Raw genomic sequence first — 71,393 nt, 5'->3', positions numbered from 1 at the left:
CTTGATTGCAGCGATGTGGGTCTTGGCAGTTCTCAGAGCTATGTGAGGAGCTCAGAGGCGTCCAGTCAGAGGGAGAAGAAGACTTCCTCGGAGCTTGATGGGTTCACTCCTTTTGAGAAGAACTTCTATGTTGAAACCCCTTCAGTCGCGTCCATGACTCATGAAGAAGTGGAGGCGTATCGTCGTCGAAGGGAGATATCTGTTGAGGGGCGCGATGTTCCGAAGCCCGTGCGAGAGTTTCGTGATAGCGGATTCCCCGGTACTAGACACAATTTATCGGATGGATATTTTAATTTGTTTCTTTTGCATTTCATCGATTATGGGATTACGTGCTGATTGTTTTGTGATGATTTAAATCCTTGTTTGATGTTCTACACCTATCACTTAAATCCTTGTATTCTCTTTCAATCGTGAATAGATCATTGGGGTTTTGATGTTGTCTAATGTGTCGTTATGAGCTAGTTTTTTTGAATGTAATGTTTAAGTTTCTTTTTCAGTGAATTAGTGATGCTTAGGCAGTTATATTCAGATCATTAGTTTACCATTTAAAATATCTGTTGAATTTGTTATATTAAAGGGGGGATTCTGTTGTTTTAGTCGTCAAAGTACGATCTTTTGTTACCATCTTCTGTGAATACCTTCACGCTATTTGTTTAGTCTGTTGAATCCGCGTCAGATTTTCAATGACAATGACAGGGCCAGTTTACTAGATTCTCCAGTTGTCAGTGTATGCGCTTATTAGTTTCAAATTTGATTCTCAGTTTTTTGCAGAGGCTAAACCATGAAGTTATTTGACGCCTTATACTTGAATTTTTTTTCTTCTTAATATCGACGTTTTGGTTCGGATTCCTAATAATTAACTGAGTCTGCTGATTCTGGTTAGTAGAGTTATATCAGAAAACCTCTAAGGTTATATTCCTGACTGTAAAACTAAAATCTCGTCATGGATTTATCTATGGGCATTTTAGCGTGATAGTTGCATGGATATTCCTGTGTATAATTCACAAAAAAAGTTTGCGAGAAAAGTTCTGGTTTATATAATTTTTTGCAATCTCCAGATTACGTCTTGCAGGAAATTTTAAAAGCTGGCTTTGTTGAACCAACGCCAATCCAAGCTCAGGGCTGGCCAATGGCTTTGAAAGGGCGTGATCTTATTGGCATCGCTGAAACAGGATCAGGAAAGACGCTAGCATACTTGTTACCTGCCATTGTTCATGTGAACGCCCAGCCATTTCTAGGTAGAATACATATATTATTATATCATCGTCTTGATGATTCATCTTTAAAATCAAATTAATTATTATTTTTTAGAGTTTTTTAATAATTACTTTTTATTTTACCTTCAGCACCGGGGGACGGCCCTATAGTTCTCGTTCTTGCTCCCACGCGCGAGTTAGCTGTCCAAATTCAACAAGAGGCAGCGAAGTTCGGTGCCTCCTCAAAGATAAAAAACACATGTATTTATGGTGGAGTTCCAAAGGGCCCCCAGATTCGTGACCTTCAGAAAGGTTTGTAGCTGAGAAGTGATTTTTTGTTCATTTTTCTATAATAAAATCTTCACTGGCTTAGTTCTTCTGTTAAGGAGTTGAGATCGTTATTGCTACACCCGGGCGGCTAATTGATATGATGGAATCAAATCACACTAATCTGAGAAGGGTCACATATCTTGTTCTGGATGAAGCTGATCGGATGTTGGACATGGGGTTTGAGCCTCAAATCAGAAAGATCGTTACTCAGGTTCTTCAAATTTACATAATACAAAAAATTTTAACGTTGTAAATCATTCAGCAATTTCTGCTGATTTCATTTCTTTTTTTGGGGTTAGATCCGGCCTGATCGTCAAACTCTTTACTGGAGCGCAACATGGCCAAAGGAGGTTGAGATACTCGCGAGGCAGTTCTTGTTTGATCCTTATAAGGTACCATATTTGGATTATGCCCTTGAGAAATTGGCGTCCAGGAAGAAAACATAATCATCTTCTTAAGTTTTGTCATGGTCCTCGTCTGTGACCAGGATATCGATGACAAAGATGTCGTGATTATCCTATTGCAGATGAATGATGAGGACAATGACGGCTCATCAGCGTCCCCTCTTCATCTGAGAGTGGCAATGGGTCAGTGATGAGCCATCATCATCCCCTTCATTTGTATGTGCCAGGATGATTATGACATCTGCATCATCAATGTTGATGCCCCCGTACAAAGGCAATACCGATGACACAGTTGTCATTGTCATCACACGCAGACAGATGACGAGGACAATGATTATTGATCATCGTCATCAAGGATGATTATATTTAATGCCCTTGCATTTTATCCTCCTCATCAAACATTAATATTTGTGGCATATGATGCAGGTGGTCATCGGTTCCAAGGACCTAACGGCTAATCGTTCTATTAAACAACATGTTGAGGTCGTTTCGGAGAACCAGAAGTATAACAAGTAGGGGGATCATACTTGAACGAAATCATAGTATTTATCTAATTATTAATTGAAAGACCAACGTATAAAACCACTTTCTTCTAACCAGGCTGGTGATGCTGCTTGAAGACATCATGGATGGCAGCCGGATCTTGATCTTTGTCGACACGAAGAAGGGCTGCGATCAAATCACGAGGCAACTTCGCACAGATGGGTGGCCAGCGCTCTCAATCCACGGAGACAAAAGCCAGGCAGAGAGAGACTGGGTCCTCTCAGAATTCAAAGCTGGGAAGAGTCCAATTATGATTGCTACCGATGTTGCTGCTCGAGGGCTAGGTGAGAATCATTATTAATTTTATTTTTTGCGCATATTCTTTGTCAATTTTCTCAGTTACTGTTGTCAGATGTTAAGGACGTGAAATATGTGGTCAACTATGACTTTCCCGGGTCCCTGGAGGATTATGTTCATCGGATAGGAAGAACTGGCAGAGCTGGCGCAAAAGGAACGGCCTACACTTTCTTTACGGCGGCGAATGGTAGATTTGCCAAAGATCTCACTAAGATACTGGAGGAAGCTGGTCAGAAAGTCAGTGCTGACTTAGCCAAGATGGCTCGCGCGGCTCCTCCGCCTTTCCCAGGTCAGCCTCCTCTTTATTTTTAATCCTTCTGACTTAGATCCACTGACAAAGCCATTATAGGTCTCGGTGGGCCGACTGACCGAGGGAGGTTATTTGGGTCTGGCCGCTTTGGAACCTAATGGAGATGTAAGGTGCGCATTTTGGGACTAATCACTGGAAGGAAGATCGTTTTGAGCCTCTCTCTCTCTCTTTTTAAGTGTTTATCATATAATCTGGTTGGAATGGTAGTCTAGGTGGTCGTAGTGTGAAGCAACTGTGTGCTAACATCTCTGGTTTTTATCGGTGCCTGTAAATTTCATTGTTGGGGGAAGGAAGAGCATTGCATAAACCTATCAGTGTGTGGTCTCATTTTGGAATCCAGTTTTTTTGGGGCTGAGAACTTCAGCTGTTCTTACATCATTAAGAGTTACAATGATTTCCTGGAATTAAATTTTTTTAGCTGGGATTATTTGATGCATGTCTTTTATTGAGACTACTGTTTTTACTCTGGTCTCCCATGCTATCAAGAGACAGAACAGACAATGAGTTATTGGAGTTGCTGGGACTGAGAAGGTAATATGGAGAGGGTGTTGGGTTGAACCGACTGTCAATCTGCCCACTTCGGTGGGTCCGGTAAGTCCATCCAAGGTTCAGTTAGGCTGACCTGATCGGATAGGCAAACCCTATCAACCTTGAGCCAACTACTAGTTCAGTTGACTTAATGTATAATTGGATGACCATCAAACAGTAGGATTATGCTCAAAATTATGTCTACCGTCTTTGAATCAGGTACATGTTCGAGTGGTTATATGAGGCATAGTGTTCTACTATGACTCCAATTTTGCCTATCTCATTATAAGAAATGTAGTGGGTCTTTGGACGTTATTCTAGAGCAAATTAATGCCCCAATCCCATGCCTCATGGAAACTCAAAAGTCCGTATTATAGAGAACATCAGTGCATATTGCACATCTTTTTTTTTTCTTAATGCACAAGAACGCTTATCTTCAACTACATTGACCTTTTGCAAAAGGACTACCCTGTCTGAGTTTTTAAGTGTTCTTTGTCTTAAGCTCTATTTGCTTTCTTATTTGCACTTTGGCCTCTAGATAGTTGGCAAGTATTTTTATTTGGACGGTCAAAATTATTTTTGACAGGAATCGATCATTGGAAAGTGTAAGGCTGAAGTGAAGGTAATAAATAGAGGCTGCCATGGTGGTGATTAGAGAGAATCCAATGCTGTTAAAGGGTGATGTAAATATAGTATAATGAATGAGCTATGCACATGATAAAACGCATAGATATGTGTTAAATAATAACTAGTAAACTAATGCTGAGGATTAGACTAATGTTAGAGACGTTGTGAGCTCTCATTGATGGGTTTAGGTTATATACAGAGTTGAACTGAATCCATGTATAACTCAAATATTCTCCCTAGAATGAGTAGTCATTTTAGTCATATTCTCCCTTCGTTTATAAGTCATCATTTAATAAATAATGAGATTTCATTGGATCTTCGCTATTGGGTGATTTGAATGCAGCATGATGTATACATAATTTCAGGAATATCAGCTGACACAAAGATTAAACCTGAATAAATAGTTTTTAATTATGATATTTATGTTTTAGAGTTTAACCCATGAATTTGTATAAAAATGATACTCACACAAATAAATTTAGCGTGTATTAGATGAGTATGGGTTGTCTCCATGAGGAGCATTGTTTATGGATCTAATGCTCTTTTAAATGATGAAAGGATAAGGATAAGATGTTTAAAATATGAGACTATGATGTGATAGAAGTGATGAGGTGAAATGGTGGTAATAACTATTTGATAAGGTTAAGATGAATAATAGTAACAGTTACAAGTAGCATTTTGATGGATGAGATGAAAGAGTGATGATCGATACAGAAGAAGAATAACAAAGAAGGTTCCACCAGGACCACAATGATTCTCTTATGCCAGCAAGCCTATCCTCGTCTCTATTGACATCAGTTAAGCCCTTAGGACAAAAAGGACACTCATGGATCTTTAAAACCTGGCTCTCTGTCAATTAGCCTTTCAAAGGAGGAATTAAGTTCCAAGATCTTTTAAATAAAAGTTGGGGAATCATCTTTTAGATCCAACTGCATGAATGGTTAGAGGAGATAAATATGAAGATCCCTCAAATTTATGCTCCATTAGTCGTCTGGATTGTCAGATGTGAATCTCAAAAGTTGCAGGATTGTGAGCCATTGATTCAATCCAAAGATTTATTTCTTTGCATTGCTGCCACTGTGACTTCACATTAGGGTTCTGCATATTTAACCACTCTGAAACTCCTCTCAATGATTACCCAGATTTTTACACCCCATTCTTAATCAATGGCTGTTGTAGCACCATGTGTCCCTGCATCATATGAGACAAAAGAAATGAATAAAAAAGTCATCGAATACATTTTTTGATGCGGCACCACGCCTACCCATGCTGATGTAATACGTCACAACAATATGCGCAATGTGTGTTCAGTAATGATGATGAATGCGCTTTTAAAGAGATCTCACGAGCAGTAAGGACGGTCCGATGGTGGGGCGAAAGCACAGTAACTTCGGGTCGGGGAACAGGTCAGGGAAGACTCGGTGTGACCCTTCGATTCTACCGAACAAGCACGACGAGAGGGACGTTCTACGACCCGGTGGAGTTCTTCCCACAAGACGGTGATCGGATCGTCAATCGCAAGGAACGTCCTACCTCTGGACAGTGGTGGCTAGCCTAACCGATCTCTAATGTTAATAGGCGACAGCGGAATTCGATAGAGGACGACGGCACTGAAGGAAACAATAATACTGTTAAAGATGAAGGGATAACGAGAAGGAACCTGATGGCGCCCCGCCAACAACGGTTAGTCTAGAGAATGTCGGGGCGATACCCAAGAGCAGGGACAGTGAAGTACGTCCAGAATATCCACCACGGGACACCACGGCCGGCAGCGGACGGCACAGTCGTCGATCAGGAGCCCCGAGACGGACCAGCTGGGCGTGGGAGGGTCGACGTTCGGTTTAGAAACCGGGACGTGGAGGCGCGCCGGGGCTGCGCCACAAAACGCAGGCGGGGCCTGCAGGGGCGCGGGACGGCCGCCAGGGAAGTACTCCGGGCCGGGCAACAAGGACGTTGGGAGCCGATGCGCCGGGCAACGAGGTGAGCGCCGGCAGCGCCGTTGGGTGCAGAGGCAGGCGCGCGATGCGGTCCGCGATCGGCGTAGTCGGCGGTGTGGTCGTGCGGGCTCGGCGATCTCTTGGTCCAGGCCGCGGCTAGCGAGCGGGGAACTGGGCTCTCCCGAGGGGACGGAGGTGCACGGTGTCAGGTATACCAGGGACGCGGATCGCCCGCGAAACACGGCAGAACCAAGGTCGGACGTCCGTTCAGGAGGCGACCAGGCAGAGGTCGCAGCGGAGGGCGAGCTCGTCCGTCGATCGGGAAGTGTCCTCTCCGTAGGGCGATCCGTGGCAGCAGGAAGAAGCCGGAGCGTCGGCCACGGGCGGCGGATCAGTCCGAACCAGAGCTCGCAAGGGGAGGAGGAGGCGGAAGGTGAACAGTCCTCTGGTAGCTGGCCAGAGGAGGAAGATGACAACTTGCTATTTGTGAACTAACGTGAAAGAAACAACGTAATGCAAAAATGTTATTTTCCAAAAGACTCTCTAACTGCCCTTGGGCATGCCTTCCCCTTATATAGGGGGGGGGGGAAGGGTGCCAAGAGGCCAAGGACTAGGGGAGGGATCCGTCGCGTGACGTGGCCCTCCTCTTTACACGAAATTTCAATGAAAGAGAACAAAACGTAAAAGACGGAATCGGTCCAACACACGACCCGATCCGGTATTACAATTAAGCAAATGACAAAGAAAAAACTTACTTCGAGTACTTGAATTCGGGGTCGCGTACGTCGGCACGAGCGGCTCGGATAGGTCGAACGCGTCCCGTGTCGGTGTCGGTGTCGTCGCAATGGTCCCCCATCACATGCCATGACCAAGTGTAAACTTATTGGTGTTACATGTGTGCTCTGTTGGGTTCTAGAGGCCTTAACATGGATGAAGACGATGATTCAACACAGCGAGAGCCACATAACAGAATCATAATGGCATCATTAAAACCATGTAATGAAGTACTTTTGCATGGATTGCATCCGTGATTTCTTGGATCCTAGAGCGAGACGAGTCGAGCTGCTAAAGTGTGCAACCTCTAGACGTATCCACGTGATCCTCAACACTTCGAATCTCCTCCTCGTTGACGAGCCCCACTCTTTCTTTGTCGTCATCGTTACGTCATCCCGATTGCATCGGGGTTAGAGACGGGGTGTGGGGAGAAGGGGAAAGAAGAGGAAAGGCCTTTGAACAATTATGGCATGGGTGAATTTGGTTCAGGGCCTTCCCCTATTTATACTACGTGGGTATTTTTCATAAAACCTCCAAAACTTAAGTATATCTTCCGATGTCCAAAAGACCATTTGCGTGTGACCCTCTAGGCCCATGTATCAGTCTAGTTAACGACTCCAGTGGCCCAATAACCTATATTGTCCTTATAAATTAGTTAACGATATCATCGTATAGATTAATTAGTGTCAGATCGATTTAACCCAATCGATAGGTTGAGTCTCCAACACGTGAGGTGCCAAGCTACACCTCATATTCTAGAAGATACAAAAGAGTGTGTATCGTCTCACTCATGGAACCTGTTCATCATCGGTTACTGTGTAAGTATAATCCCCCATCTACTTGACGCTCCTTGGATGACTTAGGGTATGGTCAACTGTCAAACCCTAATCGGTCATCCGAGTTAGTACTGATGCATTCAGAAATCATCAGAGAACTTTTCTCCCTATATTTCACTGCCTTGGCCAAAGACTTAATCGTATCATCTTCCTTCAGCTGTCACCTCTTATATCAAGGGTGGACGATCCCATTTTGACCACTCAATCGTCTTCATGAACTTCTTGATGTACCCAAACTAAGACCGTTTAGAATCCCATGATAAGAGACTCGTTGGCAATAGTCAAAGTATTACCGTCCGTCCACAAGACGTGATGATGTGAATCGACTTTGGTGTCTCAGGTCTAAGGACCACTTACACATTCATGATGTGAATCGACCTGATTAACAGTTTGGTAAATACCCTTCAGGGATTCATACGGATCAATTCGGTAAACTTTTTACACTAAAGCGCGCCCACTATCTATCCTTAGTGTCTCCACACTAATGGCTACGGGACCGGCTATACTCATCATATGAGTGATGCTAAATAGTGCTATTATATACGGATACTTTAATGCCCTTCTCGCTTATCCTTCGAATATGAATGTTTAGAAAACATGCTTCAAGACTAATGATCTCCTTATTACGACCTCATCATAATCCACTAAGTCCGATCATGTATTCATTGACTTCATTATAAGCATCACACGTGCACTATGATGAATGTGTTGTATTGATGAACATGGAATGAGATGTGGAATGTGTTATTGGCTTCCGACCACATATATTTTCCATCAAAGCATACCCAAAAAATCTTTCCATAATTAATTAAAAATTTTAGGATATTATTGTGGTTGATTATTTGCACCACTCTGAGTATTTTCATTGCATGTATTATTTTGTTTTTTGAGGAGGTTTTATGAGCATGGAGAAATATTAGTCATTTATATCAAGGTAATTGCAAGCTTTTTAAGGATGAACAAACTGTTTTAATTTATTATTCAAATGTTCTTTATGAAGGAATAATTTTATTCATTTATAGCAGAATGGCTTACAATGGGGATTAAGATAGACAGAATTTTTTGAAAAAAGATCCTTTGTTCTTTCCCACACTGGAAAATAAAAGAAATTGTAATTTTTTTCACCCCGGTTTCTGATAAGAAAAATTCACAGTGGTTTTTATCTTATGTTTTGAGAAGAAAGTTCATGGTTTTTTTGACCCAGCATTCTGATATGAAAGGTTCAGGCTGTTTTCACCCTATGTTCTAATAGGAACACTAGTTTTTGAATCTTTCTTCTCTCATTGAAAGAAGAGAATTAATTCTTGCTCCCTGCTATGGTAGCATGTTAAAAGTATTTTGGTTCTTGCTCACTAGATGACATTCTTTGAGAACTCTTGCATAAAATTTTGAGATTCTTTCTTCCGTGGGTTTTTGTGCATTTTTACCTGGTAATCTTTCTCTGCGATCTTTCTCTGCACTACTACATGTGTGATTTCCCTCTGTGCGTTCTTCTCTGATAGTTTTTCTTTCATTATCTTTCAAGAAATTAGGTATTACTGATTTTCTGATTGTATGGTGATGTCATTCTCTGGTTTAACTAACAGTCTTATTATCTTCTGTAAGACTCCATCAACCTAATATTAGTATTCTGATTATCCATAAATACAAGAATTTTAAAATCAGAAAATTATGTTCGACATTTCATATCATCAATTTGATAGTAATTTCTTTCTGGAATTTTCCTACAACATTGAAAACAAAAATATCTCTGAAAATTTTCTACAACCTTGAAAAGTAAAGTATATTCGAAACTTTCTACCCTTAATAAACATCGAATCTCATTCTACAAATTTTGACTGCAATGAACTCTAAGTCCGTTTATGAAAATTTGTACATCAGTGAAAATTAGATCTAATTATGATACTTCAATAATATTTAACATTGAATCTCAATATCCAATTCATGATAGCATGAACTTCAATTTATTTTGAAATTTATACAACATTGAACATTAACTGTCTTTAGATTGAATTAAATCAAAATAATTATTTTATTTTAAAAAAAATTCTCCAGAAAATTGTCTACAATATCAGATTGATATTTATCTTCATATATCTACACATTTAGTAATTAAATATATCTCTCCAAACCATGTCTATAGTATGACATAAAAATATTATCTGCAGATTTCTACAACTTCAATAAGTTGAATCTATCTCTCTACAAAACTGTCTACAGTATTAGACAATATTTTATCCAGAATTATATAGCTTAAATAAATTGAATCTATCTGATGGGAAATGGTTAATTGCCTTCCCTCTCTCTCTTCTCTCTCTTCTTTGACTTTTCTTCTCCCTCTCTACCTTCTATCTCTTTTCTTTTCTCTCTCTCTCTCTCTCACGTTGTTTCTCTTTCTCCTCCCTCAGCCCCCTTCTTTGACTTTTCTTCTCCCTCTCTCACGTTTTTTTCTCTCTCTCCTCACTCAACTCCTTTCTTTGTCTTTTCTTCTCCTCTTTTTCTCTTTCTTTCTCTCCTCTCTCACCCTCTTAACTGCCCAATATTGTTGACTATTCCACCATTCTCTTCCCTCTCTAATTTTCTTTCTCTCTCTCTCTTTTCTACAACTTGGGAATGGACTTTTCTCCAACCTCTCTCCCTCACCTTTCCCCCAAACTTCCTCTAGGTGAACCACCATTCTCTTTACCACTCTCTTAAACCACCATTTCGAATTGACAGTTTATTTTCTTTGTAACTGCATGTTTATTTTCCTATAAAAGGGCCATGAGTCAGCTTGTATGAAAACTTTAGCTTGAGAATTATTGTGAAGTTTTTTGTGAGAAAAGACTGATTCCTTGGTGATTTTCTGGCGATAATGGCAATGGGCAATGGGCCATCAACATAATGACTACGCGGCTTCTCTTCTTCAACATCCTCAACTCCTCTTGGGTTCCTCCTGTCTCTTTCTCCATACTTTAGCCTTTCCATCATTTTCCTGTCAACTTATCCCCATCATCCCTATCATTGAATACATTCCTTCATATTAATCCACCGTCTTCACCTAGTTCAACTTGTCCTCCTTCTTCACTTCATCGATTCTCACACCTTATCCCATCCAATTCATCCAATTTCATACTTCATCTAAACCACTTTCACTTTACCCATCTACATCCTTTGGTGCCGATCAAATCACACACTTTCATTTATCTATTTTCCACACCTTCCCCTCTCTTCATTCGCATCAGCTCGTGGAGCTGCAGATCAACGTCAATCAAGGCCATTCAACGTCAAGATATTCAAGCTATTGTCTCCCATCTCTGATGTACCTTGAGACACCTTAATTTTTTGAGATAATTCTGGTTCATGATAATAATTAATTTGCTCTAGTGATAGTTATTTTTACAATTTCCGGTGTTAAACTTTAGGCGATCATTTCAAATATCGCATTTAATTAGTTCATACATCAAAAGTATTACCAAAGTGTCTCGTTGAATCCCTGCCCCATTTATGTTGTCCCTTTCTATAGGATTAAACCATAGTCGGATCACCCTCAAGGAACACATAATTAACATTATATTTTTATTAGTTTATTAAATTCACGAATCCATTTTCATGTCCCACATCACTATCTCTCTACGAACTATCTACACTATCATATAAATATTATTTCTAAAATTTCTACAACTTTAATAAATTGAATATTCAAAACTCTGAATATAAAAATTATAGTAGTTCTTAAACTAGTGTAAAACATTGACTCATAGTGAAAAGAGTGGTGAGCGTTAATTCAAGAATATTAAAATTGAATTTACAAAAATATAATAGAATAATACTCAAAAACCAATTAAACCCCTTCTTGGGTTCTATGCCTTGGTTCAATCATGAAAACAAGTTTTTCCATGATTTCCAAAGCATTTATAGATTCATAATGAATCTTTAAATTCATACATCACAAGTAACTTATGAGGAATTTATTCCACTCATGACTTGCTCACTCTGACATTTATTCTGAAGCCATTCACATGCCCGCCCTCTAGAAGTATCTACGTGATCACATTGCTCTTGGATCTCCTCTTCCTCTTCTTCTTCTTCAACTCTCCTTGAAAATCTTGAATATCTTCTCTCCATGAAGACACTCGCCTTGGTTGAGTGGAGAAGAGATGAGAGTGGAGAAAGGGGGCTCCCAGTTTTGGCTGGCCTTAGCGCTTAAAATGGGTGTCCTTCCCATATTTATACTATACTAAAGTTTTTCTCAAAAACATGATAAGTAAAATATATTTATCGATGCCCCTATGAGCTTGTGTGTGTGACCCTCTATACCATGTATCATTCTAGTTAATGAATTTAGTGGCCCAAAAAGATTTCTTGACCAAAATTTTTACTTAAATATATCAAGATTTAGATTAATTAACCAAGGACCGATTTAACCCAATAAGTAGGTTAAGTTTCCAGCCCGTGGAGTGCCAAGCTATACCTTGTGCTCTAGAAGATACTTAGTAGTGTTAAAACTCTCTCATGAAACCTTTAACATCATCGGTTACTATTTATGTATGATCCTTCATTAGCGCGAGACTCTCAAATGACTTGTCAAACCCTAATCCATCATTCAATTAGTATTGACACGTAACAGGGATCATTGGAGAATGTCGTCTCCAATATTCTTGCTACCCTCCCCAAGGATTTTTTGCATCGTCTTCCTTGAGTCAATCTTCTCTTATGACAAGCGTAAATGATCCTATCCTGACCACTCAATCATCTCTCTGAACTTCTCACTACTTCTGAGCTATGGCTTGTTTGAATCCCATGATTAGAGGCTTGTAAGTCTTAGTTAAAATGTTGTCGTCCATCCGCGAGATGTCCTTGGTGTCTCAGGTCAACGGATCACTTATACAACCATGCCATGAATCAACTTGATTGGCATTTAGGTATAATATCAGTCAGGGATTCATACGGATCAATTCAGTGAACTCTTTCTCTAAAGATCACCCATTATTTGTCCTTGGTGTCTCCACACTAATAGCCACAAGATCAATTCTACTTATCTTTTAAGTAGGATCAGTTAGTGCTATTCTATCCAGATAATTTGATGTCCATCTCGACTATCCTTCGATTATGAATATTTAGAATACATGTTTAAAGACTAGTGATCACTGTAACATGATCTCATCATAATTCACTATGCCATTGCACATATTCATGAACTTCATTATAACCAACACACTAGAATAATAATGAATGTAGTATTTTAATCAATGAACTTAATTAAATCATGATGGTGTGATTTGGCTTGATGGCCACATAATTTCCATCACCCCTCTCATTAGTATTTCAATTTTTTCAAAAAAATAAACAAGTTGGTGAGTTTCTGTCATCCTTTAACCCAAAATTTTTGATGACACAACATCAAATGACCTCCTTTGACTTAGTCCCAAAGCCTTTTCTTGTTCAGAGCACAAATCTTTCATCTCATTGATCCCAAAGCCCACTAGCATAATGTTCATGTCAGTATATTAAGCTGATCTAGAAGTTCACACAATATAAAAATATTTCATGCTTATGCATATTCAGAGAAATTCAATAAGCAATCAGTCAACATATTTGACAAGAAAATATTTTGAAAATTCAACTGTCACAAGATGGTTCAATATATGTTCATTATACCTATAGCCTGATTCTTTTCTTCCCTTATCTTTATTTTTTATTTTAATGGATATTTACACCTTCTTATGATCAAAGTTACCAAAAGTTAATACATGTTGAAATCAGTATTCGTTGGTTGAACTCTCTTTGGAGTGCCTCTCAATGTTTGGCTCCTAATGCCTGTAACATTCAAAATAATACACATAAGACTATGAATCAAATAATCATCAATTCAAGAGATACTTAATAATAAGGAGGACTTCATTTCATGATGAATTTTTGAGTGAAGTTCTTAGCAATCATCCTGAGAATGGGATATTTGATTTAATTAAAGATTTCTTAATGCTCTCCTTCCCTCATATAACCTCTTAAATCCTGCATTAACTTTTTTATGATAAAATTTATTGATTCTTATAGGCATCATAAATAATTGTATTTCAATAAAAGATTCAAAAAACTGTTACCAAAAGTCTCCATTGATGATTTTCAGGCCAATTTAGCTGTCGGTATGAATTCTAGGCCAAACCATGGAAACCTGTACCCGAAAAATTATGATCCTCCATCATATCAATTTGGAGTGAGGTTAAAAACTGAAAAAATCTCAAAAGTAGCCTGAAGATATCTTCAGAAGGTGATATATCTTGCTTGCTCTTTGTAGTGCAAATTTCATCAAGACAGAGAGAAAATAAACAATAAGAAATTTGGAAAAATATACCTATTGTACTTCAAAAATGAAGGACGTGTCAGTAAATGGCGGGTTACAACTTACTGTTCTCATACGCAAGTCTTTTGGACATTTATAATTATCAATATGGTAGCCATTTCACCAAGAGTTTGGCTCCAAAAATTTCAGATGAATTTTGGTATATCCATGAAAATTTTTTATTGAAATATATGGAATTAAATGACTTTATTACTCTCTATCTAACCTTGGGAAAAAAATCAAGGAATTTATATATAATTATCTAATTTGCATACATGTGTACTCCATATCAAATTTGAAGTAACTTTCAATTGACCTATGTACTTATTAAATGATATAAATCATGTCTGTAAACAAGAAATATAAATTCACAGGCCTAATTAAACTATCTTACCAGTGCTAAAATATCATATTCCTTTATGAGGATGATGGACTTCATCCAAGCTTTCAAAAAATGTAGATCAAACCCTTTGGCTGGATGTTTAATGAAAAAACATATTAAAAAAATCAACAAGATAAATACTTACGAACTTTGAATTTTTTTATACTAGCGCTAATGTTCAAATATTGTTTGTGACATTAGCTTCTTGGATGTCAGCTTAGATGTCAAATTTTTGACCATGTATGAGAGTTGAGTTGAACTGAAGTAAAATCAAATAGATCCATAGATATTTTCTGTGACATATTTTTTGTCATAAACTCAGCAATGGTCTCATAATTAAATATAAAATACCTAATTTATTTTATGATATTTCGATATCTAATTTAGTTAAATGCATAGATTTTGGGTTTACTTCAGTATCTTGAAAATCATCTAAATTATAAATGTGATGCACGATAAACATGTGGAAAATCTATTGCTGAAGGATTCATCTACATTGATATTTTGAGTTATAAAATATTAAAAAATAATACATAAAATCCATATGAACGTTGTGCTGCAATAAATTGGAACTCAAATCATTTACTATCTCTTTATTCATGATAACTTTATATACATCAAAATTAGGCAGTTATTGGCAACAATAATTTGCAGGCTAAGGGTAAGAATTTTATCCCATCATAAAGTTTTAAAAGATTTTCCCAATATTTGAGATCTTAAGATAACTTTAGTATGAAAATATTATTAATTTATAAAAGAGATTTTTTTCATCACTTAAATTTTTAATAAATATAAATTTATTCAACTAAATTCATATTATTATTCTCAATTCATACATTCTTATTGATATCTTACTAATTAAAATAATGAAAATTTTTGTTATTTAATCAGAATTGAAACATCCAATGAGGAAATGACACCCCCTTCAAATTGTTATTATTTTGGATATTTATTGAACACAGAAATTTGGAGATTTATTTAGAAATTTGTATAAGATCTTATTTAATTATAATGAATTAAATTCAAAATTTTTATGATGATTTCCAAGTTTCTAGCTGATATCTTGTTTCCTTTCAGTTGAAGAATAGTGTAACATCAATGATTGGTCATCAATGCCATTGTGACATGAAAAAAGAATAAACATGATTTAAAGAGATGGACTGCAAAACACAATAAAGAAGGAAAATAATATTTTCAGATAAATATAGGAAATTAATGATTCTACGAGAAACTAGTGAGAACTAATTTTGTGACATGAAACTAATACGAGAAAATTAACATTTTCAAGAGTTTAAAATGGCTAAAGATAAAATATTTAAATCAAGTTAAAGTAAACTATTCGAAGATATCCATATAGGAACATGAGAACACATGTTTGTGTACTATGTTGATTTTTTTACATGGATCAATCACCTATCCTATTTTCTCAGTCTAATGATTGAATATTTTGTTATCTCAATCACCAATCTTGTTGGGGCCTAAGTTTTTTTATGTCGTGATGTTTTTTTGTAGTCTTACCATTTATTGGGTAATAATTTCTGGAAGGGATGAAGCACCACATATACGGTAAGAGACCGGTCTAAATATTTATGAAAACAACTGTGAAAACTCATATCCTATTTCCATACTCAGATAAATATAGGAAAACAACTATATAATTATTGATCTTCATTAAAGCAGCTTGGTTGCTGGAGAAATAAGGCCATGTATTTAACCATATTAAATCTAAGTTATCAATGTTATTTTTTAAGACCTATAGATTATATTTTTACTTGTATCTTATTGCATATATTCAATCTGCCTAATTAGCTTACTCATGAGAATAAGAATCTTATTCTTTATCTTCATGAGATAAAGCATAATACATGCATATAATTGAGTTTAAATACATTATTTAAGGTTATCAATAAACAAATTTCAGCGACACGGAAATGTTTTTATGTTGTGATATTTACATTTAATCTTATTTTGCATCCTAGTTTGAAGCTCCCGTAATCTTTTAAAAGTTGTTTAAGTATTTTGTTTTTATGCTCAATACAGTCAGATAATGGAGTGGATTTTGGATCTGGATTTCTTCACACTGGCATCTGTGTGACCCCTGTTCATAAAACACGTGGTTTAAATGTATCAATGTGATCGAGGCCAGTGTTTCCTGGTCAAATAATACTCTTGTTTGTTTTTCATTGAATTTAGTGACTGATATGATATAATGTTCCTTTCTCACATTAGAACCAAGCTTTTTAAGACAACATTAAGGGTGTGAAACTAATCTAAAAGATAATATGTTAACTTATTTTATAAATAACAACTCACTCCTTATTAGTCAAATAATCATCATCTTAAGAGATTTTATCTTATAAATTTCTGATTCAAATCATGTTCAAAGTCGTAATCCAGAAATTCATTTCAAATGTGAGTTGCGATGATATGAAGTTATTTTCTTAGAAAGAAATATATATCTATGTTAACCCCGTTAAACCCAAAAAGTTGTGTGGAACTATTGACTGATATAGCAATAACATACATTTAAAATGCGGTGAATCCAAATTAAGCACACGATACACAATAACTTTTCATGTCTTGTAGCTGTACGTAAGATATGAGTCTAAACATCTTTTTTTCATTTTAGCGTACTGTACGGAGTTTACGCAAACTAATCTCACAGAATAGTATGACAGACTATACCTTTCACTGGCTTTTCTATATACTTAATTAGAACGTACTTTGTCGCCATCTGCACTCTAGTTTGGCTTAGTACAACAATTTTCTAATTTATACTGTTGTCTCCTCAGAATTGGGAACATCTGTCTTATTCAACGGTATGACACTTACATAGTGGGAACATCTTTTTAGGCCTCCAACGAGGAGGGGGGAGGCAACGTGATACGGAACCATGTTAAATGTGCAGAGAGAGCTCAAGGGGCTGCAAGGGCCGATGCCTAAAGAATCAAAAAGTACAAGTAGACCAGTTCTTTCGAATAGACGCGAGAACTAGGAACAAACTGCCACACACCCTTTCACAGGTGATTACGCAGGCTATATATAAAGCGAACGGCAGTCTTCCCATGCGAAAAGGCACGTAAAACCACTGAAATAACTATCAGACAGTTGGATCTTTTAATCAGCTAGGATTCTTCAGTGAGGCTCCACAAACTAACAAGCTGACCGTGTCAGTTTGTAACGCCGCGGTCTTGTTTGGAGCGTTCAAAAGAGGTCGTAGAGAAGATGCTCCGTAAAATTCTTGCCGCGTTAATAATATTGGACGACGTACGTGGCGCTGACGGCGCCATGGATGAGAAAACCTGGATTTGGTGGAGCTGGCGGCTCATCATGGCGTCTTCGGCGTCGTCGGCCGGGAGGGATGTGGACAGTTCTGCGATTGGATTCTTGTGGCAGCCAAATGGAAGAAAAACCGGAGAAATGAAACCAAAAAAATTAAAAATATCATGATTATCATTATCCTTATCATCATGAGCATCATCATCTGTGCCTTCTCGCTGCCCATTCGATGGCACTTGGCACCGAGGCCGAACATATCGTTCTTGATGACCATTCGTTATGGTTTTGGTTAAGGGCAGGCATCGATATGCCCCCATGACTTCGTTTCAGCAACGTGCGTGCGGACTGCGGAGGAAGACAGGAGAGAGAGTGAGGAGGAGACAAGAGATAGAGACTGGAGAGAGAGAGCGGAGGGATTGAGAACGAGAGAGTGGAAAAGATGAAAAAATAGGGCAGGCTCTTTGCGTGGCAATGAGAGGGCACGCAGAAAAAAGGAGGGAACAGAGAGAGAGATCGAGCGAGGGAGAGAGAGGTAGAGAGGGGGAGAGAGAAAGAGAGAGATAGCGATGGAGAGAGTGGTAGAGAGGGGGAGAGAGAAAGAGAGAGAGAGAGAGAGAGCGAGGAAGAGAGAGTGGTAGAAAGGGGGAGAGAGAAAGAGAGAGAGAGCGAGGGAGGGGGGGAGAGAGAAAGAAAGAGAGAGAGAGAGGGGGAGAGAGAAAGAAAGAGAGAAAGCGAGAGCGAGCGAGCGAAAGAAAGAGAGAGAAAAAGAAAAAGAGCGAGAAAGAGAGAGAGCGAGGGAGAGAGAGAAAGAAAGAGTGAGGGAGAAAGGGAGGGAGAGAGGGAGAGAAAAAGAAAGAGGGAGAGAAAGAGAGCGAGCAAAAGAAAGAGAGAGAGGGAGAGAGAGAGCGAGCGAGAGAGAGAGAGAGAGAGAGAGAGAGAGAGAGAGAGAGAGAGGGGTGCGAGGGAGAGAGAGAGAAAGGGGACGAGAGGGAGCGAGAGAGAAAAAGGGGACGAGAGGGAGCGAGAGAGAGCAAGAGAGAGCAAGAGAGAGAGGGAGAGGAGAGAAATTCTTGGATATTTTCTTTGTCATTACAGAATCACTGTAAAAGGGCGGAACTCCATGCTGCGGCGGCCGAAAACGCATGGAAAGAAAGAACCCTTAAAGGATCGAACGGAGGACTTAGCGGCAGACTAAAGTGCAATAATAACTTGGAAGAGAGATCCCTCTAAATTGAGTTCACTGCATCCCCTTCTCATCCAAGAATTCGTCTTCTGCCCCCGTGACCAAGAGAGATCTACTATTATGATGTCAGCGTTTGATCTCTTCCTGCCCGTGATCTCCCCGTTTCTAAGGATCTCTACTTGTCTGGCGTTTGCTCCTCGATGACTCTGCCAAATCATTCATCTGCGCGAAAGCTATGAAATCAAAATTTCATCGTAGGGATAAGCTTGGAGATCTTCTATGCCAGATATATATGTCGATCTAGATCTTCATAAAACCATCGAAATTTATCGACGCGTATGCTCCCTATAACGGCGATTGTAGGGCAAATAATTTCATTTTTCAAATAAAGTTTTTCATTAAGTTTCAATCATATATCCAGTTCGTTATTCATAAAACGCAGCCGATTACTAAATATCTCTCTCTGACTAAAAATCCTTCATCCGAAATCATGAACTAGTCAATTGGAGATGCACTAGGGATCTGTACGCCACTTGTCATCAGCAGCCTGGCTTTTCTTCTAGGGTACAGAGCAGGGATTGCTGCTCCTGCATTGATAGTGTTGCATTAGACTATTAGAGCATGCTGACTTCATTAAGATGGGCAGGCAGTCTCCTCCTCTGGAAACGTGACGCGGTTTTTGACCATCCAGGCCTTGAAAAAATTCAGACAGAAATAATCCGACCGGTCACTTCACACATGAACAGTGTAAGAACTTCCATCTTTTTTTTCCTGCCCTTTCCAAAAAGAAGAGAAGTCAGATCTTGACGGGGATATTTTTTTATAATCTCGATAGTCATGGCTACAACATAAGATCAGATGGTTATTGAACTCGTCCTCACCCGACATTTGAAGAGAAGGAAAAATAAATCAAACAAGAGATCCATAATATTAACTAAGGATCAGACCACAGGACAGGCTCATGAGCAGCACGGCAGCGTCCTTCTCGTCTTGAGGAAACACGCCGTGGAACGCTGAACTATTGCCTAAGCTCATGGCGACCTCTTCAAAGCTGAGATTCTTCCTCGGCTGAACCGCTGTGAACTTGCACCTCTTCTTGAAGGGGACGTTACAATCGCTCTTAGCAATCTTCTCCTTCCTTCCCCTAGTCTGTTCCGTGGCAGGGATAAAACCTGCCGCTGCCATGGCTCTCCTCGCTTTCCTCTGCCTTATCCCACAAGCGTTGCAAAGAGACTGCATCAAGAAAAATCTAAGTCTTATTTCTTGATAATTGACGATAAAAATACGATATGCAGATGGAGTTTGAAGTTAACCTTGGGACCTCGAGGGCCACTCCTCCAAAGTGGTGTTTTTGTAGTGTTACAATCAGAGCAAACCCTGATAGTTCCAGGTGTCACCTCTCGGTTAGCGTGGTCATCTTTGACGTCTCTGATCCATCTCCGTGAATCGTCGATCGCGGCGGAGTTCATCATCTTCCTCATGATCCTCATCTTGGATGGCATCCAGCGGAAGACAGCGCCGCTGCTGTCGGAGACATCATCCGTCTCGTCGTCCTTGGCAGGCGTGGACGATGAAGCAGGGAAGCTACTCGAAGAAGGGGATTGTTCATACGCCTAAGAAGAGAAGAAATAAACCTTGATCAATAGATTCAATTAGATTCCTTGTTTCTGAAGAGGAATTATTAGGTACCTTTTCTCGCAGATGATCATCAAGTTGGTCTTCGCTGAGACTCGTGCAGGGTGTTGGAGAACCTCCGTAGATCGGATTCATGGAGAGATCGAGAGAGAGAAGGAGAGAGAAAAAAAGAGAGAAAGAGAGAGAGAGATCAAAACACACGTCCAATTAAATAGAAGTGGGGCGAGGTGAGGAACTTGACACACGGTAGACGGTAAAGAGGGGAAATACTAATGGAAATTATAAGGTTTATCTTTTTAGGGCGTCCCTAAGTGAAGCCAAAGGTTGGTTCACGTGAGATCCCGATGGCGCAGCGCTGAGTACCGCGCAGAGAGACAGTCAGTCTGCGGCGGGTTGCGAGAAGAGAGAGAGAGAGACGAGAAATACCGCCAAGAACAGATTTCTGAGGCCCCATCTATAGCCATATTTTACTGATAAACCCTAAGAATAGAAGATCTGTGTCGGCATGCAGACATATCTCTCACTTCATCTCTCCTTCTCTCTCTCTCTCTAACACTTCGCTAAATCTCTATGTGCCTCAGTGTTGACAAATGGCATTTAATGCCCAGACAGGCGAAGGGACAGGGGAAGACGGACTAGCTTCAAGCTTATCGTATCAGTAAAGGATAAAGTGCGGGTTGAAAACGTTCTTCGATTCTTCATTCGTTCTCCTTCATCTTGTGGGTTCTCTCTCATCCGCAAAGAGAGGGAGACGAGCATTCGTTTTCCTACTTCGTTTCCTTGTTACATCATCTAATGATGAAAACTTTAATCTAGAGTTAAGAGATGAATTTTTTTTTCTAATAAAGGCTTGTTCATTAATTAGGTGAATTTTGTACGTATAAAAGGTCGGGTTCCAATGCATGGATGCCTGAAAACAGTAATCAAATATGGAGGAGGAGATCCATGGATACTGCAAATTGAACAAAGAGAAAATTAGATACGTTCTAATTGGTCTCCCAGAAAGTCCAGGATATTAAAGCATTCAAACATAATTCCTGTTGAATCTCTGAGGAACTATCTAATGTTTTGTGGGATACCCCAGTTTGAATCTCCGAGAGACCGGATCAGAAATTTTGACTGTCATTCAGCAAGTTCTGGTCACATCGCCCACGTCATAGTAGCCATCGGATATTGCGAGTTGATCGGATAATCTCAATACATCCAACGATAGTGAGAATGGCTACGTTCATGGCCTGGCAGTCACTCCTGTGGGTGTACCTCCCCACCGCCTAACAAATGGAAGAGAGGCGCAAGTGAGAGAACGAGAGATACCAATTTGCGCAGAGATGCCAAGAAACGTCCTTTTCTGTCTGCTCTTGACACTCTGTCTGCAAGCCCCAGACAACCCATCACCTTCTGCCGCTTCCTTTTGCGCATCTTTTAATGGAAAACATTCTTCTTGATACTCTCAGAACCTATCCATCGATAGCCGGCTGTCTACTATTGTGCCCATCCCCCAATTATCCACCCGTTATTGATCTGTAATTTTCAAATAAGAGTCCGATTGAATGTTACTCGTTGGGTTTCTTCATTTTTTCCATTAGTCATATAATTCCGACAGCATAACCGATGGGTAGATGGATGAATCGGTTTGCCATCCCTCTATCTTGCGTGTTCATATTACGTCTGAGTCCTAGAAAATTCCCTAATAAAAGAGAGCGAGAGAGAGAGAGAGAGAGAGAGAGAGAGAGAGAGAGAGAGAGAGAGAGAGAGAGAGAGAGAGAGAGAGAGAGAGCGAGAGAAAATGAGAGGGAGAGTGAGAGCGAAAGAGAGAGAGAGAGAGAGAGAGAGAGAGAGAGAGAGAGAGAGAGAGAGAGAGAGAGAGAGAGAGAGAGAGAGAGAGAGAGAGAGAGAGAGAGAGAGAGAGAGAGAGAGAGAGAGAGAGAGAGAGAGAGAGCGAGAGAGAGAGCGAGAGAGAGGAACAGAGAGGGCGGGAGAGAGGGATATATATATAAATAAATAGAGAGAGAGTATATATGTAGAGAGGGAGAGACGGGAAGAGAGGGGAGAGAGAAGAAGATATATATGTAGCGAGAGAGGGAGAGAGAGGGAGAGAGAGGGAGACAGAGGGATAGAGAGGGAGACAGAGGGAGAGAGAGGGAGACAGAGGGAGAGAGAGGGAGAGAGAGGGAGAGAGAGGGAGAGAGAGGGAGAGAGAGGGAGAGAGAGGGAGAGAGAGGGAGAGAGAGGGGGGGAGAGAGAGAGAGAGACAGAGGAAAAGAGAGAGAGAGAGAGGGAGAGAGAGAGGGAGACAGAGGGAAAGAGAGGGAGACAGAGGGAGAGAGAGGGAGAGAGAGGGATAGAGAGGGAGACAGAGGGAGAGAGAGGAAGAAAGAGGGAGTGTGTGTATGCGTGTTTTTGTGTGTGTGTGAGAGAGGAGAGAGAGGAGAGAGAGAGAGAGAGGAGAGAGAGAAGAGAGAGAGGAAGACAGAGGGAGTGTGTGTGTGTGCGTGCTTGTGTGTGTGTGTGAGATAGAGGAGAGAGAGAAGAGAGAGAGAGGAGAGAGGGAGAGAGGGAGAGAGAGGGAGAGAGAGGGAGACAGGGGGAGAGAGAGGGGGAGAGAGGGAGAGTGTGGATGCGTGTTTTTGTGTGTGTGTGAGAGAGGAGAGAGGGGGGAGAGAGAGAGAGAGAGGAGAGAGAGAAGAGAGAGAGGAGAGAGGAGAGATAGAGGAGAGAGGAGAGAGAGAAGAGAGAGAGGAGAGAGGAGAGATAGAGGAGAGAGGAGAGAGAGAGGAGAGAGAGGAGAGAGAGAGGAGAGAGAGAGGAGAGAGAGATAGATAATAAGAGAGAGAGAGAATTTTTTCGTTAGCGAGAGTTCTTCAGGATAAGCCAATTGCTCCAAATTTAGATAATATAATTCATTTCTTAGACGTTTTTAAGAGATTGCAAACCACTTCAAATATGTATTTTGAAAAAATGGCAGTATGAACTTTCGGTGTAACTTGTTTCTGTTATAAATTTTATGGCGGGTCGTTTGGTAGAAATACCTCAAATGCTATCAAACACTTTGAGTAATTTCTCGAAATTTTTATCAATGACATAACATGAAACGCCTGCCGAGGCATTTGGTGAAACGATCGAACGAAAATCTCACGTGTTTACATCTATCGATTGCAGTCAGTTGACATTTGATATAAACACTGAACCCAGACAAAAATTATAAAGTGAAAGGGTATTTGTTTCAAACCTTTTGTGAGGATACCTGCCAGTTGAATTGTGCAAACCACACATACCAAATTTATTATTCTCAATGAAGTGTCACTTTTAGAAAAGGATGCTCATTTAGATATGTTACTCTGTGAAAATGGGAAGGGGTCATTAAATATGCTGATAATTGTTCTATTGTCTCAATAGAACGTGGCCGGATGTTAATTGGGAACATTTAACTCGGAAATGGAGGATTTTAAAAATTAAAAATTCACAACTCCAATAGAATTTGATCACAATTCTTCTCTGTTAGCGGACAGATCAGAAACACCTTTTTACTTCTCCGTGAGAGAAGGTTTTCACCAACACATACACAATCCCACGATGATGTGTCAATTGTCTCTTCTTTCATCCCAGTTATCGTGCGGATAAAATTCCGCTTTAAGTTATTGTGACTTGTGATTACGTATCACAGTTAACATTGAAACTTTTAGATACAAAGTAAAAAAAATGATAGCATCCAAATGGTATGATTTTGGGAGGATATGTGGATTGAGTTACAAAGTTCACTGTTGAGTGATAGATGCGTGACAAAAATATCAGCCTATTCTAAATTTATTGATGTCATAAATTTTGATATATCCCTTTATAAGTCATAGCTGATGAATTATTTCTACTCGTATGTCCATTTTTTTTCATCCCAACATATTAGATTGACTGAGAGGATGAGTAAATACTTCCTATCGATAACGAAAATATATTGATGAAATCGGCAGATTTGAATCCAATTAAATACACCAGGTCACCGTGGTTTTCACCCCAAAAGTTTTGAATGGTGGGCTTTGGATTGGATGATTTGTGCTCCATCATCTCATGTGATAATAATATCATTGACTTACATCATACAAATACCGTCCACATAAAATTTGGTCTGCATTTCTATAATGGCCAGGTTAAAAAATCAATCTGAACTCAAATATATATTAATATTCATTAAGTGGTGTACCTTGTGTCTTATTTGCGATGTAGAAAATCATAAACGAATTTGTTTATAAATTTTTCTTGAAGATCACTATAATAGAACACATTTTAAAAATGAAGGTTAAGTAGAACACAACAGTTCTTCTCATCACACGAAATGATAATTGGTATAAAACTCATTTACAACAGGTGAAGATGTCACCCCATAGTCAACTCCATTGTTTGACAATATCCATGATTTAGAAAATGATATCAATATAAATGTACAATCCTCTAAATCATTTTTTGAAATCTGAACATATTAGGTAGTAGCTATCTAGTGAATTATTATGATATGAAGGAAATCCTAGGACACAAGATCTAAAATATAATTTTTGTATCCAAAATTTTCTCCAAATTTAGTAGAGAGAATTATGTGGTATGCTAATTATTATTTGGAAACTCATTATAAAGGCAATTACTAATAAGACATTTTCGTGCATACTTATACCTGCTTCAACCATAAGAAATTTAACAAAGTCGTAGGGTTTATTTCATACAATATCACATTAAAAACTCAATTATACTATTTTCCAAGTACAGTTTGAAATCAATTAATACAACATAAATTTTTATGGATAATAGTCATGAAATTATTGTGACATATACTTGTGCCAATATTAGAGCACATAAACTTGATTATAGCTTTCTGTTATGTTGATGTCATATAATGATCGCATGAAAATCACATAGGTATCATGGTTGTGTCTCAAAAAAATATATTAAAGTGAAAATTCGAAAACAATTAAAAATGGAACAACATGACCACATGGTGACCAAACATCAGATGACCAATTTTCAAGTGGAGATATAACTGGGACTTCTGAGGACTCTGGACATGAAGCTCTCATATATAGCAAGTACTAAATACCAATTTGAATTTATTATACCCTCCAAACAAGTAATAATAATGGTAATTCAATAGGTGTGCATCCAAGTATACAATGATGTCATAGCAGTTCATCATAACCGCATATTGGTTATGCTACAATCTCAACTATACCCAAAAATAATGGATTTTTTATGTATTGATGCCACTTTTTAAGTAATTGACCCAATTTGAGTTCCTCTATCATTCATCCGTTTTTTTATGAAAATTTCAAGATAATGGAGATCAAAATATAGAGTGTCCATAGAAAGTAACTATCTGACAATGTTTTTGAATTTGTTTACCAATGCATTTTATTAAGTTTTCCAAAATTTCCAAATAAAATTCACCGGTATGCGCTTTACTACAACCAACACATGTCGTGCAAAGGGTGAATTTTCTTAAGGTTCTAATGTGACGTGATGCACATGGAGAGTTTTTCCACGGATATGAAGAAGGAAAAATATGAGAAAAAATGTGCCTACACAACTGGACGATGTTAGTGATGGTGTGGAATGCAACCAAGGATAGTCCCACTTGTACCTAATGCTGTTGCATTTTGGCCTTTATGATTGACTTAAAACCATTGCAGAAGTTCAATTATATTGGTGAATCTTTAGTCTTGTACGAAGAGGGAAAATGATCACAATGGCCTCATAGCTTGAGGCAAGGCTTCTAACAGTAGTTCCAAATTACCATGACGAGCCATGGGGCAGATGCATCTTATGGTGGCGCCAAAGAAAACCAAAGAAAAAACATATAGTGTTGGAAGAGCTGATTCAGTGAAGGTCTTTCGGCATGAGGTAGATACAAATGACAAACGATCATCACAATTAGTATTTATATATATGGCCTCATCAAGAGAAAGTCACATGACAAAATTGAGAAATCTGACCAAAAATACTTCATCAAGTAGATTCAAACCATCCAAGAAATCAAGAATAAAAATACGCTCTATCTATTTCTTGAATCAAAGAATTGAGTCCAAGAAAGAATTGAAAGTAACATTCAAATTCATTACATAGACGGAAATTTTCAAGCAGATAGTAAATCACTGACTTTTTATCCCGAGAAAAGTGTGCAAATATCACCTTGAACTCTGTGGACATTGGGATCCGTTACTCTTGTGAGAGTATATATGGCGAATTGGTTAATAAAAATCAAAATAATTAGTAAAGTAATTTAGGTTATATGGCATATTACGAATCAAAGACCCCAACATGTATCAAAGGATAAGAGAATTATGGGCCGTCAACTTCTTCATGGCCTTCTTTTTTACTTTCAGAAGTTGTCCTCTACCTGAAGTATACCTTAATAAATTAACTGTATTCAAGATGAGATGATACTGATGAATCCGTCTGAGATAAGTATCAAGACCATCGACTTGTATAGATTGGGCCCTCAGTACCAAAGAAGGTCTTCCTCTCTTGAAGAGCGATACTACCAAGAGTGAGTACTCAGCTTCCAAGGCACATCCATCATTCAAGAAGAGTATCTAATGTGAGGAGGATAGAGGATCCACAAAGAACGAGAGACACCACTTTTCCAACAAAGGGTATAAAAAAACCTAATATGATGAGTGTGTGTGTGTGAGAGAAAAAGAGAGCGAGACAGAGAGACAGAGAGAGAGAGAGGGAGGGAAAGAGAGAGATAGAGAGACAGAGAGAGAGGGAGGGTGAGAGAGCGAAAGAGAGGGGGAGAGGGAAAGGTGGAGAGAGAGGGAAGGAGAGAGAGAAAGAGAGAGGGAGCGCGAGAGGGAGAGAGAGGTGGAGAGAGAGCGAGAGAGAGAGGGAGAGAGGTGGAGAGAGAGAGGGACAGGGAAAGGTGGAGGGAGAGTGAGAGAGAGAGAGAGAGAAAGAGAGAGGGTGAGGGAGAGCGTGAGAGAGAGAGAAAAAGAGAAGGTGAGGGAGCGCGAAAGAGAAAGGGAGAGAGAAACGAGAGAGAGAAGGAGAGAGAAAGGGAGGGAGCGAGGGGGAGAGAGAGGTGGAGAAAGAGAAAAACAGAGATAAAGAGAGACAGAAAGAGAGATGGAGAGAGAGGGAGAGAAAGGTGGAGAGAGAAATATAGAGAAGGAGAGAGAGCGCGAGCGACAGAGATAAAGAGAGAGACCGAGAGAGGGAGAGAGATAGGAGCGAGAAAGTGGACAGAGAGAGATGGAGAGAGAAGAGAGACGGAGAGAGAGAGAAAGGGAGAGGGAGAGAGATGGAGAGAGGGAGAGGGATAAGAAAGAGAGGGAGAGAGACAGGGAGAAGGAGAGGGAGGGAGAGAGGGAAGGAGAGAGGGGGGGGGAAAGGGAGAGGGAGAAGGAGAGAGAAAGAGCGGGAGAGAGAGAATGGGAAGGAGAGAGTGGGAAAGAGAGAGAGTGGGTGAGGGAGAAAGAGAGAGAGAGATTGGGGAAAGAGAGAAAAAGAATGAGGAAAGGAGAGAGAAAGAGAGGGAGAGAGAAAGGGAGAGGGAGAGAATGGAAGTGAGGGAGAGGGATAAGAGAGGGAGGGAGCGAGACACGTAGAAGGAGAGGGAGGGAGAGCGGGAAGGAGAGAGAGAGAGGGAAAGGAAGAGAGGGAGGGAGAGAGACACGGAGAAGGAGAGGGAGGGAGAGCGGGAAGGAGAAAGAGAGAGAGGGAAAGGAAGAGAGGGAGGGAGCGAGACACGGAGAAGGAGAGGGAGGGAGAGCGGGAAGGAGAGAGAGAGAGGGAAAGGAAGAGAGGGACGAAGAGAGGGAAGGAGAGAGAATGTGAAGGAGAGAGAGTGGGAAAGAGAGAGAGAGTAGGAGAAAGAGAGAGTGGGAGAGGGAGAAAGAGAGAAAGAGAGTGGGAGAGGGAAAAAAGAGGGAGAGTGGGAGAGGGAGAAAGAGAGAGTAGAAAAAGAGAGAAAGAGTGGGGGAGAAAGAGAGAGAGTAAGGAAAAGAGAGAGCAAGAGTGATGGAGAAAGAGGGAGTGTGGGAAAAGAGAGAAATAATGGGGGAGAAAGAGAGACATTGGAAAATGAGAGAGAAAGAGTGGGATAGAAAGAGAGAGAGTGGAAGAGAGAGTGGGAAAAGAGAGAGAGTGGGATTGAAAGAGAGAAATGGAGAGAGAGTGGGAAAGGAAAGAGAAAGAGTGGGATTGAAAGAGAGAAATGGAGAGAGAGTGGGAAAGGAAAGAGAAAGAGTGGGATTGAAAGAGAGAGTGGAATAGAGAGAGAGTGGGAGAGAGAGTAGGGAAAAGAGAGAGAAAGAAAGAGAGCGGAAGATGATAGAGGAGTTGAAAATTTGCTGTATAAAGATACGGAAAATCAGTCTTAGTAGTATTTGAGAGTGATTTATCTATCACTTTATCATCCTCAACAGAATTATGAGAAACATTATGAAAAAAAATTTGATAGTGCTCTCGATTAGACTCAGATATACCTGGGCTAGATCCTAATATACCAGGATGATTGTTGAGTGTAATGGATGCAAAAAGGAAAACTAGTTTCATAAAAAATGACATGCCGAGAAATAAAAAAATTTCCAGAATTCAGAGAGAAACATCTGTAGCCTGTGTGCAGAGAACTATACCCCATGAAAATACATTTTTCTGACCTGAAATCAAGCTTGTTAGAAGCATAAGGTCGTAAATAAGGATAACATAAACATCCGAAAGTTCTTAGAATAGAATAATTTTGGCATTGTTTTAAACAAAATTTCGTAAGGGGATTTGTTTCTTAACACAGGAGTTATCAGATGATTAATCAGGAATGCTTCTGTAGATACATCGTCATCCCAGAACTTCTGTGGCATATGAGCTGTTTTAAGAAGAGAAAGCGCAGTTTCTATTAGATGTCTGTGCTTTGTTTCAGCAGTGCCATTTTGTTCTGGAGTATGGGAACAGGATACTCTGTGTACTATCTCCTTTTTTTTTGGGATTGGATGGAGACTTTTGTATACTCCACCCAAGTCAGACTGAAAATACATAATTTTGGTATTGAAGTGTTTTTCAACTCGTGTTTGAAATTCTTCAAATTCTTGAAGAAGATCATTTTTGCGCTTGAGGGGATACAACCAGGTATATTTGCTAAAATCATCAATGAATACGACATAATACGAGTCTCCTGAATGCGAGATAAGGGGTGCTGGTCCCCATAGGTCTGAATGAACTACTTCTAGTGGTTTTGAAGAGGTATGATGAGTTGGAGAAAATGGAAGTTTATGTGATATAGACACATTACAACCATCACACACAAAAGAGTTATTTGAAAAATCAGAAGGTAATCCAAAATGCTTTATAATTGTCTGTAGAACACGTAGCTGGGGATGTCCAAGTCTGGAGTGCCAAACTTCGGTTGATGCTCTCTCCCCAACTAGAGCTGTCTTATTCCATTCCTGAGGATTAAGACAGTACAAGCCATCTTTAATTGTTCCTCTGAGCAGAATTCTGTGCGTGGCTTTGTCCTTAACCAAACAACAAGACTTGTGAAATTCAAAGTATACATTATTATCCATAGTTTTCTTACACATAACAAATTTTTAGTTATATCAGGCACATTTAAGATATCTGATAAATTCAATGTACAATTTTCAGTAGAGATTTTAGAAGAGCCAATTGAAATGATTTTCAAACCTGCACCATTACTATTTGTAGAGAGTCATTTCCATGATACATGATGAGTGGCACCACTGTCTGGTACCGCGCTTGATTTTCATCTGATCTGTAGTTAGTGATTTGAGTCACATTGGCCTCTCTATTAAACATCGAAGAAGATGGTTTCCAACTTGAGTTGTTTCTTTGGAACTCAGGACATTCTCTGGCTCTATGTCCATACTGGGAGCAAATTTGACATCGAGGTTGGAATCTTTGATTCCTACCTCTACCTCTTCCACGATACTGATTGAACTCTCTGCTGCCACTGAATTCATTATTTCTTGAACTGGAGTATTGTCCCTCCTGACTTTGCGCATTGTTGGCCACAGGTGCAAATGACTCATTCTCCTCTTCAAATCTGAGATATGCATCATGTGCCTTCAAATTGGTGATAATTTCATCAAATTTGAGATGCCCAATATTGGCATTTATGCTTACGACAAATTGGGAACAAGCCGAGCCCAATCCTCTTAAAAAGGTATCAATTTTGGCTGACTCATAGGGTGGCTTCCAGCTGCATTCAAAGCTTCAACAATTGATCTAAAATATATAACGTATTCTTCTGTACTTCGTGTACCTTTTCTCATATTGTGAAATTTCCATTGTAGATCCATCACACGTTCTTGATCCCAGCCAGCAAACATGGGCACAAGCTTTTCCCACGCCTCTCTTGCTAATCTAGCTCTGTTGATGTGTGGCGCAACTGACTCCGAAATGGTCTGATGTATGAATCCAAGCACTTGCTGATCAGTCCACCGCTTCTTGAATGCTGGGTTCTCGACTATATTTCCTTGATCATCTGCAATGGAGACAGGTGGAGGAAGTCCTTCAATAAAACGCATAAGATCATACCCGTTCAGAATTGGAATCATTGCGCTTTTCCAGGTGCGGAAGTTTTCATTGCTGAGCTTGGTCAGCACAAGTGCTCCCGTAGGAACAATCACTGGAACTTGTCTCGTGGGTATCTCAGCAAGCTCATGCGATGTCGGATTTGTTGCCGCGACGAAGCTTTCCCCGATCATCCTTCTGGTGCTTTTTCTCCATGGATTCGCCGAGTGAGAGGCCGCGGAGATCAAGAATTAGGTGCGTCTTCTCCACGGATCCGCCGAGTGAGAAGCTGAAGGGATCAAGAATTAGATCCATTTTCTCCACGGATCAGCCGAGTGAGGGACCGCGGAGATCAATTTCCCTCAGAAAAGTCCTTTTTCCCAATTTCCTGGAGCTTCTTGGACGGCAGACACAGCTGTTCGAAAGGCAGACACAGTCTTGGGTTTCTTGAAGATTCAAGACTCAGAGCTCCGTTGAAGCAGCTTTCACGCTGTGGAGGGCCGTCGACGTAGAGAATTCCTTGACGAAGAGAAGCAGAGTTTCTTGACGCAGAAGAACTTGACGCTCTGATACCATGAAAGATCGTGGATCTTTCCACGCAACAAGAACAAGAATGCGAACAAGAAGAGAGGAAGAAGAAGAGAGACAAGAGTGTAGAGATTCGAGATCGTATTATCCGTGAAATATGAACTTACAATTGGTTGAATATTTATAATGATTTACCGATAGTAAACTGTAATATTTACAATTAATTAATTATCGTAACCATCTAAAACAAGTTATAGCCGTTATAACTGTAAACTCTCGATCTCGCCTCAAGAAGAGTGGAAGAAGGAAGAAAGAGAAGAGAGAGGAAGAAGAAGAGAGAGGGAGAAAGAGTACACCGAAGTACTTAAGATCGTTGTCTTTCACTAGAATTTCATAAGACATTGGTTGTTTTATATTGTCCATAGATAGCCTAAATATAGTAATTTCTTATAACGTATATGTATCCGTTGTAACTACTTACAATAGATACTATATTTGAATTTCTGTTTAGATCTCCAACGTTATAACCACTTGGGTGCACCGATCACCACCGTTGATCGGTGCCGTGTACCCTTTTGTTATAATGGTCATATGAGATTAAATCCTGGCCGTGTATTCCTATCTAAGTATGATCCTTGCTATGTTTGATCCTATTCTATGTTTAAACTTATATGATTCCTAATATTCTACCCTCTAACGAGTATAGTTATAATGCCTTTATTACTACTCTAATCGTCGCGAGTCTCCGACTCCTCTTTAATAACTAAATATAACGGCTATAACTTGTTGAATGGAGAGAGATTAGGAGAGAAAGAGAGAGTGGGAAGGAGAGAGAGAATGGGAGAGAAAGAGAGAGTAGGAAGGAGAGAGAGAGAAAGATAGAGCGTTGAGAGCGAGAGAGTGGGAGAGAGAGAAAGATAGTGCGTTGGGAAGAGAGAGAGTGGGAAAGAGAGTTGGAAGGAGAGAGAAAAAGAGTGGGAGAGAAAGAGAGAGTGGAAGAGAGAGAGACAGTGAGAGTGGGAGAGAAAGAGAGAGTAGAAGGAAGAAAAAGAGAGAGTTGGAAGGAGAGAGAGTGGGAGAATGAGAGAGAGAGTTGGACGGAGAGAGAGTGGGAGAAAGAGAGAGAGAGAGAGAGTGGGAGAAAGAGAGAGAGAGTTGGAAGGCGAGAGAGTGGGAGAAAGAGAAACCGAGAGAGTTGGAAGGAGAGAGAGTGGGAGAGAAAGATGGAGTGGAAAAGGGAGAGTGAGAGAGAAAGAGAGAGTTGGAAGGGGAGAGAGAGGGAGAGAAAGATGGAGTGGAAGAGAGAGAGTGGGTGAGAAAGAGAGAGTTGGAAGGAGAGAGAGTGGGAGAAAGAGAAAGAGAGAGAGTTGGAAGGACAGAGAGAGCGGGAGAAAATGAGAGAGTGGAAGAAAGAGAGAGAGAGTGGGAGAAAGAGAAAGAGAGAGTTGGAAGGAGAGAGAGAGCGGGAGAAAGAGGAAGAGAGAGAGTTGGAAGGAGAGAGAGAGTGGGAGAAAGAGAAAGAGAGAGAGTTGGAAGGAGAGAGAGAATGGGAGACCGAGCAAGAGAGAGAGAGAATTGGAAGGAGAGAGGTAGTGGGGGAAAGAGAGAGAAAGTGAGAGACGAAGAGAAAGAAGAATCCCCTGCGAAGTTCCTCGTCCCGCCACTGCCACTGAAGGAGAGGTCAGACTGAAGAAATATGAATTTAACATGAGTGGGCCCTACGTCTGGTGGTTTCATAACAGTGTCAGAGATCTAATAATTTTTGTACTGGAAATTTCTGACGATGACATGATCACATGAACAACACATTTACAAGCTGAAAGGAATTCTTTCCATATCATACACATTTATGACTCATATTTATAGTTTTATAGTGATTAAAATACATTACTTATCGATCATAAAACTAAGTTTACTCAGAAGCGTTTTCTCAAAAAAGCGTTCATGACAGGAGAGGTTAGAACATTAAAACCGTATCAATCAGTATCAACATCAAGAGAAGTTAATTGTTAGTGTCATTCGTTTATACTAAAATAGTTGGGTTCTGCGCCTTCTGGCAACTAAGAAATAGAACGACATAAATGGTCCCACCGCTTCATAAATGTCAAGAACGAGCATGCGCCTCAGTGAAAACATATTTTAATACTTATTTAATGATCCACAGTAACCCATGTCTGGTAATAATTCGATGAGAGCGATTGAACTTCCATGAGAAAATTATCATTGCAACCTCTAGAAGCACACCACAGATAAGCGCAATGATGAAAATCTTTTGATTCGTACTAGATGCCAATACTTCACTATGTTATAGATTCAATGAAATACTTTTTTTTTATATTTGCAAGCGACGGCAATGCGTCACAATACTCGCGTTATTAAACTCAAGAACGAATCATATTTTCATTACCGCATGTTTTTGTTTTATTTATTTCATGATACATAATTTTGTACTTCACTGAATGCCTCGAAAGACATTATTCGCATCTGGTGCAGTGAAGTTTTTTTTTTATTTACAAAAATCAATTCAAACCGCCATCCCTCTACACTTCACTTCATCAAGAGTTCAAGTCGGTATCGAATCGTATCTGCTTCGGTTCTCTCATAATAAATCAGAAAATTTCTGCAGAAATTGTCGTAGTTTTTACAAGCAAAAAATGGATATACTTCAGCATCAATAGAATAAAAGGATGAAAATGAGAGAGCATTAATTTGTTTATTCTTGCGCTATCAAGGGAAGGACTTAAGTTTAAAGTTAGACTCCGTAGTATTTGTGGATAAAATATAGAATAAACAGATGCCCCTCATAAACAAAGGGTATAAATAATCACAAATACTTCAAAGTTGTGGGTTCGTAGGCAAGAGGTGAAAGACTCTCTTAAGGTCGAACCGCCAAGTCTACTGCCCCGTCAAACCTAAAATCTTGTCAAGAATGAGAAAATTTTCAACAGAGACGGATCTTTCAGAAGACATAAGAAGAGGACCACCAGGACCATCGATGCCAGGGACAGTATTCCATTCGGCCAGTAGATCCCATGGCATACAAACCAGAGAAGAATCAAGGGTCCATGGCAAGGTGGTGACCAGGACAGTCTGCCCAGTTCATGACTGGCTCTACTGCCTTCGTCGTCCGTTTAACGTTGATCACAAGGATGTAGATGCTTGTATCAAAATATTACTTATCCTTGGACCTCTATATACAAAAGTTCGATCCAGATTTTCTCCCTCTGCTCGGAGCTATCCACTTTATCCCGAGTCTTTAACCTTCTTACGTGGGTTATCCCTCCCTCTCTCCCTCTTTCTCTATCTTTCTCTATCTTAGACACGTTTGGAGTGAGAAAGAGAAACTCTCACTAGGGAGAGGGATGAAGTAAAATAAAGAAAAAAAACGATGAGACGGAGCGGATCGTGGCAGGGGCTGGCACCTGCTTGAGTTATCAGGCGCCAAAAAAGCGCTGACATTTGGCAGGGGTCATCACGCTGTCGCCAGAAATGAAGTTACCACACGGATGAAGGTTTAAAACGGATGGAACGGGCCTACCGTCCAGCATCCATGAGAGCTGAAATGATCGAAAATAAGGCTACTTGAGCAGCGTTTTGAAATGGGTTTTGATCCGTTTTCCGTTCCGAGGTCAGAAAGGATGACTGATGACGGAGTGGATCCCGTTTGCTCTATAAATATCCTCTGAAGTCGCCATCTTTGGAAATCTGCTGTATTGGGTTCAGCCCAGACGCCACACATGTACCCACAAATCAACGTTAAATGATTTGCATAACGGAAATTATATCAGAGATGGAGCTTCTGATGAAGGGGATGGAGATAGAGAGCGTATGCTCCCACAGAGCTATGTACATGACAGCACAGGAGAGAGAGATACCCACTAGCCCCCAGTTCCCCAGAAACACAGAAAGAGTAGAAGAAACAGTACAAGTGGACCAAGGGTCCTTCCTGGCTTATGCATTGGCCACAGCCTGTTCCTCCGCCATCTGGGAGACAGGAAGGAGGGTGCAGATGAGGTTGCGGTCACCGTAGACGTTATCCACGCGGCCTGTTTCATCATCACATAGATTAAAATCATAGGTTATTAAGAACAGCGATTAGTTTTCAAATTTCCAGAGATTAAGCGTGTTATAATTACCAGTTGTGGGCCAGAACTTGGCGTTTTTCAGCCATGGAGCTGGGTAGGCTGCGTATTCCCTCGAGTATGGCTTCGTCCACGTGTCAGCCATGAGCATGGATGGCGGGTGAGGCGCTCCCTGAAATACAAAGGACAATATTTATTTCAAAATTTTTAATCCCCTCTAATCGTATCAGTTTCAAAAGAAAGTTGTCTGCAACGTAAAAAAAGTATTTTTTTTTTAAAAATGGCAGGTGATGGTAATCGAATTATCCGCCACGGGCCAGGCCGGAGCAAATAATTTGGAGTCATGTTACGAAGTCAATTCATCTGAAACTTCAGCAGAGAGGCTGGTCATTTACCTTGAGCACGTTGTTGTTGATGTCAGCTTTTCCACTCTCGATCTGGGCAATTTCCTGTCTAATGGAGATGAGTGCATCGCAGAACCTGTCAAGCTCAGCCTGAAAGGAGAGAAACGCATGAGAACTGATGGTATGAGAGGAATAGATATATATATATACAGAAAGAGAGAAAGCGATGTATATGTATAGAGAGAGAGAGAGAGGTACAAATTATGAATATAATAGATAGAGAGTGAGAGAGATATATTAGATATGGAGAGAGGAGAGATGTCTTCCAAGTACCTTGCTTTCACTTTCTGTAGGCTCAATCATGAGAGTACCCGGAACAGGCCAAGACATGGTTGGACCGTGGAAACCATAGTCAATGAGGCGCTTTGCAATATCCTCTGGCTCGATACCAGCAGTGGTCTACATTACAGAGGATTCCCGTTTATAATTTACTCAGAAGAGTGAAAAAATTATGAAGAGAAATTTCTGCTACATTCTGTACCTTGAAACCTCTCAAGTCAACGATAAACTCATGAGCAACAGTGCCGTTGACACCGCGGAAGAGAATTGGGTAGTGGTCCTGGAGTGAAAACAAAATTTAGATAGTAGTTTACTCAAAAAATCGGAGCATATGGATTTCAGAAGCCGAATAACGAGAGAAAAAATAAAATTGAGATAATTATATCTTCATCGCCTGTAAAGGCTAAAGAAAGTAGAGTCAAACCTCAAGGCGCTTAGCCATGTAGTTTGCGTTCAAAATGGCAACCTTGGAGGCCTCAGTCAGGCCTTTGGACCCCATCATGGCAATGTAGCAGTAAGAGATGGGCAAGATAAGTGCAGAGCCCCATGGAGCAGCAGAAATGGTGCCAAGAGGCTTGACGTTCTCCGGGGCTGGAATTCCCCCAGTGGAGATCTGGCGTGGTACAAAATAAAGTTAAAAAATAAAGAGAAAAACCATAAATAAAACCAAGTAATCAGTGGGTAAAGCAATTTAATAAATGCAATTAAGTGAGATGACATACCACAGGATGAGAAGGCAAGAATGGAGCCAGATGCTTCTTCACACCGATGGGTCCCATTCCTGGACCGCCTCCACCGTGGGGAATACAGAAAGTCTTGTGCAGGTTGAGATGGCAGACATCAGCTCCAATCCAGCCGGGGCTTGTTAAACCCACCTGAACAAATATACACGCAGAAGATTAATTTATTTATAAAAAAGGAATATAAGAGACAAAATTGCCCTATGCCGCTAAACTCAAGTATCACAGATAATTAAACCATGAGCATCTAAAACTAGGTGATTCTAAAAAAAATAATTATCTCAGTGACACAAGCATAAACTCTCGCCTTTCGAGTTTCCGAGAAAACAGCACAAGTTGCTAGAAGATTTACAGAAGAAGCAGAAATTAAACCTGAGCATTCATGTTAGCACCATCCATGTAAACTTGGCCCCCATTGTCATGAATAATCCTACAGATCTCATCAATTCCCTCTTCGTAGACTCCATGGGTCGAAGGGTATGTCACCTAAAAAATATCAAATATCCAAATAAGTAAAACAACCCAGATAAATGCACACTACTTTAAAAAGATTAAAGGCCCAAAATTTTTAAATAATCGTACCATGAGAGCAGATAAATTGTCCTTGTGGGTCTCCGCAGCCTTCCTCAGCTCCTCAATGTTAATATTTCCCTTAGAATCAGTGCCAACAGCAACAATTTTCATCCCACACATGGCGGCACTGGCGGGATTTGTCCCATGAGCGGAGACAGGAATGATACAGACGTTTCTGTGGCTATCTCCTCTTGACTGCAAAAATAAAATGACGACAACTATTAATTAATTTAAATAATGAACGAAGTACATAAATTTTAGCTGAATGAAACTATCATACCAAGTGGTAAGCTCGGATGACCATAAGCCCAGCGTATTCTCCTGCAGCACCCGCATTGGGTTGCAGGGAGAAGGAGTCAAATCCAGTGATCTCACACAAGAGATCTCCAAGATTTTCGAACATTTCCTGCAAGACAAATAAAAGAAGTGTCAGAGAAGTATCCTTTCTGAGTTTGAATTAGGAGTTTTTCTACTTATACTGCATGCATTTAGATGTGGCTCGAATTTTATCCAAGGAAAAAGGATTGACCTGGTAGCCGGCAGCCTGCTCAGTAGGGGCAAATGGGTGAAGGTTTGCAAAGCTTGGCCACGTCACTGGCATCATCTCCACTGTTGAGTTCAGTTTCATCGTGCATGAACCCAGGGGAATCATGCTGTGGCACAATGACAGATCCTTCGACTGCAACAGAGAAATGTATCTGAGTAATTCATGCTCAGTGTGGTACCTGTAACAAGAAAAATCAAGATGTCAGATCTTGATTTGGCTGGGAAATCAAAAGATAATAAGGTGAAAGCTATTTACATGTTGAAGATTGGGTGAGTCAAGAAGGGGCTCTTTCTGGCGAGTTCGCTGGGAATCACTGGTGAAACCTCTGGGGCAAGAGAAGCAGCAGTGAAGTCCACCTAAAAAGCAATGACTTGTAAGTATCCACTGCATATAATCATGATTAATGGATAACCAATTATCCAAGATTGTACAAACTTACGGATCTCCCCCCCGAAAAAACTTTGAAAAGGGTGTCCACGTCTTCTAATGTGGTCGTCTCATCGAAAGCAACGGTAATCTGAGATGTGACACAATCCTTGAAAAATTAACTTCTATGGAATCTCCAAAAAATAAAGAGGGCTTAAATAGAATGACATACCGTTTGTGAGTCGATGATCCTCAGGTTGATCCCATGCTTGTTAGCGGTTTCTGCGACTGCCTGAGCATCAGCAACCTTGATCTTGACTGTGTCAAAGAAAGGTTGCTCCTGCACTGTCACTGTGCCCAGCTTCTTGAGCCCTGCCGCAAAAGTAGCTGCCAGACCATGAACCCGGTCGGCGATAGCCTTCAGACCGGCTGGCCCATGGTAAACAGCGTACATGGCAGCCATATTTGCGAGCAGTGCCTGCAATTTGCATGAAAACTCTCAAAACCAAATAAACACTTTTTAAGATTTAAGCACCTACTCCTGTGCAAAAAGCTATAGCTCATAGCAAGAGCACTACTTTTCCTCTAAATTTTTTCTCATCAGAGTATCATCTTCAACACTCCACCAAGATGTAATTTTTTGTCCTAGGATTCAGAACCTCAACGTGAACACTGATACCTTGATAAGATTCAAGCACCTATCACTGTGCTAAAAACTAATCTTTTGGCACAATGCTAGGCATTTGGAATCTTAACTTGGTGAAAGCTATAGCTGACAGCAAGGGCGCTACTTTTCCTTTTAGTCTTTCTCAGCAAGCTGTTTATTCAACAATCCTTCCTCAACACATGCCCTTAAAGGCTTCGCGTGTTGCGCTTACGACTTCTTGTTTTTAAATAAGAAAAGATTCAAACCCCTATCGATCAACTTAAAATAATAGTTTCTAACACAGTGCAAGGAGTTTAGAATCATAATTCAGCAAAAGGAACAGTTGATAGCAAGAGCGCTACTTTCTTGAAGAGCTGTTCTTTCAATAATCCTCCCTCAACACCTGCCTTAAAGGCTTAACGTGTTGTGCCTAGGATCTGGACCATGGATTCTGATACCATGTAAAGATTCAAGCACCAATCACTGCACAGTGCAAGGTGACTAGAATCCCAATTCAGCAAAAGCTATAGCTGATAGCAAGGGCGCTGCTTTCTCATGCAAGAATCCCCCTCTCAACACCGGCCTGCGCCTAAGATCTAAACCATGGATTCTGAAACCATGTTAAGATTCAAGCACCCGTCACTGCGCTTAAAACAACTGCTTTTAGCACAGTGCAAGGTGACTAGAATCCCAATTCAGCAAAAGCTATAGCTGATAGCAAGGGCGCTACTTTTCATCTTAAACACGGGTTATACCTGAGCAGTGCAGATGTTGCTGGTGGCCTTGTCGCGCCGGATGTGCTGCTCCCTGGTCTGCATGGCCATCCTCAGCGCCGGCTTCCCGGTGGAGTCGACGCTGACACCGATAATTCTCCCAGGCATCATCCTCTTGTACTCCTGGGAAGTGGCCAGGAAGGCGGCGTGAGGACCGCCATAGCCCATGGGCACCCCAAACCTCTGCGCCGAGCCGACGACGATGTCGGCGCCGATCTCGCCCGGCGGCTTGAGCACCGTCAAGGCCAGCAGGTCCGTGGCCATCACCACCTTCACCCCATGAGCATGGGCGTTCTTGATGAACTCAGAGTAGTCCAACAGCTCCCCCTCCGTCCCAGGATACTGCACCAGCACCCCACAAACGTCCCCAGAGCTGTAATCAAACTCCTTGGGATCGGCCGCCACGACCGTCAGATCGAACCCTTCGGCCCTGGTCCGGCAGATCTCCACCGTCTGCGGGTGGCAGTTGGAGGCGATGAGGAACGTCTTCTTCTTCCCCTTCTGGATGTTGTTGCACATCGCCATGGCTTCGGCGGCAGCGGTGCCTTCGTCGAGGAGCGACGCGTTCGACATGGGCAGCCCGGTGAGGTCCGTGACGAGGGTCTGGAAGTTGAGCAGCGACTCGAGCCGGCCCTGCGCGATCTCGGCCTGGTACGGCGTGTACTGCGTGTACCAGCCCGGGTTCTCCATGATGTTACGGAGGATAACGGCGGGGACGTGGGTGCCGTAGTAGCCCATGCCGATGAAGGACTTGAAGATCTTGTTCTTGCCCGCCAGCTCCTGCATGTGCTCGATCATCTGGCTTTCGGTCAGCCCTTGGTCGAACTTCTCCGAGAACTTCATGCCCGGGAGCCGGATCGAGGTGGGTACGGTCGCGTCGATGAGCTGGTCCGTGGAAGCGAACCCGCAGGACTCGGCCATCTTGACCTGCTCGTCCGGGGTGGCCGAGTTGTGGCGTCGCTGGAACGTGTCGCTGGGCTTGAGCGCGTCCACGGAGATGGACCGCCGCTGAGCCGCGGCGGCCGCGGCGGTGCGGGGGAGGAGGTCCGAGGAGGGCGACGGGGGAGCGGAGGAGGGGTGGCTTGGGAAGATGGAGCGGGCGAGAGAGGAGACATGGCGAGAGGAGAAGTTGGGCTGGTGAGGACGAGGGGTCTGCCTGGCTGGGTGAGCCAGACTGTTGATCAGACGGCGGGTGGCGAGCCTCCTCGCGCGCTCCATGACGACGGGTTTTTCTTGCTCGTCTGGGGTCGAGAGGGGAGGCTGGGGAGAGGAGGAGAGGGCGAAGAGCTTAAAAGGGAAGACCCTCTCGAGAAATCTCAGCGTCTCTTTTCCCTCGGGAAATATACCCGCGTCCTGGGAACCGCACAAGATCCAGTGGCCATGGCCGAGGTGGAAGGCGATAGCTGACGTAGGTTTCTGCGCTCCAGGATCTTTCCTTCCCTCTCCAGCGATCTCAGCCGTCCGATTCGGTGGGTGGCTATCGCCCTCTCCCGCTCCCGTAGTAGATAATATATCTATTGTACGTCAGACGCAATATCGACCAGAGAAATCTCTGTGGCTTTTCAAAAGAAAGACGATAAGAAGTGGCGCGTCTGGTTTCTTCACCAACCCGCTCCGTGGCCTTCGAAAAGCCCCGGCTTTCTGTGGACGTGAGCCTCTCAGAAAGGATCAGCTGGACCCCAGAACAGTCCTCTGCGCAGAGCCCACGAGCCTGTGAGAGAAAACAAGGATAGATTGCTGGAGAGAGAGAGAGAGAGGGAGAGAGAGAGAAAGATCTGTCGTTCTAGAGAACGCATGAGTGGGAGGCTGCGGACGAGAGGCCGTGGCCGCAACTTCACTATCTCACCCGTTTCCGCCATGAAAATGAAATGTAAGGTCCGCAGTCTCTGGAATGACCCCACTTGCCCACATTTACTTGGGATTTTTAATGCCCAACAGAAAACAATTGTGGGTGGCGCAAGTAGGGGAAATAAAACTCGCTCTACTCGATTGTGGGTGTAGAATTTTCTCCGTCAACAGTCTCGCCGGGACATGGGTTTATGTATGTTAGTCTCGTTTTCTGACGAGGGTTATTGCATTTTTATTTAAAAAACCACACCAAAGCTACCTATGAAGTTGGTGTATGCAAGTTAAGGTTTTTTGGCCTGATGTTTGAAGTAGAAAATAATCAACCCGAATTATTGGAAACGGCAGAGAAATGCCAAGTGACCGACCGAAGGAGGGCACAAAGGATCTTTCTCGTAGTGTTCGCCAATATCCAGATTCTGGATGATGATATCAGATATCAATGGCTACAGTGCCGATATCCCATACGGTGATCTGTCCCGATATTGGCCTTTGTCTTCGTCTCAATGGTTGGATGAGGATAACAGATATTGGTTTGAAATATTAGTTTTTTTTGATATCCAACATATGAATAGAAATATATTTGCAATAATGTATAACGCCAAACTAAGCTATTGGGACCTATAAATATATTGTGTTAAAGCATTAGTCATTTTTATAACAGGTTTCAGTTATTATTTACACTCAATATTCCAAATTTAGTCAGGCCGAGTAAAAAATGGGCCTTGTATCAAGAACTGCAAGGCCGTAAAACTCATTTTACACCTTCACATCAGGAAGAGTAGGGTGAAATATTTTTTTAGTTTAAATCTATGAAGAAATATTTATACTATTTTAAATTTCATTCCTGCCATATGGGACAATACCTGCTCATTTTTTAAACCAGTATCTATAAATCAAATATTGTTCTCCGGATACCCATTTATGCTATGGATTTTAATTTCCGATATCTAGGTAATGGATTTCGATAACAAATACCGGATTTGATATCGGGTATCAGCATTCACCACATTTGGAGGCCTACGATACCCATCTTGATATCCTGTTTTTGAGGGATATTTGATATCCCCCTGATAAACAATTTCTGGTATCTGAATCTGTCATGATTTTATCAGGATATCGGATATCAGATAAATATCAGACACACAAACACTAGTCTCTTTTATTTGAAATGTAAAAACCTCTTAGATTAAGCTTGAGCACACTCAAAGATGGGTTCCCGTCTAGACAGGAATGTTATAAAAAATGCAGAAATTATTTTCAACATTTAGAAATTTCAGATATTTGTCCTTCAAGAGAAACCATAATGAGGTTATATTACTTTGAAGTACAATTAATTATCAGCTATATTACTTTTATACTCGAGACATCAATGGCATATTCTATCTTGCCGTTATAGTTCTAGATTGTCCGGGACGTGGACGATGGACGGGAGGGGATGAAGATCATCTCGTCCGACGTCCGGATATTCCAACTTCGTCCAAACCATCCGATCCAAGGATTTGTACATTGAAGGAAAAAATATTCTGCGTCCTGACTTTGCCAGTTTCATTCCGTTCGGAGAAAAACAGTCATGTCCTATGTCCCAATGAAAAAAATCACATCTTAAAATTTTAATATACTTTTCTAAGTTTTCTTTGGAAAATATGGAAGAGAGCAGAGGAACATATGTACAATTACTTTTGGGCAACATCAGTTTGTGCGGAAAAAATCAGGGACTTCGATGCAACATGTCAACGAATTGATTAAGCAATGCCACATGGCAAGATCTCAACCGTCGTAAGCAAATATGACGGATCTTCGTCCATCCCTTACTGTCCATTGTCTGAGACCTCTGGGCCAAATGATTTTTTCTCCAACGATAGGAAAACTGTCCCCTCCATTCATCCCAGGTTGAATTTCCATCCCAGTTTTTGTCCAATCTCATGAACACGATGTTTTTTTCATCCTGGGATGAAAAAACTGTCTCGTCCGCGTCCCTGCACTATACTTGCCATCCTGGCTTTGGTTTCTGAAAAGCAATTACACCGGTTTCACTAGTATGTGAGGAAACCTCAAATTTTAAAAAAGATGAACATAAGGAGAAGAAAAACACACTAATGTTAACCTTCAAATAATCATCTTATATTGACTAATATATTGACTAAAAACAAGAAAGATCAAAAGTGTCCGCTACAAAAAAAGTATATTGACTAATAACGTGGAGTAAAATAGGGGATGTGGTTTTATGGAGTTATCAAAAGTCGGTTATTTATTTTTAAATCAAGAAGCAGAAAAAGAATTCATCTCTTGAATAAGCAGAATACATTAGTTGGTTATGCTATCTCCTCATGTTTTCGAATGGCATTTGAGGAAAAAATATATTCCTCCATTAGTTGTTACCCACTCAATTAGTTATTATGGAAGTCACCAGATTTAAAGGATAACTGATAAGCTCAAAAATACGTGTTTATATATCGTTATTTAGGGAGTTTTTCGGACTTAATCACTAAATTTATATATATCCCTTAGTGCTTGAGTAAGGGGTCGAACCCTAGGGAGGCGATAGGAAATATTCAATTTTCTTTCTAATTAGGGTTTTGAATTCAAAACCTAAATGAAATGATGTTTTAATTTCCTATTTAAATGCTAATACTTGTAAATTTTAACTTACATTCCATCCTTTTCAACTTAAATGATTTTAATGATTCTCTATTAGTAAATAACAGAGGTATAAAATCATTTAAGTTTATCTTTGTATTTGATTTAAGATCTTAAATTTTTTTGAATTATATAATTTTTTTTGTTCTTTTTAATGAATTTGAAATCAATTTCTAAAATAGATTTAACTCTAATTTTGTGTATTTCTTTAATTTGTTTTACTATTTTTATCAGAAGAAGTTTTACTTATGTTTAAAGAATAAAAGAAACTAATTTTTATGCTATTTTTAGAGCATTTTTATTATATTTTTAATTAATTCGAAATTTTAAATATGTCCGAAAAGAGCAAATCGTGAGTACAATTCACGATTTGCTCACTTAACAAGAACTAGATCGTGAATGAGATTCACGATTTTTATGCGAATTAAGGGACAGCTAGGATTCGATTTAGGAGTTTGATAGCCAACCTACACTAACTGATTAAAAATCAAACTAAAATCTATGAATTAAGACGATTAAAATAAAAAATTAAAAAAAACAATGGCGAGCATAAATGGAATGCGAATTTGAGAAAATCAAGTACAAAATAAGGTGTAAAAATCAAACAGAAATAGTCTAGAGGTTCCAAGAAGGATTTCGACTCAACTGGAACGAATCCCGCGCGACGAACGATGAATTTCCTGTGATTTTGTGCTTCGCTTTAGGGGACCAATACGGCGATGGATCTGCGCAATTCAAGTCCAGTTTGAACTCCAAATCTTTCCAGGTGGTTTCTTGAGTCTTCGAGAAGGGTAGGCGCTCACTCCTCGAGCTTGAAAAATCAAGAACGAACAAATAATCTCGTTTTTTCACTTTTTATCGCCGCGGAACCGGAAGAACAGCTTCTTCTGATTCCGTTACTAAGTCCTCTCCTTGTCGCTTTGTACGCAGGCGATGCGGAGCGTTGTGATAGGCCCATTCAGTGTCTCACATGGATTGGTGTAGTGCACGACACGCACGGAGTTGCGTACGTGCGTGTCACACACCGAAGCCACGATTACGCTTTCTGATTGGTTAGTGCCAATCTCTTGTGCTTTGCACCACTCACCGATGCTGTTAGCGATTAAACTGGCCCAATAAGGGCCAGTTTTATTAAAAAATATGATTTTTATTTAAAATTAAATTGAAATAAAATGTAAAAGCTCTTTGTTAATACGTAGAAAATGCTTTATTAATTTCTAAAATAAGTTTTTTTTTGTTTAATTTCTTTTATTTATAGAAATAGGTCAATGAAACATTTAATTTCATTTAAAATTCATTTTAAAAACATTTAAAATGTAAAAATTGACCTAAATATTTGTTAAAAGTATTATTTAACTTGAAATTTAAGGAATTTATTATTTTAACCTAAAATCATGATAACATGCTTAAAAATTTGTGTTCTCTTGCATTAAAAGCCCAAAAATATGATGAAATTAACAGTTTATCAGCTCTTATTTGCATGCAATAACCACAGAAGAGAATAATGAAACACTGATGAGTATGTGCAAATAAACATCTTAACCTTGGATAGAATATATCCCAAGCCTTGATAGAGTTATAACCTAATAACTTCAATGATAGTGTCTATAATGATTAATTATAAAAATAGGAAGACTTAAACATTAAAATAGTAGCAAAATGATATTTTGGAGTTCCTCATCATGTCACATAAAGAAGATGAGATCATCTTATGTGAAATTAGAGATAATGGTCTAGAAGTTGTATGGAGTCCCCTTAAGTAAAAGATCTATCGTATGGAATACAAATGGGACCACCCAAATTTTTTCTCGATAAAAGGAATATCCAACTTAGTATACTTACTAGCATATTTCTCGTTAGGATCATTGGTGATTCTTGCTATAGTTACCTTCACAAGGGACGTGTATGATGAAAAAATTACATAGCCTACAAGCCAATCATATTTTTGTGTTATATTTAAATTCATTAGAATAAATATTTATTCATCACTACATTCATGTTAAGTTTATAATTGAAATCCTTGAGTATATGAATTATGATGAGATCACCATATGGCGATAATTAGTCTTTCAATGTATGTTTAAAATATTTCTAGTTAAAGGGTACTCGAGGTGGACATCAAAATATATCTTTACACAATGATGTGTATGACAGATCATATAGTTATTAGTGTGGAGACACTAAGGATAGATAAAAGATGGCATTTAACGAAACTATTATAGTGCCATTAGGCATCACCTCAATTCTGGAACAAGTATAGTTTATAAACATCATTTCCATGGTTTGGATTTGTACAAATCCGTGAGTGGCATTTATATCTAAATATGAATCATGCTGATTCATGCCATACTTGTGTAAGTGGTCCTTAAATTTGAGACACCAAGCAAACCTTTTGGTTAAACATTTATGTTTTGACTATAGCTTAAAAGCCTATGATCATATTCTTCCAGCCAGTCTTAGCGTAGATGCAGCAAAAAGTCTAGAATGGTGATTACGTGATCAAGATTGGATTTTGGACCCTCGTCTAAAAGGATATTAAGTCAAAGAAGAAGATGCAGCTAAATATTTGGCCAAGAGTGGAAATATCGAAGGTCTTTTGTGAAAATGTTTGACATGCATCAATACTATCTAGAATGATCAAAAAAGTTTTGATGGTTAAGCATGCCTATCACCAGTCTCACACAAATGTAAGATTATACATAAATGATAACTAATGATGATAAATGTGTTGGAAATAAATGTGGCCGACAAGCCAATCACACATTCCACATCTTGTTCGATGTTAATTGGTAGAACATATTCGTTATAGTGCACATGTGATGCATATAATAAAGTCCATGAATACATGATCAGACTTTTTGAATTATGATGAGATCGTAATACAGAGATCACTAGTCTCTAAGCATGTGTTCTAAATATTCCTATTCGAAGGATACGTGAGAAGGACATTGAAGTATCAGGATAGAATAACACTATATAGCCTCGCTCATATGATGAGTATGGCCGGTCCCATAGCCATTAGTGCGGAGACACTAAGGATAGATAGTTGGTGCTCTTTAGTGGAAAAAGTTCGCTGAATTGATCCTTATGAATCCCTGAATGGTATGATACAGAACTGCCAATCAAGTTGATTCATGTCCCGGTTGTGTAAGTATCCCTTAGACCTGAGGCACAATAATGTCTTGTGGACAGACGATTGTACTTTGACTATGGTCAACGAGTCTCTAATCATGGGATTCTAAACAGATCTTAGTTCGGGTATATCAAGAAGTTCACAAAGACGATTGAGTGGTCAAAATGGGATTGTCCACAAATCATGTGACAACTCAAGGAAGATGATGCGATGAAGTCCTTGGCCAAGGCAGTGAAATATCAGAGAAGAGTTCTTCGATGATTTCTGAATGCATCAATACTAACTTGGATAACCAATTAGGGTTTGACAGTTGTCTATACCCTAAGTCGTCCAAGGAGTGTCAAGTGGATAAAGGACTAAACATACACGGTAAACGATGAGGAATAGGTTCCATGAAGTGAGTCGATACACACTCCTTTGTATCTTCTAGAACATGAGGTGTAGCTTGGTACCCTACGTGTTGGAGACTCAACTTATCGATTGGGTAAAATTGATCCGACCTTAATTACTTTATATGATGATATAGTTAATTAATTTGGAATGCCAATAAAGGTTATTGTGCGTCTAGAGTCATTAACTGGACTGATACATGGGTCTAGAGGGTCACACGCAAATGGTATTTAGGACGTTGAAAGATATACTTATGAAAAATACCCACGTAGTATAAAAAGGGGAAGGCCCTAAATGAAATTAACCCAAGCTAGAATTGTTCAAGGGGCCCTCCCCTTCTTATCCCTTCTCTCCACACCCCCTCTCCATCCCCGATGTGATCAGGATAACGTAACAACGATGATGGAGATTGAATAGGGGTCGTCAACGAAAAGGAGGAGATTCGACATGCTGAGGATCGTACAGATACATCTAGAATGTGCACCCTTGGGCAGTTTGGCTCTTCTCACTCCGGATGCGATCCCTACAAAGGTATTCCGTTCATTGTTTCCATGATGTTGTTTTGATTCTGTTCAAGGCTTCCGCTGCGGATTATATTGATTTTTTCATCTATATCAAAGCCACTAGAACCCACCAACATGTTCCATGAGAGTTGATATACTCCTTTGTATCATCTAAATCATGATGTGAGGCTTGTCTGCCTGTGGGCTAACACCACAAGTCAGTGAAACCACGTCACTGACAAAACATGTATTGTGACCTACTATTAGGCTTTTGTCCTGGTGGTTGATGGTGGTTGAGGGGAGAATTTGTAAAAAATGCTAAAATGATTAACACTGTCTTTAGAGTGATAGTCTGATTTCTAATATTTTTCCATAAGATTAATAGGAATGATTCAAACCTTGATATCTTCATCTTTTTATCCTCTATATATCCAAGGCCTCTGATCTATAGTAGATCTGTGTAAATGTGTAAACTTTTAATTTATAGGCTGTTTGGAAAGAGAACGATTTGAGAGACCAATCAGGCCCATCCTTGGTATCTTGGGTTCTCAATGAGAAGCAACAAAGGTGGAGATTCTCATAAACAAAATTATTCTTTTTATCAAAATGATGGTATCATTTACTTTGTTGTTGTAAATAGTCTATTTTTTTGTAAATTGATAATAAATTTATTCATTATTTTTTTTCAATCCATAGTAGGAAATATTTATGATATAATATACTTGATTGATAATTTATTATATTTTATCATTGCCTTTAAGAATAGGAAAATACCAAAAGTTAATGGTTTTATAAGAAACTAACTTATCTCAAAGAAAGCCACTTGAGAGTGCTTAATAAAGGAGTAACAATATAATTCATGGTATGGAAAATAAAAAAAATAGTGGAAATACTCCATCTCTTTAATGAAAATAGAATGACAGAAATTTGGTGATATCTCTCTCTATCTCGAACGCATTGACGAAAGCTCTCCTCAAGTGTGTGCCACATCAAGGTCAGAATATTTGAAAGTCTTAAAAGAAAGCTCAGCTTGATATTTCAAATTTTTTGATGATTTATTTATATGATATCTTACTTTTCGATAAATATTTGGTTGACTTGCTTATCTGAATTTATGATTACTTTTTCTGATACTTTCTTGACATTGTGATGCATAATTATCTTGAAATATATTTGTTAAAATACAAACACAAATCTTTCATCTTAAGATATACTACTGGGTTTCTCAATGTGGATGTATCCATATAGACAAATAGGTGAATAGGTTTTCACATCTTAATATTATTCATTTTTGTCTTTGTTGGGTATGGATATCAGATTTGATAATATTAAAAACTCTTATTCGTTTATTTTCAGAATGCCATGCATTAAAATTCAGCGAGCAAACTATCATCATAGCATTTTGAAGCAGCACTGTAAAATATTTTTTATTGAATTTTGGTTTAGTTTAATCAAATTTAAATGTGGCCTTAACATTAATGATACATCCGTTTATGTGAGAAAAAAATTGGTACACATTGAAACTCTTTTGAGCATTACATCATTAAAGTTTCAGATAAACCTGTAAAGCTTTGTGTTAATATTTTTCTCAAGCTCTTATACAAGGTCCATAAAACTTATTTAATGACACTATGTAACCACTATTAGAAGATCATGTGATTATAAATCAATTACATGTTACTATTCATCACGAATATTAGCATGTAAAATTTAAAATCTGTTGGATATCATTTTATGTCGATTTCTATTATATGTTTTAAAAAATCAGTTTTAAAAATATTTCTGTATATTCAAAGTGTAAAACTAGGCTGTAAATTATGAGTTATTTGGATGATTTTTCATTCGATTTGTAAATTAATTATTTAACATTACTGACCTAAAATTTACTTTAAATGCGACCTAATTATGTTATGGTATTTAATTGTATTAATCTGTGTAATTTTTACATAGATATTTTTGAATACGAAGATAATTCGATTTTGAATCTGGTACTAGTTCGACAGTAATTCAGATACATTTTTTTATTGAGTAGTTAATATGATACGAGTCATAGAGTTCTTATATGAAATTTTTGATGTACTATCTACCTTGAATAAAATATTTTAATTATATTTTATATTCAAAATTTTTTTTAACACGATTTTGCTTTGAATTGAATAATTCACTAAGAATTATTGACTTTGAGAATTAAAATTATAAGTGGAGATTTTTTCAATTACATTGATTTAATTTATTTGATATTCATTCACTATATCCTTTTTAATAGATAAATGGACGATTGATATTGATTATGAAATCCATATACATTAAGTTAATGGATTCGGAATATCTTCTAATCAAATATTCAATAAAAAATGTATCAATGTAATTTAAGTCATTTCTTGAGGTTAGAGCATATTGGAAATAATGAATATATTGGATTCGACGTTGATATTAAATTGATAGTTTAATTAAGAGAAAAACTGAGGCTAGTTATTTGATCATATGTTTTTAGAGATTTCATTTTCAGAAATGGAAATTTGGTACAGAGAAAATGAGAGATAGCCATTGAAAATATTTATTAAGTAAATAATCAATAAAAATGTCATTTGATTTATATAATCATATTTGATAAAGTATAATAAAATATTATATTATACATACATCTTAAAATTTTGCGTTGACCTCATAAGGATCTTTGTTTCGGCTAGGCGGAGTCTTGTTTTTGACTTAAAATGGCTTTGGTATTTGATTCATGGAGAGCTAATAAGTGGCTTATAAAAATTCATAAAATATGTCATTTAAAGTCAAAAAGTGACTCACGATTAGTTTTCACTTAAATTTTGCAAAGTGACGGAATTGACTATGGATATTAAAGTTTATTTGATTTTACTGCTTAATGTTGGGAAGGCTGCAATTAGGTTCATAAGGCGTACTCATAAGCCCTATTTAGGGATAACATATATATTAACTTATCGTGCTTAGTTCATGAGAGAAAAGTCATAATTTTATTACTTAGTTAATAGGAAACATGGATCAAATCCTTAGAGTGAAAATGTTTTGGAACAATTATAGTAATAGTGTAAAGAAGAAATCGTTATTTGAAAGTATCTCTTTATTTTATATGGCTAGTTAATCCTAATTAACAATGTGAAGAATTAATATGTAGAATAAATTGATTTTCCCCTAAATTTATCGATTATATAATGGATAAATAAAATTAGACATCTGCCAATGCTTGGTGTATTTAGTCGCAACTTCACAACACTTGGCATTGGCTAGGTAATGGTTAGTGATAACATTAAACTAGACATGATAGGTATTTGTTGCAATAGGAAAACAATGAATTTATGAAACCCAAAATTCTTGATTTATTGATATTTGAAACCAGCCACACTTGACTCTTTTCATCAATTGGATTATTTCCCATATTTTTATGGTATTTTATTAAAGTGCAGGCTTAGATATTTGAATAATTAACTTTGTAAGTAAAAAAACAGTAGAAAGAATATTTAGACTAAAATTTTGTTACCTTACATGGAACTTGTTCCAACCATGATTTTCTCCCTGAGATATTTTTATGAAGCCATTCACATTTCTAGACTCCAATATCTACTTGATCAAGGGGCTCTTGGATCGCGATTTGTTCTTCTCTTACTCTTCTTGGAGACCTTGTGGATCCTCTCGCCATCAGGAATAGTTTTTGATTGCAGGAGAAAGGAATATGGAAGAAATGGGGTGGGATTCCTAGATATTTTTGGCCTGGCCTAAAATAGGTGGCCCTTTCCAATTTATACCTAACATAAATATTTCTCAAAACTCCCTTGAATAAAGTATATTCACAAATGTCATATTAATCTCAAAAGTCCCTTGAATAAAGTATATTCACAAATGTCATATTAATATCATGTATCATTTTAGTTAATAATTTTAATGGCCAAATAAAAATTATTAACCAACTTTATTAGTTAGCTATATCACCACATGCATTAATTAACTAAGGATCCATTCAACCAAATTGATAGATTAAGTTTCTACTCGGTGGGATATGATGCTACACCTCCTGCACTAAATACAGAATATCAAATTAAATCTCATATGGAACCTTTACCATGTATGCACAATTGATAAAATCAATTTATGTGTATGTACAATTGATAAACTCGAATTTAGGGTTTGAAAGATGTCACTATGGAATTTGAGTTTAATCAATAAAAAATATAAATGATACTCAAATAGAATACTAGATAGCAGATGAGTTTGGGCCGTCCCCAAAGGAAACATATATTTAGGATTTAAGAATATTCGGTTAGTGATTCAGGTAGGATGTGAAGGAATACATACAAAGTAAGAGGTACTGCTATGATAAAAGGGGAGAGACAAGAGGGATGATACTTAATTTTTAACGAGGGGGTGATGGTCAAGAATTAGAGATGAAAGCAGGGTAACATGATTATGGGTAATGGAAGAAATGGAGTGAGATAGGCGAAGATGTAGGGAAATGATGTGGACATCGTATATGAGGTAGACGAGATGATTGTAAGATTAGGGATTTTGGATGTTATGATTATCTGAAGGTGATGAAATCAAGATCTGAGACGAAGGTCGTAAGATGAGATGATGGAGGATGCTGATGCAAATGAGATGATGGAGACGAGGATATGGATCTAACAAAAGGGGTATGAATAATGGAAACTAATGATAATAAAACAACTAACCTTAGATTCCAACGTTCTGCCATGATCACAATAATTTTCGAGTGCAGATCAGCCATTCTACGTCTTTGTTGATCTTCTATAATATCTCAAAACACCAAGAACTCCTTGATAGATCTTTAATACTCTATGTCTCTTTCAATTAGCCTCTCTTGGAGGAAGTGAGTTCAAAGATTATTTTTTTAAACATTGAAGCATGACTTTATGAAGCCAAAAATATAGATGGATAGAAGGGAGAACGATGAGGCTGCCCCAAAAATTTCAACTCAATCAATCTTTTGGATCATCTGATATGAAGTGTTGAATTTAGAGATTCTTAGTTCTTGATTTAAACTAAATAGTTCTCTCTCTGATCATCCTTGCCAGCGTCACCACACCACTTTTATGGTTTTTGTCTTCAGTTTTATATTAAACACAATCATTGGCTCATATGCTCCCACTCATCCTCGATTGATGGGTCGCATCATGCCACGTGTCCTTGCAGGAAAAATACAAAAAGAAGGAATACAATATATTTTTAATTTATATATATAATAATAATAAAATAATATGGACGAGATGGGTATGCTGTGGCGACATGTGAACATTCACCACTTTAATGTGTTTTTAAAAGGCCAAATTACAATGTATATTTCATTGCCACCTGTACACGTAGTGCCATGTGTCTTGTTACACAACATCGGGTGCTGAAACTTTTGACTGGTGAAAAGTATAAGTAATAAAAAATAAGAGATATTTAATTCATATTTTCTCACTCTACGCTTTGCATTTATTGCAATTCAATTATGACTTAACTCTGATTGGAACACATCTTACCAGTTTGTAAAAAAATATTAAGAAAAACTTTAGTCATTAATGCCATTATGATATCCGTAGTAGCAATGCCATAATGAAATCATTTGAATGATTGTCTGACACTGATAATTAACAACATTTAATGATTGACTGACACCAATCATTAATAAGATATTGGTTTTCATCTTGTGAATCAGATGACAATAATTAGAAGCCTAAAATAGGCGTGATTAATGTGAGTTAATTGTGTCATTGGATTTAAGGCTTATACAATAATATTAATAAAATCCCCTTTTCAATAGATACAAATTAGAGAGTGACAAAGAGGGTGATCCACAGGAAGGCGATTTTCCACAAAATTTGAACTCCTCCCTTTCATTTTAGGAAAAAAATTATCCAGGAAGAAAGGGAACATCTAAGAAATAGAGAAAGGATGCAATAGGAAAGAAGGGAATCGATCACCCTGAATCTTCTCCTGAGGATTCAGATGACTTGAAAGAATGATGAGAATGGTTATGGTGCTTAGGGGTTGATCCCTCTGGGCAGATAAATAACTTAGGGAATACAAAGAAAGGTAGAAATTCCAACCCTTCTTGATCTTTATCCTCTTTGAGGAAGCAATATCTTAAATGGAACTGAATAGAAACACTGAATAAGATGTAGGTAAGAATGAATTTAATATAAATGTGATCGTGGCAATGCCAGACAACCTATGTGATTTCTCACCCATGTTTGAAGTGTTCTTCCTGGCAATGCTAGATAACCCATGTGATGTTTCACCCGTTTGCTGCCCACTCATTCTCATTTTTATCGAAAGGCAAAGGCATTAAATGCAAAAGGGTGAATTCAGTATTATTTTAACTGTTTCACATTGCTTTTTTCCCCATGGATTTATTGCCAAAAAAGGACTCCATTTTTTCATTGGACCATGTAGCCCAATATGCCTTCTAGAATTAATTGCAATGACATTTGATCTTGCCACATATTCCCGTGAAACTTAAATAGAACAATTATTAGTTTCGTAACTGGTCATTTTGACCTTGTAAATTGCAAGGTCAAAAATGACCTGGCAGCGATTATAAATTATTCCCAATCATTGGTTAATTTGAATATCAAAGCATATACAACCAATGGCGAAATGACATGTGGACACACAACTAAGTCTAAATAAATATTTTGGATGTCCAAAAAATTTAAGAAATATTATTTTTCTCTTAGAAATACTGTAAATTACATCAATTTCTTTTAATCAATTTAAAAGATTATAAGATGAAAATATGGGCATTTTGATACACATAATTATGATTATGAATGAGATTTATACCATAGTATGCATGTTACCACACACGTCACGCAGCAACTTTTGAGTAAACATGAAATAAATATAATTCAAAAATTATGAATAATGTGAAAAATTCAGAAAATAGTTATATCAGGATTAAAAAAATTATTTTCTTTCAGAATGTAACATAAAAATCCTAAAGATTTCTTAAAAGTTACAAAAGTCAAATCATTTCTCTAAAAATGTATTTAATCATGTATGGCTTGATAATACACATACATAGCCAGTGTTAATGGAAAAATGTAAATATCATCATATTAAACTAGTATCAATGTGTTTTATCAATAATCCCTTGCCTTCATGAAACTCCCACATGACTAAGGGTATGGTTAATAATGAAACCCTAATCTGTATTTAGTTAATATTGATGCATAATGGGGAGTACTGAAGAGAAACTTCTCCAATATCATCATTACCTTGGTCACATAGTTCACTACTTCTTCCTTGAGTCAGTCTTATTTTATATGAAGGTGGGACAATCTTGTCTTCACCACTTAATCATCTCCATGTACATCTTACAAGATCTAAGCTAAGGCTGTCATGAATCCCATAATGACAGAGTCATAACTTATAGTGAAAACATAATCTGGCATATACGAGATGCTTTTGGTGTCTCAAGTTAAACGATCACTTATAAAACCATGCCATAAATAAATCTGATTGGTGTTTGGGTATAATATAAATCCATTAGCTCATTATATTTTGAGCCTCACTAGAAAACAAAGGGTTTTTTCACTACAATTGATTGGCTTTTGTCCAAGTGGGAGATTGATGTAAATATATGTGGTCGTCAAGGCAACCACAAATTCGACATCACACTTGTTACCCATTAGTGCACCTCTGATGCTTACAATGAAGTTCATCAATATATGAACTGGGTTAGTAAATCATGTTGCATTCAAAATACAATAATCACTAGTCTTGAAACATGTAATCTAAGGTGTCTGGATAAAGTATTACAATCTAGTCTCACTCATAAGATGAGTTTGGCTGGTTTTGTACCCAATAGTAGGATGACACTAATAATAGGTAGTGCGTGATCTTTCACATAAAAGGATTATACCATACTTTTAATCAAGCTGATTCATGCCATGGTTGTGCAAGTGGTCTTTATACGTGAGACAACAACAATGTCTATTAAGTTGTCACGATGTGGTTTGGGTGCAATATAAATTTTGTAATGTCTATTAAGTTGTCAAGATGGGATCATTTGATTTTAATATAAAAGGAGATAGCTCAAGGAGGATGATGCGATGAAGTCATTGGTGACGGTATTAGAATATCATAGAATAATATTTTAATGATTGCCAACACATCAATTCTAATTTTGATGTCTGATTCAGGTTTCATAGTTGACAATACCCTAAGTCTTTTAAGGAGTGTTATACAGATGGAGGACTACACATGCACAATAACCAATCATAGACATGTTCCAGACATGAGTCAATAAACTCCTCTCTATCTTCTAGAGCACAAGGTGTAGCTTAACACTCTAGGGCCTAGAGACTAAACATATAGATCGGGTCAACTAAATTCTTCTTTAATGAACCTATATGATAATATAAATAATTAAGTTGGAAGTCCAATAAATGGTGTTGTTTAAACTGATACATGGGCCTAGAGGGTCACATATAAATGGTGTTGTTTCGTCGAAAAATATTCTTAAAGTTGGGGATTTTTCCTGAACATACCTACTTTTTATAAATTGCTGAAGGCCATGCAAAGATCATATGTGCTACAATATTTAGGGTCCATAATCTTTTTCTCAATTCTCCCTTTTGCTCCTCTCAATTATTGTTTTAACTAATTAAGCATGAATAGGGTTGGTCAAGACAAAGCAAGATGTTTGACATGCTAGGGTTCATGTGCATACAACTAGAGGATGCAAACTTGAGAAGCCCTTCATCATTAAAAATATATTTTAATGACTGTAAAGGTCCAATTCACCTTGTTATTCTCATTTTATTCCACTTTCCTTGACTAGGAGAGAGCTCTCACACCTTTACATTTGAATGATATTTTTCATCTTTCATTATTATCGTTTGATGTTGGAGTAATATATACCTTTCAATTTTCTCTCTCCATGTCAAAAATTGGTTGAGTTGAATAAAATCAATAGATTTACCCAAGGTTCAGTATCTTAATCAGAACTCAAAATAATGTTTATATAAGGCATTGGCAGATACCCATTAATTTCCATAAAATTCCCCTAATGATTTCATTAATTTCCATGTTTTAAATGTGACACCAAATGTTGTTCTCCCACAAGTTTGAAAAAAACCAAAAATAATAATTATGGGACCCTAAACGTGCAATTCATTTTGTTATATCACATGATGTCAAGTGTGAAACCCCTTGAAAATATTTTGGCTTACCCAAAGTAAGAAAATGCTCACCTTTTCTGCTCTTCCTATGTAATCTTCACATTAGAGAGTATTTTTGGTACAAAAAGAGACCTTTCTTTTGGTTGTGCTTTTTATAAGTTAATAAATATAAAATATTATGCATAGAATGAAGATTACAGGTGTCAATTATGTGTTGCTGCCAATCATTGGCTTCAACCTGAATGGATCAGATTGGGATATGTTGTGGAGGGGATAATATTTGAATAAAATAATTTTTTAGCACCAAAAAATACTTGGATAAAACTTAAAACATATATTCAAATTTATTAGGTTATTTTTTATGATTTAATTAAAATAAAATTCCATATGCAAAATAAAAGTATAAAATCAGGGTATCACTCTATAAATAGAGTAAACTCCAAACTGCTAGTTAAATAGGTCTAAATTTATGTTTCCCCGACTTATAAAAATATTTTATTCAGTAAATTAATATCATTAAATTTTGTTAAATTACCATAAAGGCCATTAAAATCATGACTTCATTTTAAAATTTAACAATCTTTTAATCTTTAATAACATGCACTTATTATGGCAATTCAAAATAGCATATTATGTATGATTATAACAAAGCCCAATGAAATACTGCCTTGTATCATTGGCATAAAAGCAAATACATGTGTTGATGTCGTATTCCCAGTTTGCATCATCGATATGAAGAGAATCATCCCAAAGAATCCACACATATCTAAGAGTGAAGACTCTTATACTAAACAAGTTCTTGGTGTAAAATATGAACCCCTTTTTCTATTTATTTAGTTATATTTATCTTCACATTTAGATTAGAAAATAAGAGTAGAGTGCATATAGTCGTCACAGATTCTTCCCAATTACCATTGATTTTCATTTCACGCTCCTCTATAAATTTATTATTTTTCTTGACCAAAAATCATGGTTAATTTCCATATTTCTTATAGTAAATTGTTGTGGATATCCAATTAATGAATTTCTGCTAACGTTTGGTCTCCCAAATAATTTTTTGACCACCACATTATCATGCAAGTCCTATTTTTTAAATGGTGACATTTTAGAATGGTATCATGGGATTCAGACATCTAATATGGCATCATTTCTTTTAGGAATGTTTCATTTATATATATTTTGATTCCTTTCACTTATCTAGTTTTGGCACTTTTTAATTTCTCGATTCTTGAAATTGACTGAGGTTTATAAGTTGGTTCATTTTTTAAGTGCTAGCTTTTAGTATTCATGTTAAGTTCATGAATCTTCTTCAAAACATATCATCCATAAATGGTAGATGTTCTTTCTCAATCTAGTCTCTGAAAATATAGTTTTGCGAAATTATCTTACCATATTCTCCTGTGTTCAATGTAAAGTCACATGTTAGGTCAACACAAATGACTTGGATTGTCCATTGATTTAATCCCTACTTAAAATTATTAATTTCATAAAATAATTTTATAGGTATAATATTATCTTCTTAATGGAATACAAAATTTAAATTTTCGTCTAGAAAAGTAGTTAGTTGACGTGGTGAACCCTTATGAATGAGTTTTTTTTCCTTTTTTTATTGAAAAAAAAGCCAATGCCGGGTAAATGCAACCTTGCGGTTGTGCCCATAGACCAATTCAGCCATGCCCTAGATGCCACCCAGGGGGATTTTATGTATAATTAGATTGTTTATTAGTGTTTATAGGCGTGGAGTGAGCATAAATATACCAATTACACTCAGATCCCACTTGTCCATGCCCATGTGCTGTAAAAAGAGAAGATACAAACGTGGTACCTGATAGGTGTTCACAGAAGGTCACTCTTGCTGACGTCTCTCTAGATCCCCCCACGGCGGTAATGATGCATAGAGTGTGTGGAGACTTCCCGCCGTCAACAAGTGGCATCGATGTGGTGCATGGCGAGGACATTAGTCAAGCGAGAGAGCAAGCACTCCCACTTCTTGTGCGTCATGCAATACACCAATCGTGGGGGCAAATCGCCAGGAGATGATCATTCATGCCAACATGAATGTGTGGAGCCATCATAGCAGATGCAATGCTTGGAGATTGCACAGTCCAACCCGCCATCCGCTGATGTCAATGTTGAGGTGCGCGGCAAGTCGGACTATCGGGCGAGAGGATGAGCTCTCCCGCCTCTAGCACTCCATGCAATCCGCCACTTCGATATTGTGCGACGCGTGCGAAGAGCCGACAAGCCTAGGCGTTCAACGCGATAGCATCCACGAGCTGTCGGCGGGAGTTCCTGCCAAGAAAGGAAAAAGGAGGTAGGGGTTCGTGTGTGTACCGCGTGATTGGCAAGGGCATCTATTGTTTGATTTCCCTCGCATAGCTGGCAATGAACACTAGTTGTGCGAGGGTGGCACCACATGATGTCATGCCATACGCGCTCAAGGCGTCACTGGGAACATTTTCCTACATGAGGCATGTCAACTAATACTTGTGAGTCCAATTCTACGACGATATTGGGAAGGTTTGATTTCTCCAAGAGGAATAAGCCATCAGGTATCGCCATAGCCTCGGCTAATGTATTAGTCTGAATGCCATAAAAAACTGAAAACACAACGATAATACTCCCTGCATGGTCATGGAGGATACCGCCTCCCCCGGCTGGCCTTGGGTTCCCTTTGGCTACACCATTCACATTTTGAGGATGCCGATTGATGGTGGATGCCAATGAACAACCTGTAGCCGAATGCGAATGGAGGCGAGGGTCACCGAAATGCCCCAAGAGCAAAAGAGGTCGCACGTGAGGACTAAGCTGTAGGCGCGAAGTGGTAGAAGATGGTGGGTGTGACGTATCCATTCCTTGACTCCTTTCCATATCTCCCATAGTAAGCAAGCTATGATGAGGTGGAGGAAGGGGCTCCATTTTGAGTGTGTTGGAGAGAGATACATCTTGCTAAAACACTCTTAACGGTGTCAGAGTAGTAAATGTACCGAGGAGTGGACGCTAGTGGTGTGTGATTTGGCGCCAATAGTCTAGGGCTGTCTCATTATGGAAGAAAATGTGCTCTATAGTTTCAGCATGGGGAGATGGGGGACAACAATGACAACACAGACTGAGGGAGTGACCGATACGGGTCACTTGATCATCAGTCGGGAGGCCACGATGCAGGAGTCTCCAAAGAAAGAAGGAGATGTGATTAATGATTGCTACATAATAGATGCGGCAACCCCAAGGCTGGATGGGGAATTTCTCACAGAAATACTCCCAAGAAGATCTATAAGAGTAGGAACCATCGAGGATAAACATCCAAATAGCACGGTCATGAATGATACCAATGGGAGTATGCTGAGCCTGGGATAACATGTCTATTGGGAGGCCATGCTTCTCCCAAAGGTGGCGCATGTTGCCCATGAGCAACTGCACCACGGTTAGTCGCAGGTGATGCAGTACAAAGTGGGGTTGATGGGCTAAGGACTTTTCTGCAAGCCATGTGTCATACCAGGCACTAACTGCACCTCGGCCGAGATGCCAACATGTGACTTAACTATCTCAAGCCAATGTCGCTGCCAAGTCCGCCATTTGCAATGGCCCCAGATATCCATCTCTCTACGAGCCCACTTGCCATACTTTTATGAGATGGAACTCCCCAATGGGTAGTGCGTGGTAAACATACGCCACACGAGCTTCTTCTGAAGCATGTCTTGGACGTCCTGAAGGTGCCTGATCCCTAGACCCCCTCTTCCGTCGGCCGACAAGCTTTCTCCTAAGAAACCCAGTGGTGGCGACTCTCTCCTCGAGGTGACCTGATCATAAGAAACGTGCACAAAGTCGCTCCACAGAACGGAGGACGGTGAGAGATAGTGAATGAACCGCTAGGGTATGTAGCGGGATACTCTTAGGGACATGTTGAATAAGTTGGATGCATCCTCTGGGGGATAGAAAATGAAGTTTTCATCCCTCTAGTTTCTTTCTCATTTTGGCCAACAAGGCATCAAAATAATGATGCCTAGCCTGTTTGAGAAAGATAGGGCATCCAAGATAATTCAAAGGGAGGCATCTTCGTGTGTATCGGGTATAGGGTTGGATAATCTTTATGAATGAGTTTACTTGTTCATTAAATTTTACTTTAACTAATTGTTTATACTTTGTTTTATAGGGCTAATATATTTTTAAAATGATTATACTATTTTATTAAAATGATTTCACTTCATTTATAATTAATTGATTAGAAATGATGGCACGCCAGCCCACTCTATCGGAGACATGTTCGGAGCTGCCATCATCGTCATTGTCACTGTTCATCATGTCATTTTCATTTTCTATCGTCGGGTGTAGAGTCATTTTTTGTCGTTGAGTATGTTTGAAACATGTGTTTTATTTTGTGTTAAAAGGGGGGGGGGAGTTCCTATGTACAAGACCCCCCGTTCCCCCATGTAGGGGCACTTGGGCCCTTACCAAGGGATCATGTGCCCTTAGTAAGGGCTATCGTGCCCCCATATAAGGGGGCACGATGGTCCGCTAGTTTCTTAGACTAGTATTGTTTCTTTATAAGTTTCATTTATAGAACGCATGCTGGTCCCATCGAGAAGGGGGGAGGAGGGAGAAGAGGGGGAAGAGCAAGAGGAGAGGAGGAGAAGTAAGAGAAAAGAAATGCCGCTGCTCTGCCACGGTCCCGACCGTGCACTATCCCTGAGTCATTGAGCTTCGTGCTTGCGTGAACATCCAGCCCGAGCGCCACTATTTTGCAAGGAGCATCCAGACTCGTTTGCGTCGCTGCTTGGGTATTAGAGACATTTGTATGATTCCACTACACCGCAAGAAATCCCTTTCCATCTGTCGCTTCCACCGTCAAGGTTGCGGTGTTCCTGAGTGACGTGCCGATCATCGTAGTGCTGTTTGTGTCAACGCCTGCTCGCTGGCTTGACATTTGACTTTCGGCGCACTGTCCACACAATCACCGGTGGTCCTTTCAGCTTATAGTGTAATCACTCTGCTGGTCGCCCTCCATAGCCTGTGCTCATCAACGCCTCCTAGTCAGCACCATTTGTCTACAGGACATGCTGACCTTGCTCAATGAGCTGCGCACCCCATTAACATGCCTTGCCATGTGCCATCGGGTAGGAATGACATCGCATGGCGCTGCCCTGAACGTGCTGACATCCACACTGCCACAAGGACAGCCTTGATCCGTTGCCATCCACCAAGCTGGACAATCCCCATCCGTAGAACCGACACCATCATGCCTGTGTCTCCCGTGTGCACGTGCCATCGTTTCTGCATCTGTACCTAGGGCCGCCCGCATCAATCTCCAGCCTGTCATAGTTGTCGCTATTAACTGCCGAAGTGTTACGCGCTGACCGCACCCACACCGACGACATCGTCCGATGCACCTCGACCGCGACAATTCCCTAATTTGGTCACGATGCCAAGCGTTGACGCTGGTGCCACTTCCTCGTCACTCTCCTCTCATCCTCATCTTCCTCTCCTCTCATCTTCCTCGTCACTTCCTCACGCTCCTACACCACATCTTCGCCAGCTACTGAGCAATGCCATGCCATATTCTACACGTCTCAACCACACCTGCCCCCACCGGTCATTGCATCGATAATCTCATTGACGACGGACGGCACCACCGATGAGATACGTTGCTCCCCTTGCTCATCAATTATATTACCGTCTTCAGTATATTGTTGACTGTACTGGACTGCACTCGGGTTAGATTAGGTGAGAGTTTATATCTTGAAAACTATGACACGAGTGAGTTCCTAGATACGGGTCAAGCCTGTCCGTTATGTGTAAGCGCTAGCAGAATTATTCCGTTTGATGCCAGTCGCTGTCGTTGCTCCAACTAGGGTCAGAAGGTCACCATCATCATTACCGGTTGCCCGTCCTAGAGCCCGGAGCTTGGGAAAAGCTCACGAGTCAGGGCCTACGCGTACACTCACCTAGGATCATCGCATCACATAGTTACATTTTGTTTAGGGATTTACCCTTCGCTGACATCATCGACGATGTCCCACATCACCTCAGTATCAGAGCATCGTCTCGAAACCCAACGAACGACGTCACCGACGACAGCTAGCATCATCTTGGTATCAAAGCATCATCTCGATACCCCATCGGATGACATCCGCAACGACGTCTGGCATCAAGAAGTCGACACTTGTTTTCCAAAGATTTGGCCAATACACATTACCTTGCTTAAGTTTTTCATTGTAGTGAGTAAAAGTCTGATTTTGATTGGTAATTCATTAGTTAAAATTACATAATGCGTTTCTACCATCAGTAATCATGGGTAAATGTACCATCACAACATCATAATCACACTAACGTAGAGGCTAGTCTGCAATAATGTTTGTATAATTTTATACTTTACAAGATACATCGACCAGTGAAAAAGTCACAACTAAATGTCGGATTGCTGTGATATAAAATTAAGCACACATTGTGATTGATATAAAATATCCATTTAATTCTGCCATGAATGTTTCCTAATCTGGCACATAAAATGTACATGTAAGCTTATGTCATTTAAATTGAAGGATTAAATATATTGTTGTCAGATTCCCAAGTTGGAACATTATGTATTGCAATAAAATACAATATGAGATGGATTTTTGTGTTTCAAGGAACCCTGTGAATGGGAGAAACTCTAAGCCAATGGTATGCAAAATCTATGGAATGTAAGGACACAAAACTCTAAAGGAATTTAGATCTTACACAAAAAAGAGAGAGACATAGAGATAAAAAACAAAAACCTAAATACGTAGTGATCCAGATTCCAAAAACCATAATAGAACCTTGATATTTAAGGATCTGGAAAGCCAATTCCGGTCAAAATTTGAATGCAGCTTCATCTTTCTTTCTTTTTTTTTAATCTAGAAGTGGAGGTTCTAAACATTGCAAAACCATCTCCTTGCTTGATCAGTTGAAGAGGTTGAGTTGGATATCCATCAATGTGTTATTGTTGTTGTTCTCGGTTGAAGAGACGCGACAAAAAGAGGAGCATCTATAAGTTGTCGTTCTCCTGACAGAACTAATTACCATGTTCTGACCTTACTATTACTCTCGTTGCTCCAGCTTTCACCATACAAGTATCACACCCATACAAAGAATATCAAATTCATGATCACTGCTCCTTGTGGACATGATCCTTATCATTATTATTGATTAAACTCAAATAGCAGTGACACAGCTTAACACACTGATTTTAAATTTATCATTGGTCTGTTACAACAAACAAATTTTCAGATTAAAGTATGATGTACTCAACAGCTAAATTAGCTATTTATTTAAGCTCTGAAGGAGTGCATGCATGAGTACCACAATGTGAAAACACAATGAATATATAAATCAGACTTAGTGTCTGTTGAAAATACTTGAAAAGTGGAGGGGATTCCTTGAAAATGGAAAACTTATTGTGGGACTTGACTTCTTAATCCACCATTTGAAAGGTGAAGGGGGATATTTGATTTGCGAGTCCCAATGATTCTACTCATATTGATATGCAATAGAAAGACTTAAGCATCTCGTGTCAAACTCAGTTTATCCCTTCATATAAATGAAATGCACTGAATTTTTTCGTGTAAAGAATCTCCATGCGCATTTAAATGTCTTAATATTATTGTAAGCTATGATTCAATGGGATTAAATCAAAGCTTACAATACACAATTACATATATGTGTGTCCACATCAGAATAAACCTAACACTTTGTGAACAAGTTTATGCAATTTCATACACAGATTATAAAAAGGTTACTCGATTTGTGAGTCCCAAGGACTATACCCATATTCATACGCAAGAGGAAGACTTAAGCATCTTAGATCAAATGCCTATCAAAATTTGGTAAAAAACAATATGATTCAAAGAATAATGTTTGGGAAAAACAAATCTTTAAGTACATCTGTTTTTATCGAAAGGTTGTACGCAAATATATAAATTCACCTAATTGAGTTTATCCACTTCAAAGGTACCTACTAGACTTCATTCATCTCATCGTATAAAAAGGACAAAGGAGAAATCAAAGAGGGAAAATGAAATTTAAAAGGGGATTTGATTCCTTGCGTAAATGTGGAATCACATATAAGGATAACTCTCCCAACCCACGCGCTTGGGAGATTTCCTGCGAAAGCATCACCCCTTTCGCTCCACGTAAATACCTCCACTCGTCTTGGCTTCTAAACTTCTCAAATGGTGTTGACATTGTACCATAATGATACACCGTTTCGGTAACTCTATCTTGTGACGCGTACGACGTTATTTTCCACATAAGGTTGTAATGATTACTTTATTTTTTCATAATTACAACAGGCAAACTCTGTATAACTCAAGGCAAGGAGTACAATAATATGTAGAAGAGTACTCCGCCGTGCTCTCTCTCCTTCGTCCACCGTCCTCCTATACCTCACGCGTTGACCAGCATGCAGCGTTGTCTGATCTCCCCTTGCTTGCCCGTCAGAACCCCAACACGGCCCATCTTGACCATGGCGGCGCCAAAGTCTCGGAAGAAGGTCGGGGTGCTTCTGGAATACTGATAAACCAAGGTTTTGGTCAACTTATCGTTGAGCAGCGCCGCGTCTGAGACGAAAAGCCCTCTCCCCGTGGCCACCCCCCTGTAGTAACTGGTATCAAAGTTGACGGCGCTTCCCGGGTCCATGTCCACCACGCTGCTCTGATCCCCCTGCTTGCACTGCGTCCTTAGCGAGCTGGCGTAAGGCGGGTTTAAAGATGGGTCGCTGTCCCCCTTGCCCGTAAAGTTGTAGAGTCTGCTGCTCAATGAGCTGCAGCGAGATGTTCCAATCGTGTGGGCTCCTGAGACAGTTTCAGGCTGAGAGTTTAGATTATAATTATGGAGGACAAACAGATATTTACGACTCGAGAACGCGATTCATACTAGTTATCATCATAATATTCAGAAATGGCATGAATCGCATACAAAATAAACAGCCAACAACACGCGAACACTAACCCAGAAGCTATTAATCGTGAGTAATCAACGGACATGATTTACTCATCACATATAACGTGCAGCTTGGTTTTCATTCTAACTCCATGCTGGAAAGACCATAAATAAAAGCAGATTTTGTAACAGAATGTTACGATAGCGCTCTCATTAGCATCTTCTTCTCATTCTGAACTTCATTTTCTTGAAAAAAAAATCTACACATGAAGTACTGCAAAGCAGAAGAGTGGAAAACTCTGACCTGAGAGAATGGCGAGGTCCTTGGAGTTGAGGCCCTTCCTGGCAAAATTTGCTTTAAGCTCTCCGATGTTCGCAAAGGAAGACGGCAGGTTCGCGACAGCCTCCGACGCCCTAGACACACGCCCGTCTCGCCGTCCGGTCTCTACTTCCCAGCTTGGCCCGCCGTTCTGAAACCGCAAATTCGATTATTAGGGGAGCCATAATCTCTTTTCATCCCTCCATCTTGTACAACCTTGTCAGGCTGGGTAACAGTAGACTTATATCAAATTATTCCTTCTGAGCAGTTAAGTAATTGATTACCAAGGCGACCCCGTCCCTACTGGCTATGGCGAGAATATCGGCACAGGAGACGATCCCCGGACACACCGATTCTACGGCGGCCTTCGCGGCTTCTATAACGTTGAATCCGTCGAGGCTGAGGTTTGGAGCCGCGTCTTTCTCGGCTGGCTGGCCCATAACGGAATCAAGGAGCACGGACCCGTCGCAGCCCTGTCATGACCAAGGCAAGAGGAACATGAGTGATCAGCTATAAGTCGTCACTATCTATTTGTGTTTATAAAAAAGGTCCAATGAAGATTTAACAACGTACACGGACGAAGCAGTCGTGGAAGTGGAGCCTCAGTAGTGGAGCCGCTATGGTGGCGTCTTGTGCGATGAAGCTGGCCACCGTCTTCTGCACCACAGACTCTGCTTCAGGGCACGTCTTCTGGTAGTACTCGACTCGTAATTTCCCCGCATCAGTAGCCTTGAATAAGAAGGAAGACAAAGCGGAATAGAGGAACAACGTAAGTATCGCTGCCCTCGGCGCCATCTGCTGATTCAATTCAATGCCTATCTCGGTTCTACTTCCTCTCGCGGCTTCTCGCGGTTTTCGTGAGTGCAATGTTAGAAGCCCGTTCCCCAACCAGTACGTTTTATAGGCAACGCCGTGCCTTTGGTCGGTCATCTTTAATCCCAGGAGATGTAATCCGAATAATGTTCTTGCAGTACAGCTCGGATTGACTAGAGTATGAGAGCTACTAGTTTGTACGTATACCAACTTTGTTGAAGAAAAACTTTAGGATCGACTTGGACCGCCTCGCGTGGGTTTTCTCTGCTTCTAGAATGTGCGACTTCGCTGCTGTTTGTTTGAATTCAATGGAAAAAAACTGTTAATTTGACTTCCGCCTAGGAGTCGGGTTGAAACGATATCACTATTATGTCGTCTGTGCCCGCGTAGGCTATTCGAGTTCGAAATTAAAATGCTCTATAGAGTGATGTAATGTTTCAATGCCGAATTCATCGCACTTGATCTGTTTTGAAACTTAGTCGCGAGAATAAAAATAAAAAAAACTCTCAATTTCATCGTCTGTTTCTTCTAGCGATCCTGTTACGTAAACGTGAAGGCTCTTCATCTCCCCGGCAATTTCCTCTGTCCCGACCACTGTTCACATCTCCCGTAGTCGTCAGGGATGAATCCACACCGGGGAAACATGATATGGTGACACGTTTTCAAACCAACGAGACCAATTGAACCGAGACTTCAAAAACCGCGAGCGGTCCACGCGCTCAAGTAGACGACAAATCGAAACATCTGCTGTAGTTGTCATTGCATGGGGACAGCCTGTAACCCTTCGATTGGTCATTCCCTGGGCTCGCGAAAACCACACGACCTAGGGCGTTGATCTGATCTCATATTGGTAATCAAACTTCAAACGGGTTGTACATTAATTTTTGTCTTATGTTTTGATTGGTTGTGGTGCTGGTGACATACAAAATTCGGTTTTGTTTGTCCGTTTTCCTAACTCGCTTACATGAATGTATACAGCTGCCGACACTGATGTCATATTTTCAGCAGGTCAGTCGCTCTGCTGGGAAGGTTGAGCGGTTCTTCGTGTCTTGCCCCAAAATTTTCACTTAATACAGCGCAATCGTCCCAGGAAAATGAGAAAACAAAGGCGTGGCGTTGAATTTTTCGAGCCATCTAAACCTCCATTATGATGGTAATTCTGCCATCAACTTTGACACGTATAGGAATCCATATATAGGAGCCGAAAGAGTTTATAATATATTTGATCGTTCCAGTTATTTTCTGAACTCCTATATATACAGAATAATGCCCCCCACGTCAACGTCAACTAGGTCTACCCAGATGCACGGAGATGGAGAAAGGCGGAGGAAGGGGGAGTGGGATAGCAATGTAGCACAGGTAGAAAGAGAGAGAGAGAGAGAGAGAGAGAGAGAGAGAGAGAGAGAGAGAGAGAAAGAGAGAGAGGAGAAAGAGAGAAAGAGAGAGAGAGAGAGAGAGAGAGAAAGAGAGAGAGAGAGAGAGAGAGAGAGAGAGAGAGAGAGAGAGAGAGAGAGAGGGAGAGGGAGGAGAGAGGGAGAGAGAGAGATAGAGATAGAGAAAGGAGGGAGAGAGAGAGAGAGAGGAGGGGAGAGAGAGGAGAGAGGGAGGGAGAGAGGAGAGAGAGGAGAGAGAAAGGAGGGAAGAGAGAGAAAGAAAGAGAGAGAGAGAGAGGAAGGGAGGGTAGGAGAAAGAGAGGGAGAGAGAGAGAGGGAGGGAGGAGAAAGTGAGGGAGAGAGAGGGAGGGAGGGAGGGAGGGAGAAGTGAGGGAGAGAGAGGGAGGGAGGGAGGGAGAAAGAGAGGGGGAGAGAGAGAAAGCGAGAAAGAGAGAGAGAGGAGGGAGGGAGAAAGAGAGGGAGGGAGAAAGAGAGAGATAGAGAGAGAGAGGGAGGGAGGGAGAAAGAGATAGAGATGGAATTCCTAATATCACTTAAGTTATTGAACTAAGAGCTATGTAAAAAAAGAGCAGTGCTGAGTAGCCACTCTTTCAATGATCCAAGTAATGAGCTATGTCTCAATGCCAAATTATCGAACTAATCTAAATTGCAACTCACTGGCAAGAATCAAATAAAAATGTTTTTGCTTTGTCATTTGTTCCTTTAAGCCGTTGACTTGCGTCGACGTAAAGGCTTTTTCTTTTCCTCTGAAATATCGTTCACATCGCCAGTGGTCAACTGTATCCATGAAAACTCGATTATTTTTGAAACGATGATTTAAGAACTGCGAGACATGTATGCGCTATGCAAGCGATAAATGGAAACAGCGGGAAGCAGGTACTATGATTACCGCTTTAACCGCGTAGCCAAACAATTCCCGAGTGCTAGAAATCATTCCGGGGGGCTCGTGGAGTCCACACGACCGAATGACGGGTGTTGTCTTTGTATCTCCCACTCTTCGCAATTATTCACGTTTCGAAAAGTTTTTTTCTATAAATTTCTTTACTAATTCCATTTCTACAATCTTCAATAACCGTTCTCGCAAATATTTTTGTTATCCTTGACGAAGATACATGTTTGAAACTAAGCTCAACCCATCCAGGTCGTAGAGGTAATGTTGTTTTTCCGCCTTTCCAGCATTAAATACTCCAATGAATGACTAATGTTGCTTCTCAGTCGGAGAATAAAATAATCTGTAATGATGATCTGAACCAAATAGAGCATACTTCATTTTACAACTTTCGGGATTTAATCTCACGATTGGGTCATCTAAAGGACGAGAAATTGACATTTGAGCCCACCAAATTTACATAATCAAATATTCTTATGAATCTAATACGTAATATTTGGCTCATTAGACAGCGATTAATCGCCTGACAGCCATAGAAGTGGTGCGCACATGTTCGAATTCACAAATTGTTTCGAAAGCATACGCAATATACATATAAAATTCCATTCTCTATTTAATTATGGATTTTTTTATAAAAAGAACAATTGAATAGAAAATATCCTTTCATTAAAAGAACATAAAATTTCCTTTTCTATTAAAAGAATAAATTTACAACGTTAATAGTGCCTCGTTGAGATATTTTGTGGTTTTGACATCCTCAATTTTGACTCCTTCAAAATATCCCATGTTTGATTTCAATTAATTTTTCAAAGATCCCACGAGGACTCATAGATCCGTCATCCAACAAATCGAGAGAAGCTACGGTTCACCCATAATAAATGCATTATATTATCGCTCGCCTTTGATATCTTCACCACCCCATAAGACGTCAGTCAGGAAAAACTAAAATTTCCAAAAGTCCACATGCATTATATAACGCCTCCAATATTTGATCCAATCATATAATTCTTTGTGAATATCTCAAATTGGGACCCTAAGTCCTGTCAGTTCCTTCCAAGGTTGACATGAAATGGAATATTCATGTGAAGCTTGCTAATCTTGAGAGCAAGGATTGAATAGCGTGGAGAAAGAGAGAACATAGAGAAGAAGAGAAAGACGAGATATATAAGATATTTGTCCTTCAAGAGAAACCCGAATGAGGTTATATTATTCTGAATACAGTTAATTATCTGTTATTTTATACTCTAAGAATGACACATTCTATCTTCTCGTGTTGGCTTTGGTTTCTGAAAAACAATTACACCAGTTTCACTAGTTTATGAGGAAGCCTCAAATTTTAAAAAAGCTGAACAGAAGGGGAAGAACAACACACTGATGAGAACGTTCA

At 39.4% G+C, this 71,393-nt stretch overlaps 4 protein-coding genes and 1 long non-coding RNA gene across 5 annotated transcripts in view; 1 reads left to right on the top strand and 4 right to left on the bottom strand.

The window, feature by feature from the left end:
• RH20 (DEA(D/H)-box RNA helicase family protein) overlaps positions 1 to 3,453 on the top strand; it is a 3,713-nt gene extending 260 nt beyond the window's left edge. The window contains exons 2-10 of the mRNA XM_078572797.1: positions 12 to 259; positions 1,059 to 1,238; positions 1,347 to 1,508; positions 1,583 to 1,737; positions 1,826 to 1,918; positions 2,357 to 2,442; positions 2,531 to 2,757; positions 2,826 to 3,059; positions 3,120 to 3,453. Coding sequence (XP_078428923.1) covers positions 12 to 259; positions 1,059 to 1,238; positions 1,347 to 1,508; positions 1,583 to 1,737; positions 1,826 to 1,918; positions 2,357 to 2,442; positions 2,531 to 2,757; positions 2,826 to 3,059; positions 3,120 to 3,178 — 1,444 coding nt within the window. The 3' untranslated portion in view covers positions 3,179 to 3,453. The remainder of the gene's footprint in view (positions 1 to 11; positions 260 to 1,058; positions 1,239 to 1,346; positions 1,509 to 1,582; positions 1,738 to 1,825; positions 1,919 to 2,356; positions 2,443 to 2,530; positions 2,758 to 2,825; positions 3,060 to 3,119) is intronic.
• A 16,298-nt stretch (positions 3,454 to 19,751) lies between these two features.
• LOC144701099 (protein CYTOKININ-RESPONSIVE GATA TRANSCRIPTION FACTOR 1-like) lies at positions 19,752 to 20,814 on the bottom strand. The gene is made up of 3 exons (XM_078572796.1): positions 20,638 to 20,814; positions 20,262 to 20,561; positions 19,752 to 20,181 (listed from the first exon to the last, which is right to left on the bottom strand). The coding sequence occupies exons 1-3, from the start codon at positions 20,716 to 20,718 to the stop codon at positions 19,879 to 19,881; spliced, it is 684 nt and encodes a 227-aa protein (XP_078428922.1). The 5' UTR covers positions 20,719 to 20,814; the 3' UTR covers positions 19,752 to 19,878.
• Positions 20,815 to 35,357: 14,543 nt separating this feature from the next.
• On the bottom strand, positions 35,358 to 41,371 carry GLDP1 (glycine decarboxylase P-protein 1). The gene is made up of 15 exons (XM_078572795.1): positions 40,010 to 41,371; positions 38,841 to 39,086; positions 38,682 to 38,759; positions 38,498 to 38,598; positions 38,225 to 38,420; positions 37,976 to 38,101; positions 37,705 to 37,890; positions 37,495 to 37,608; positions 37,105 to 37,257; positions 36,807 to 36,995; positions 36,585 to 36,662; positions 36,377 to 36,502; positions 36,095 to 36,193; positions 35,754 to 35,871; positions 35,358 to 35,663 (listed from the first exon to the last, which is right to left on the bottom strand). The coding sequence occupies exons 1-15, from the start codon at positions 41,243 to 41,245 to the stop codon at positions 35,569 to 35,571; spliced, it is 3,141 nt and encodes a 1,046-aa protein (XP_078428921.1). The 5' UTR covers positions 41,246 to 41,371; the 3' UTR covers positions 35,358 to 35,568.
• A 2,154-nt stretch (positions 41,372 to 43,525) lies between these two features.
• LOC144700413 (uncharacterized) lies at positions 43,526 to 45,372 on the bottom strand. Its single transcript, XR_013580752.1, has 2 exons — positions 45,159 to 45,372; positions 43,526 to 43,883 (listed from the first exon to the last, which is right to left on the bottom strand). It is a non-coding gene; the product is annotated as an uncharacterized LOC144700413 (long non-coding RNA).
• Positions 45,373 to 65,948: 20,576 nt separating this feature from the next.
• LOC144701097 (peroxidase 56-like) lies at positions 65,949 to 67,789 on the bottom strand. Its single transcript, XM_078572794.1, has 4 exons — positions 67,484 to 67,789; positions 67,195 to 67,383; positions 66,896 to 67,061; positions 65,949 to 66,503 (listed from the first exon to the last, which is right to left on the bottom strand). The coding sequence occupies exons 1-4, from the start codon at positions 67,703 to 67,705 to the stop codon at positions 66,097 to 66,099; spliced, it is 984 nt and encodes a 327-aa protein (XP_078428920.1). The 5' UTR covers positions 67,706 to 67,789; the 3' UTR covers positions 65,949 to 66,096.
• Positions 67,790 to 71,393: the final 3,604 nt, after the last annotated feature.

This window comes from Wolffia australiana, chromosome 3 (genome assembly GCF_029677425.1).
Source record: "Wolffia australiana isolate 7733 chromosome 3, ASM2967742v1".
Classification (NCBI taxonomy): domain Eukaryota; kingdom Viridiplantae; phylum Streptophyta; class Magnoliopsida; order Alismatales; family Araceae; genus Wolffia; species Wolffia australiana.
The sequence above is the reverse complement of the archived record's forward strand: the minus strand, read 5'-3'. Positions and strand labels throughout refer to the sequence as shown.

What these genes read in the sequence shown, in the direction of transcription:
- LOC144701099 (XM_078572796.1), bottom strand. Translation starts at nt 20,718, where the DNA reads ATGAATCCGATCTACGGAGGTTCTCCAACACCCTGCACGAGTCTCAGC. An exon ending in ATGATCATCTGCGAGAAAAG is followed by an intron (nt 20,562 to 20,637) that starts GTACCTAATAAT and finishes TTCTCTTCTTAG; the next exon opens with GCGTATGAACAATCCCCTTC. An exon ending in GTGGCCCTCGAGGTCCCAAG is followed by an intron (nt 20,182 to 20,261) that starts GTTAACTTCAAA and finishes TTCTTGATGCAG; the next exon opens with TCTCTTTGCAACGCTTGTGG.
- GLDP1 (XM_078572795.1), bottom strand. Translation starts at nt 41,245, where the DNA reads ATGGAGCGCGCGAGGAGGCTCGCCACCCGCCGTCTGATCAACAGTCTG. An exon ending in ACTCACCCAATCTTCAACAT is followed by an intron (nt 38,421 to 38,497) that starts GTAAATAGCTTT and finishes TTCTTGTTACAG; the next exon opens with GTACCACACTGAGCATGAAT. An exon ending in AGCAGGCTGCCGGCTACCAG is followed by an intron (nt 38,102 to 38,224) that starts GTCAATCCTTTT and finishes TTTGTCTTGCAG; the next exon opens with GAAATGTTCGAAAATCTTGG.
- LOC144701097 (XM_078572794.1), bottom strand. Translation starts at nt 67,705, where the DNA reads ATGGCGCCGAGGGCAGCGATACTTACGTTGTTCCTCTATTCCGCTTTG. An exon ending in GTAGGGACGGGGTCGCCTTG is followed by an intron (nt 67,062 to 67,194) that starts GTAATCAATTAC and finishes TTGCGGTTTCAG; the next exon opens with AACGGCGGGCCAAGCTGGGA. An exon ending in GGACCTCGCCATTCTCTCAG is followed by an intron (nt 66,504 to 66,895) that starts GTCAGAGTTTTC and finishes AAACTGTCTCAG; the next exon opens with GAGCCCACACGATTGGAACA.